Source organism: Heterodontus francisci, chromosome 38 (assembly GCF_036365525.1).
Source record: "Heterodontus francisci isolate sHetFra1 chromosome 38, sHetFra1.hap1, whole genome shotgun sequence".
In the NCBI taxonomy this organism is placed as follows: domain Eukaryota; kingdom Metazoa; phylum Chordata; class Chondrichthyes; order Heterodontiformes; family Heterodontidae; genus Heterodontus; species Heterodontus francisci.
Genome location: NC_090408.1, coordinates 4,735,629 through 4,796,576, shown reverse-complemented (window position 1 = coordinate 4,796,576; position 60,948 = coordinate 4,735,629). Strand labels below are relative to the sequence as shown.

The window sequence follows — 60,948 nt, the reverse complement described above, 5'->3', positions numbered from 1 at the left end:
AGTCCCCCAGCAGTAACAGGTGTTCGGTATTGGGGATGCTACTGATGATATTATGGAGTTCCTCATACAACTGGTCTTTAGCTTCAGGTGGGGAGCAGAGTGTTGAGCATAAATGCTGAGTAGGTGTACTGGACCAGAGGCGCTGAGCAGTTGGATGGACAGTATGCGTTCCGAGCCGTTTGAGGGTGGCTCCATCATGCTGAGCAAAGAGTTTCTGATGGTGAAGCCCACTCCTTGCTGTCTTGGTTCTTCAGGATCCCTACCCTGCCAGAAGAAGGTGTAGTCTTGCTCTCTTAGAGATCTGCTCGCAGGGAGGCGAGTCTCCTGAAGTGCTGCAATGTCCACATTGAATCTACTGAGCTCGTTGTTAATGATGGCGGTCTTCCGAGAATCATTGATTTGTGTAAGGTCTTCCGACAGGCCAGGACACACAGTTCTGATGTTCCAACTTGCAAAACGAAGGGCTGGTACCTTCTTTCCTTTTTTTGTCGTGCTGTTTGGTGCGGTGTTACAGTCCACTTGTCGGGCAATGACCCTGAGCTCCAAGCACCCATTGAAGCAGGTGGACTGTGGTGGGACAGAACCTTGCTGCCCGGTTTGAAGCTGGCAGTAGCTGTCCAGTGAGATGCGATGACCTCTCCCACTGACAAAGGCAACCCGTGGCGCCCAAGCTCTATGCCAGTTGAGCTGGACTTATAACCCGTAACTGCTGCCTTCCGTGTTGTTTTTGTCACTGTGAGGCGACTATGGAGTGACCTCTCCATGGCACATGCCTGGGCGGATGTATAGAGGTTGTGAGTTGCCCAAGTGTCAAAACCCCCCTCTCTGCGTTCCTGGTGAGGTCCAAAGGAGTGCAGAGCACGATGTTTGGCACTGGTATGGCTGCAGGAACTGCCGGAAACATGCCAAAGGTGACACATGACCGCCTTCGGGGTTCTGCTCCGGATTTTCTGTTCGGGTTTACTCCCTTAGCCATGGTCTCTCCCGAGACGCCCACAAGGCAGTGGGGTTGTTAGGGCCCCTGCTCAGGGGTAGGTGGATGCTGATGGGAGGAGGTGGGGGGGAAGGGGGTGCGAGGGGAAGATGGTGCGAGGGGGGAGCTGGGAAGGGGGTGCGAGGGGGTGGGGGGAAGGGGGTGCGAGGGAGGTGAGCTGGGAGGGGGGAGCGGGGGGTGAGGGAGGGGGTTGCAGGTAATAAAACATTTCATCAGCTCCCAGCACTGTCCACTAGTGATCCTCACTCACTCAGAGCGGCCTCCTCACTGGAGCCCGGCATGGCCGCGCCGCCCTTCACGCTTGACACTCTGGATGGACAACTGAGTTACCCACCGGCTCGGGAGCAGAGACCTTGCTCCTTCATCTTTCAGGCGATCACCAATAAATCCAGCATCAGAAGAATGGATGATGGCATTAAGAGAGCTTTTGGGCCAACCATCAGGAAGATTGCCCCCCTCAAATCTAAATCAGGGGACACAATCACTGACCTATGTGCAAGCAAAAGGACCGCTGGGTGGAACACTACCTAGAACTGTACTCCAGGGAAAATGTTGTCACTGAGACCGCCCTCAATGCAGCCCAGTCTCTACCAGTCATGGATGAGCTGGACGTACATCCAACAAAATCGGAACTCAGTGATGTCATTGATTCTCTAGCCAGCGGAAAAGCCCCTGGGAAGGACAGCATTACCCCTGAAATAATCAAGAGTGCCAAGCCTGCTATACTCTCAGCATTGTACGAACTGCTATGCCTGTGCTGGGATGAGGGAGCAGTACCACAGGACATGCGCGATGCCAATATCATCACCCTCTATAAGAACAAGGGTGACCGCGGTGACTGCAACAACCACCGTGGAATCTCCCTGCTCAGCATAGTGGGGAAAGTCTTCGCTTTAAACAGGCACCAGAAGCTGGTTGAGAGCGTTTACCCTGAGGCACAGTGTGGCTTTCGAGCAGAGAGATCCACCATTGACATGCTGCAGGAGAAATGCCGCAAACAACAGATGCCCCTCTACGGGCACAAAAGCGCAGACTTCTAGAATTATAAGGGAGATAGAGAATATGATGAAACAGAAAAAGAGGGTGTATGATGCATGTCAGGTGAATTCTTCAAGCGGGAACCAGGCTAAATACAATATGTTGAGAGAGGAAGTGAAGTGGAAAATAAGACTGGAAATGGGAAAATATGAGAATAGAATGGCAGTTGACAAAAGGGAACCGAAAAATCTACTACCAACATGTAAACAGTAAGTGGGTAGTAAGAGGTGGAATGGGACCGATTAGGAACAAAGAGGGTAACATATGCATAGGGGCGCAGGGCACTTAATGAGTACTTTGTATCAGTGTTTATTAAGGAAGAGGATGCTGACAAAATATTGTTAGAAGTGGAGATGGTAGAGATAATAGATGGGGGTGAAAATTGATACGCAGGATACACAGGAAAGTCTGGCTATGCTTTGAGTGGATCCCAGGTTGCTCAGTAGGGGTGGGGATAGCAGAAGGGCTGGTCATAATCTTCCAAACATCCCTGGAGAAGGGGAAGTGCCAGAGGTTTGGCAAGTGGCAAATGTGACAAGAAATGGTGTAAGGATGTTCCTAGTAACTACAAGCAGGCCAGTTTATCAGTAAAGGGTAAGGTTTTAGAAACAGACACGTTTGTTGACAACACAACTGCTGGAAGGCCTACTACTCTCACAAGTACAAATGCAGTGTCACTGACTGAAGCATCACTGTCAATGATGTCTCAGGCAGCTGCTTGCAATAAAAATGGCGCTGCTCAATCATACACAGAAAAGGGAACAAACTCTGAATTGACAAATTCCGCCTGGCATGCATTGTAGTCTGAAAATCAGTCCAAAAAGCGCCCCACCCCCAACCTGGCATGACCACTTCTCCCTCCCTCCTGATTGGACCTGCCGAAAAGCAGCCTGCCCACCCCAGGCCAATCAAGGCCCTTAAATAGCCACTTAAGAGCCTTCGCCCACCTCCATGCAGATTTTATGCATGAAAAGTAGGCGTTCTGCAGCCGGGAAAAGCAGGTGGCTTCCGATCGTCTCGGGGGTGGGCCTGCTTATTGGGCACAGGGTGTGCGATGGAGGGTTGCCTCCGCTACCCCAACCACCTCCAAGCCACACACTATCCTGACATGCAGCTATATTGCCATTCCTTCACTGTTACTGGATCAAAATCCTAGAACTCCCTCCCGAACAGCACTGTTGGCGTACCTACACCAGATGAACTGCAGCAGTTTAAGAGGTTGGCTCACCACCAGCTTCGAAAGGGCAATAAGAGATGGGCAACAAATGCTGGCTTTACCAGAGACACTCTCGTCCCATGAACGAATGAAAAAAAGTGGTAGTGGAAATCTGGAACTCTTTCGCTCAAGAAAGTTATTGAGGCTGGGGGTGAATTGAAAAGTTCCAAAACTGAGTACTAGATTTTTGTTAGGTAAGGGTATTAAGGGTTACAGAACCAAGGTTGGTAAATGGAGTTATGATGCCAATCAGGCATGAACTAATTGAATGGCAGAACAGAGTCAAAGGGCTGAATGGCTTTGTCCTTTTCCTGTGTTTGAAAAATGGTGAATTTTTCCATTTACTCATTCCATATTTTCCTCTAAGGCCCCAAGCTCTCCTTCCAGGTGAAGCAGTGATTTACTGTACTTCTTTCAATTTAGTATACTGTATTCGCTGCTCACAATGCAGTCTCTTCTGCATTGGGGAGACCAAATGCAGATTGGGTGACTGCTTTATGGAACACCTCCGCTCAGTCCAAAAGCATGATCCCGAGCTTCCGGTCATTTGCCATTTCAACAACACCCCCCACCCCCTCACTGCTCTCATGCAAACAATTCTGTCTTTGGCCTGCTCCAGTGTTCCAGCGAATATAAATGCAAGCTGGAGGAGCAGCACCTGATCTTTCGTTTAGGCACTCTGCAGCCTTGCGGACTGCACATTGAGTTCAATAACTTCAGAGCATGGCTGGCCTTTTATTTTTTAATATGTGCTTGTTTTTCCTGTAGACAGAGCTGCTCATTATTCCACTATTTACAGTCTCTCTGGACTAATACTTTGTCTTTCACCACAGCATTAACACACGCTTTGCCTTTGTCACAGGACAGCTTTGTTATTTAATCTCTTCTGTCCTCTTCCCCACTACCCCTACCCACCTACCTCCTTCACTTGCTTAAAACCTAATTCTTTTCTCACCTTTGCTAGTTCTATTGAATGGTCACTGACCTGAAATGTTAACTTTGCTTCTCTCTCTCTCTCTCCACAGATGCTGCCTGAGTATTCCCAGCACCTTCTATTTTTATTTCAGATTTGCAGCACCTGCAGTATTTTGCTTTTATTTTAGTGCCCATATTTTCCTTTGTTCTTAAAGGTGGCTTGAGATAAACACATAGCTAATGCAGATATTAAATGTTACCACAAATTGAATCCAAGTCCTTGCATCACACCTGATTGAAACATTAAACAGGTTTTCCAGTGATTTGGATTTCACACGATGCAGTGCACCAAATGCTGTTCTGAAGACTTGCAAACTGATCGACTTTTTTCAGAGCTGACAGAAATCAAGGCACCATTCGATTACAAACATAAAAACTCCTGGTAAATTATTTGAATGTGGCAGGTTGCACTTTAAAGTTAATAACAGAATTTACAAAAAAACAAGTAACATTAAACAAAATCAGCAATGAGTTAAAAGTTCATCTCCCCTCCCGAATACAGAAAATGTAAACATAGTATGTAATGATTCTCAAGATCCAATTACTGTCATATCCTTTCAGTTGTTACAAGGAATAAAAATACAAGAAATAACCAGCGAAACTTTTTCAAAAATGGAATTAAAATACATCTGCTGTCCTGGTGAATCCATCCTTCACCACAATATGATCTTTTTTATGGAGCAAACTATGTTAAATTCTGGGTAAACTTGCATAGGAAAAATTTATCCAGTGGCAGTAACACACGGTATGCTGGGTTAGGTTTTTGCCTAAAGCAGCACTAGGCAAAATGTACACCTGTCATCAGAAACAAATAGGACTTGGAAATCTTCAAGAAGCAAGGGAGGGAGTTCTTTGTTTTATTCAGAAAAGTACTGCTTCCTGACAGGACTCCCCTCTCAACTTTCCAAGATGGCTCCATACTGAGAGCCTGAGCAAATCAATTTGTTTGGAAAATGGTGCATGATGCTACACTTTGCTAAAATGCATGATCAATTCTCTTACATGTGATGTCATTAAACAAATGTGCCTCTTAGCTGTCCACTCAAACCTGGCAGAAGGTCTCTTTCACACATTGATTCACTCAACTTGGTCCCCTTGCATTTGTAGTGACAGAGATGTTTGATGTGCTTGTGATGTAAATCGGCAGCTCACTTATTCCATGTTTATATTAATAATAGGACAATTAGTTTTTGAATTTATCAAAGTTTATCAGTCCATGGAATGGGTAGTAGGCTTTGTGGGTGGAAGATGTTATCATCTAGTTAGCTAATAAAATGAAAGAATAGAACATCTAATTGTTAAGACAATGCTGCAATTCACTGCTTGAGATAAGTATGGTTAAATATCTTATCAATGGAAGATTTAGTAGAACACATGCAACCACACAAATTACCTGATCACCAATTCAACTGATGGTTTCACAGGTCGGCGCAACATCGAGGGCCGAAGGGCCTGTACTGCGCTGTAATGTTCTAATGTTCTAATCTATGTTCACATCTGACTATGCTGTCTTATTGTCCTCTTACAGTTCCTACCGATTTTGGTTATTTATCCTGGCAGACAGTCTCGCTCCCATTCCTAATTACTCCATGTTTCCTTGTAATACATCACCTTGTTCTTCTCATTACAGGGATGATCATATTCACATACACAAAATCATCCAGAAATGAGGATCGCGCAAACCAGAGTGCACAAACTGAATAAAAAAGATTTTTTTTAAATTCACTGAGAAAATAAACTGCCAAAACAGACACAGAAAAAATAAATTGCAGTGCTGTGCACAGCAAGGTCCCACAAACAGCCATGAACTAAATGACTAGATAATCTGTTTTCTTAGTTATGATGGTTGAGGTATAAATGCCAAATTGTGCACTGAGATCAGTAAGATACCAGCAGTGGCATTGCAGCACTCCTTCAGTACTGAACTGAAGTGCCAGCCTAGATTTTCTGCTCAAGTCTCTGGAGTAGGACTTGAATTCACAACCATCTGACCCACTGAGCCAGGTCTAATGCTCCAAAGCTACCACTTCCATAAAACAAGTGAGACAAACATGCAACAGTTTTGCTTGTAAATTGGGTACATTATGGAGCATTCCAGAACCAGAACCGCTGATTATTTGTCATTGTGCTCAGATTTTCAATTTAAGTTGAAAAAGATACAAATGTGGATATTATTTTATGTAAAGAAGTACCTTTAAATTGTTAACACTGATGCAGAATGATGTTCATTGGTATAAATGTCATTTCCTGACAGCAGAATCCAGGGCCAGGCCATAGTCCCGTGTTTCATTGGGCACCCTGGCATTGTGACAGCCAAGCAGTGTCGTAGGAAAATGAGGGGAGAGGCTGTGAACTCTACATCACCATCCCCAATTAACATGACTCCAATGAATTTGCATTTGGTGCACTTCAAACCCCAGGCAACATAAACAAGACAGAGAGCCATAATGAGGGCAAGGGGGACCAGAGATCAGGAAAATCTCACCTCCGATGTTTCAAGATTAGCTAAGAATTAACAAGTAAATCAATTAAAAATTATCACTAAAATGTTCAAGCATGAAGTGTTTTAAGGTATGAAGGCGAGCATTGTCATTATAGCGAAACCAAAGATAATGCCCAGAAGCTTCAACAGTCGCTCATCCGTGGAATTTAGTTCATGAGGTAAAATTTCTAAAAAGGTGATGTAAATGAATGTTCCTGCAGTGATCCCTTCAAGCAGACTCTGTCCCAGGACAGTGCTGGCTGACTTGACCTGTGTGATTATAATGCCAAGCACAATCCCCAGAGGGGACATTATTGCAAACACTACAATGTAAAACATCACGCGGCCTTGTGGCACATTGCTCTGCACAAGCTTCAGAGCCAGGCTGAAAACAATTATACTTTTATGAATTAAAATAGCAACAAAGATCTGGAGAACCTTTGACTCTGTCTTTTGTAGACCAATTGGCAATCCCTCAAAGAGAGAGTGTAAGGACAGAGAAAGGAAGAGAATGAAACAACGGAAAGCAGAATGGGCATTGACATCAATGTGCACATGGTGATCTGCAGTTTCTGCATTGTTGCTGTTTATCTGCACACAGTGGTTAACGTTGTCATCAGTGCAGTGGGTTGTTGCTAGATTACATTGTGCAATAAGAGGGGTGGTCTCACTCAGACTGCTGCTATGGCACTCCAGAACTATTCGCTCGATGATGAGAACCAGGAAAAATCCAACTGCCATGACAAACTCTGCAAGTGGGAAATCCGTCTGCAAATATAGAAACACAAACTGCTGTAAAAGCTAAAATGTTAAAATACCGTAGCTTTTGTTGTGTGTTCTATAAACTTCAGAAAACAAACCGGCTGAGAGACAATGCTAATTTTAGTTCATGTTTCAAAACTAATTGGTTGAAATGTAAGCCAACAGAAAGCTTTGAACTCACCTGTGTTTTTTCACAGTTTGAAATTAATTAATTTTTTTTATTCATTCATGGGATGTGGCTGGCCAGACCAACATTTATTGCCCATCCCAAATTGCCCTCGAGAAGGTGGTGGTGAGCTGTGTTCTTGAACTGCTGCAGTCCATGTGGGGTAGGTATACCCACAGTGCTGTTAGGAAGGGAGTTCCAGGATTTTGACCCAGCGATAGTGTAGGAACGGCGATATAGTTCCAAGTCAGGATGGTGCGTGACTTGGAGGGGAACTTGCAGGTGGTGGTGTTCCCATGCATTTGCTGCCCTAGTCCTTCGAGCTCGTAGAGGTTACGGGTTTGGAAGGTGCTGTCTATGCTGCAGTGCATCTTGTAGATGGTACACACTGCTGCCACTGTGCTTCGGTGGTGGAGGGATTGAATGTTTGTGGATGGGGTGCGAATCAAGCGGGCTGCTTTGTCCTGGATGGTGTAGAACTTCTTGAGTGTTGTTGGAGCTGCATCCATCCAGGCAAGTGGAGAGTATTCCATTACACTCCTGATTTGTGCCTTGTACATGGTGGACAGGCTTTGGGGAGCCAGGAGGTGACTTACTCACTGCAGGTTCCCAGCCTCTGACCTGCTCTTGTCGCCACGGTATTTATATGGCTACTGAAGTTCGGTTTCTGGTCAATGGTAGCCCCTAGGATGTTGATAGTGGGGGTTTCAGAGATGATAATGCCATTAAATATCAAGGGGAGATGGTTAGATTCTCTCTTGTTGGAGATGGTCATTGCCTGGCACTTGTGTGGCGCGAATGTTACTTGCCACTTATCAGCCCAAGCCTGGATAGTGTCCAAGTCTTGCTGCATTTCTACACAGACTGCTTCAGTATCTGAGGAGTCGTGAATGGTGTTGAACATTGAGCAATCATCAGCGAACATCCCTACTTCTGACCTAATGATTGAAGGAAGGTCATTGATGAAGCAGCTGAAGATGGTTGGGTCTAGGACACTACCTGAGGAACTCCTGCAGTGATGTCCTGGAGGTGAGATGATTGACCTCCAACAACCATAACCATCTTCCTTTGTGCTAGGTATGACTCCAACCAGCGGAGAGTTTTCTCCCTGATTCCCATTGACTTCGGTTTTGCTAGGGCTCCTTGATGCCATACTCGGTCAAAGGCTGCCTCGATGTCAAGGGCAGTCACTCTCAGCTCACCTCTTGAGTTCAGCTCTTTTGTCCATGTTTGAATCAAGGCTGTAATGAGGTCAGGAGATGTGTGGCCCTGGCGGAACCCAGACTGAGCGTCACTGAGCAGGTTACTGCTAAGCAAGTGCCGCTTGATAGCACTGTCGACAACACCATCCATCACTTTACTGATGATTGAGAGTAGGCTGATGGGATGGTAATTGCCGGGTTGGACTTGTCCTGCTTTTTGTGTACAGGACATACCTGGGCAATTTTCCACATTGCAGGGTAGATGCCCGTGTTGCAGCTGTACTGGAACAACTTGGCTAGGGGCACGGCTAGATCTGGAGCACTTTTCTTCAGTACTATTGCCAGAATATTGTCAGGGTCCATGGCCTTTGCAGTATCCAGTGCTTTCGTCATTTCTTGATATCACATGGAGTGAATCGAATTGGCTGAAGTCTGGCATTCTGTGATGCTGGGGACTTCAGGAGAAGGCAGAGATGGATCATCAACTCGGCACTTCTGGCTGAAGTTTTTACAAATGCTTAAGCCTTATCTTTTGCACTGATTTTCTGGGCTCCCCCATCATTGAGGATGGGGATATTTGTGGAGCCACCTCCTCCACTTAGTTGTTGAATTGTCCACCACCATTCACGGCTGGATGTGGCAGGACTGCAGAGCTTAGATCTGATCCGTTGGTTATGGGATCGCTTAGCTCTGTCTATCGCATGCTGCTTACGCAGTTTGGCACGCAGATCGTCCTGTGTTGTAGCTTCACCAGGTTGACACTTCATTTTGAGGTATGCCTGGTGCTGCTCCTGGCATGCCCTCCTGCACTCTTCATTGAACCAGGGTTGGTCTCCTGGCTTGATGGCAATGGTAGAGTGGGGGAGATGCTGGGCCATGAGGTTACAGATTGTGGTTAAGTACAATTCTGCTGCTGCTGATGGCCCACAGTGCCTCATGGATGCCCAGTTTTGCATTGCTAGATCTGTTCGAAATCTATCCGATTTAGCACAGTGGTAGTGCCACACAACACGATGGAGGGTATTCTCAATGTGAAGGCGGGACTTTGTCTCCACAAGGACTGTGCGGTGGTCACTCCTACCAATACTGTCACGGACAGATGCATCTGCGGCAGGCAAATTGGTGAGGACGAGGTCAAGTATGTTTTTCCCTCGTGTTGGTTCCCTCACCACCTGCCGCATACCCAGTCTAGCAGCTATGTCTTTTAGGACTCGGCAACTGAGTCAGTAGTGGTGCTGCCGAGCCACTCTTGGAGATGGACATTGAAGTCCCCCACACAGAGCCCTTGCCACCCTCAGTGCTTCCTCCAAGTGCTGTTCAACATGGAGAAGCACTGATTCATCAGCTGAGGGATGGCAGTAGGTGGTAATCAGCAGTAGATTTCCTTGTCCATGTTTGATCTGATGCCATAAGAGTTCATGGGGTCCGGAGTCCATGTTGTGGACTCCCAGGGCAACTCCCTCCTGACAGTATACCACTGTGCCGCCACCTCTGCTGGGTCTGTCCTGCCGGTGGGACAGGACATACCCGGGGACGGTGATGGCAGTGTCTGAGACATTGTCTGTCAGGTATGAATCCGTGAGTATGACTATGTCAGGCTGTTGCTTGACTAGTCTGTGGGACAGCTCTCCCAACTTTGGCACAGGCTGGGCTTGCCGTTGTCGTTTCTGGTGCCTAGGTTGATGCCGGGTGGTCCATCCGGTTTCATTCTTTTTTATTGATTTCGTAGTGGTTAGATACAACTGAGTGGCTTGCTTGGCCATTTCAGAGGGCATGTAAGAGTCAACCACATTGCTGTTGGTCTGGTGTCACATGTAGGCCAGACCAGGTAAGGGCAGCAGATTTCCTTCCCTAAAGGGCATTAGTGAACCAGATGGGTTTTTACAACAATCGACAATGGTTTCATGGCCATTAGACAAGCTTTTTAATTCCAGATTTATTAACTGAATTCAAATTCCACCATCTAATCAAACATCTAGAGAGCATCACAGGCAGAAGGAAAGAACCAAAAATACGTACAAAGAGAGAGGGAAACACGGTGTCTTTCTTCATTCTAATTTTAGTTCAAAAAGATATAATTTTAATAACAAAGCCTAAGAGGAATGGCGAAGAGGGGAGGAAGGGTTAAAGGAAGAAAACAGCAACACCAAGATATGAGACAGACCATATTCTCTGACTTTACATGCTTAATCCCACAGTAAGTCTTAGGTCTTCACACATTTTGTTAACTTTTCCCATGATAATTTCCTATGTCTACATTTAGAATAGAAATTATCTATTTAATTACACCTCCTGCAGCACCACCACTGGTGGGAAGGTATTTTTCAAATCTTTTGTATTAGTTGATAAAGTTAGCATTCACTGCCCCCTTTGCCAGCCAATCATTTATACCCCTGTGTAAAGTAGTTAAATCAAAACTGTTAATGCTGTATGCCCTCTTACTGTACAATCTATGACAATGTTACACACATTGGCACTTGTCTTGGTTATAGCCATCAGAATTTTGAATCTTTCTATAAAATTTCACCTTGGACTTCCCATCCCAGTCTCTCCCCATAATCCAGCTGCTTTTCACTGTCTATTCTCCAACACCTGGATGTCTTTCTCATAATGCTGTGCCCAAAATTGTACCCAGCACAACAGGCTGGGCCAGCCTAGACCAGTGTTCTCTAAAACCTCAGTTGCTCCCTGAGATTTGTGGTGTGGATCGGAACGTTTAGAGTTGCATGTCGTAGTGAGTTTTGTATAGGAATGCAATAACTCTAAAATACTGCTATCTGATGCATTGGGTTTGTAGGCAATGGGAGTGAATAGTAAATTAATGCTAGGTTTACACTAATTCTATATAAAGCACGTGTACAGGAAATCCTTCGCTTCCTTGGCATTCTATGCTTGTCAATCAACTATCCATCTTAAATTACCTACAATGTTCAATTAAATGGCAGCAGAAATTCCCACAATGGTGAAAAGATGAATTACTTCCTCTCTCAGACCCAAGCTTAAATTAGAGATTTTAAGAACATTAATAGGAGGAGTGGGTCACATAGCCCCTCGAGCTTGTTCTTCCATTCAATAAGATCATACCTGATCTTCTACCTCAACTCCACCTTCCTGCCTAATCGCAATATCCCTCGGTTCTGTTGAAAATGTAATACATCTCAGTCTTGAATATACTCAATCATTGAGCATCCAAAATCGTCTGGTATAGGAAATTTCAAAAATCTACAAAAGAACAAAGAACAGTACAGCACAGGAACGGGCCATTCGGCCCTCCAAGCCTGCGCCGATCTTGATGCCTGCCTAAACTGAAACCTTCTGCACTTCCGGGGTCCGTATCCCTCTATTCCCATCCTATTCATGTATTTGTCAAGATGCCTCTTAAACATCTCTATGGTACCTGCTTCCACCACCTCCCCCGGCAACAAGTTCCAGGCACTCACCACCCTCTCTGCAAAGAACTTGCCTTGCACATCCCCTCTAAACTTTGCCCCTCTCACCTTAAACCTATGTCCCCTAGTAACTGACTCTTCCACCCTGGGAAAAAGCTTCTGACTATCGACTCTGTCCATGCCGCTCATAGCTTGAGAAACCTCTATCATGTCGCTCCTCCACCTCCGTCGTTCCAGTGAAAACAATCTGGGTTTATCCAACCTCTCCTCACAGCTAATGCCCTCCAGACCAGGCAACATCCTGGTAAACCTCTTCTGTACCCTCTCCAAAGCCTCCACGTCCTTCTGGTAGTGTGGCGACCAGAATTGCACGCAATGTTCTAAGTGTGGCCTAACTAAAGTTCTGTACAGCTGCAGCATGACTTGCCAATTTTTATACTCTATGCCCCGACCGATGAAGGCAAACATGCCGTATGCCTTCTTGACTACCTTATCCACCTGCGTTGCCACTTTCAGTGACATGTGGACCTGTACGCCCAGATCTCTCTGCCTGTCAATACTCCTAAGGGTTCTGCCATTTACTGTATACTTCCCACCTGCATTAGACCTTCCAAAATGCATTACCTCACATTTGTCCGGATTAAACTCCATCTGCCATTTCTCCGCCCAAGTCTCCTACCGATCTATATCCTGCTGTATCCTCTGACAATCCTCATCACTGTCCGCAACTCCACCAACCTTTGTGTCGTCTGCAAACTTACTAATCAGACCAGCTACATTTTCCTCCAAATCATTTATATATACTACAAACAGCAAAGGTCCCAGCACTGATCCCTGCGGAACACCACTAGTCACATCCCTCCATTCAGAAAAGCACCCTTCCACTGCTATCCTCTGTCTTCTATGACCGAGCCAGTTCTGTATCCATCTTGCCAGCTCACCTCTGATCCCATGTGACTTCACCTTTTGTACCAGTCTGCCATAAGGGACCTTGTCAAAGGCTTTACTGAAGTCCATATAGATAACATCCACTGCCCTTCCTTCATCAATCATCTTTGTCACTTCCTCAAAAAACTCTATCAAGTTAGTGAGACATGACCTCCCCTTCACAAAACCATGCTGCCTCTCGCTAATTAGTTTGTTTGTTTCCAAATGGGAGTAAATCCTGTCCCGAAGAATCCTCTCTAATAATTTCCCTACCACTGACGTAAGGCTCACCGGCCTATAATTTCCTGGATTATCCTTGCTACCCTTCTTAAACAAAGGAACAACATTGGCTATTCTCCAGACCTCTGGGACCTCACCTGCAGCCAATGAGGATGCAAAGATTTCTGTCAAGGCCCCAGCAATTTCTTCCCTTGCCTCCCTTAGTATTCTGGGGTAGATCCCATCAGGCCCTGGGGACTTATCTACTTTAATGCTTTTCCTTAAACACGGGTGAGGTCCCGGAGGACTGGAGAATTGCTAATGTTGTCCCCTTGTTTAAGAAGGATCACAGGGATAATCCAGGTAATTATAGACCGGTGAGCCTGACGTCAGTGGTAGGGAAGCTGCTGGAGAAGATACTGAGGGATAGGATCTATTCCCATTTGGAAGAAAATGAGCTTATCAGTGATAGGCAACATGGTTTTGTGCAGGGAAGGTCATGTCTTACCAACTTAATAGAATTCTTTGAGGAAGTGACAAAGTTGATTGATGAGGGAAGGGCTGTAGATGTCATATACATGGACTTCAGTAAGGCGTTTGATAAGGTTCCCCATGGTAGGCTGATGGGAGAATGTGAAGGCGCATGGGGTCCAAGGTGTACTAGCAGGATGGATAAAGAACTGGCTGGGCAACAGGAGACAGAGAGTAGCAGTGGAAGGGAGTTTCTCAAAATGGAGACGTGTGACCAGTGGTGTTCCACAGGGATCCGTGCTGGGACCACTGTTGTTTGTGATATACATAAATGATTTGGAGGAAAGTATAGGTGGTCTGATTAGCAAGTTTGCAGACGACACTAAGATTGGTGGAGTAGCAGATAGTGAAGGGGACTGTCAGAGAATACAGCAGAATATAGATAGACTGGAGAGTTGGGCAGAGAAATGGCAGATGGAGTTCAATCAGGGCAAATGCGAGGTGATGCATTTTGTAAGATCCAATTCAAGAGTGAACTATACAGTAAATGGAAAGGTCCTGGGGAAAATTGATGTACAGAGAGATTTGGGTGTTCAGGTCCATTGTTCCCTGAAGGTGGCAACGCAGGTCAATAGAGTGGTCAAGAAGGCATACGGCATGCTTTCCTTCATCGGACGGAGTACAAGAGTTGGCAGGTCATGTTACAGTTGTATAGGACTTTGGTTCGGCCATATTTGGAATACTGCGTGCAGTTCTGGTCGCCACATTACCAAAAGGATGTCGATGCTTTGGAGAGGGTGCAGAGGAGGTTCACCAGGATGTTGCCTGGCATGGAGGGCGCTAGCTATGAAGAGAGGTCGAGTAGATTAGGATTATTTTCATTAGAAAGACGGAGGTTGACGGGGGACCTGATTGAGGTGTACAAAATCATGAGAGGTATAGACAGGTTGGATAGCAAGAAGCTTTTTCCCCCCCCGAGTGGGGGATTCAATTACTAGGGGTCACGAGTTCAAAGTGAGAGGGGAAAAGTTTAGGGGGGATATGTGTGGAAAGTTCTTTACGCAGAGGGTGGTGGGTGCCTGGAACGCGGTGCCAGCAGAGGTGGTAGACGCAGGCACGATAGCGTCTTTTAAGATGTATCTAGACAGATACATGAATGGGCATGAAGTAAAGAGATACAGACCCTTAGAAAATAGGCGTCATGTTTAGATAGAGGATCTGGATCGGCGCAGGCTTGGAGGGCCGAAGGGCCTGTTCCTGTGCTGTAATTTTCTTTGTTCTTAAGACACCCAACACCTCCTCCTTTTTGATAATGAGACGACCGAGACTATCTACACTCCCTTCCCTCGGCTCATCATCCACCAAGTCCTTCTCTTTGGTGAATACTGATGCAAAGTACTCATTTAGTACCTCGCCCATTTCCTCTGGCTCCACACATAGATTCCTTCTCTGTCCTTGAGTGGGCCAACCCTTTCCCTAGTTACCCTCTTGCTCTTTATATAGGTATAAAAAGCCTTGAGATTATCCTGAATCCTGTTTGCCAATGACTTTTCATGACCCCTTTTAGCCCTCCTGACTCCTTGCTTAAGTTCCTTCCTACTGTCTTTATATTCCTCAAAGGATTCGTTTGTTCCTAGCCTTCCAGCCTTTACGAATGCTTCCTTTTTCTTTTTGACGAGGCTCACAGTATCCCACGTTATCCAAGGTTCCCGAAACTGGCCCAACTTATCCTTCTTCCTCACAGGAACATGCCGGTCCTGGATTCTAATGAAATGACATTTGAAAGACTCCCACATGTCAGATGTTGATTTACCCTCAAACAGCCGCCCCCAATCTAAATTCTTCAGTTAATGCCTAATATTGTTATAAGTAGCCTTCCCCCAATTTAGCACCTTCACCCGAGGACTACTCTTATCCTTATCCACAAGTACTTTAAAACGTATGGAATTATGGTCACTGGTCGTTACCTATTGACTTGCATATTCCAATGGACTCCTGGCTGCTCTCCCACATTCTACCTCTGTAAACGTGAGGTCATTCAAGACTCTGCTGCCCGTGTCTTAACTCGCACCAAGTCCCGTTCACCTATCACCCCTGTGCTCACTGACCTACATCACATCCTTGTTTTCAAATACCCCATGGCCTTGCCCCTCCCTATTTCTGCAACCTTCTCCTGTCCCACAACCCTCTGAGATAGTTATGCTCATCTAATTATGGCCTCGAGCATCCCCAATTTTAATCGCTCAACCATTGGTGGCCGTGCTTTCAGCTGCCGATGCCCTAAGCTTGGGAATACCCTCCCTACCCCTCTCCGCCTTGCTTTCCTCTTTTAAAACACTCCTTAAAACCTACTTCTTTTACCAAGCTTTTGGTCACCTGACCTAATATCTCCTTATGTGGCTCGGTGTTGGCTTTTGTTTTATTTTGCTCCTATGAAAAGTGATAACGGTTGTTCTATTATGTTAAAAGCACTATATAAATATAAGTTGTTTGCCATTGCTTATCTACCATACCTTTCGATATATCTTTTAATCTCATTTCCTAATTTGTTTCAGCCAACTCATCCCTCATACCACTATAATTAGCTTTGTTTAAATTTAAGACCCTCGTCTCAAAATTAACTATATCACTCTCAAATTCAATATGAAATTCTATCATATTATGATCACACTTCCTCAAAGGATCCTTTACTATAAGGCTACTTGCCCTGTGTCATTACACAACACTAGAGCCAAAGTAACCTGTTCCATATTTGGCTCCTTGTCATATTGTTCTAGAACACTGTCTGGAATGCATTCCATGAACTCTTCTTTCCAACAGACGGCTTTAGCTGATTTTCGCCTCCTCGCCGAAAAGCATTACTTTCATTCCCTGATTAGGCATCATCTCCCAGCTTTTCTGATAAGGATGTACAATGGAAAATTTACCTTGTCAGTGATTTATTGATTACTGGACACTGTCTTGAAGAAAAATGTTTGACCAAGCTTTTTCATTCATTTACAAACAAAGTGCATGTAAACCATGTCAGGACAATAGGAGATGATAGCTACAGGGGGAAAAACATTTGGCTAACAATCTTTGTTTAATTAAACTCAATGCCACTTTCTTCCCTTCTCATTATATCTCTCAATCCTCTCTTCTTTCTCAACTAAATTATAGCATTTGCTTCAATAATGGGTGAGAGTTCATGATCTTTAATAGGCTTCCCATTCACTTGTTTCCTACAAATTACTCTGGGAAATATCTCTGCCTCGTATTTGAATCCTTTGTCAGTGTGAATTTGGTTGGATGAACTTGTTCATTTTAAAAAGTTGTTTGATAACATTTTGCAATCTCAGTGCGTCATTCTATTATTTACTTATAATGTTACTACCGTAACAATGACACAAACTCAGACTTTTCCAAAGAACAAAAGTTTAGAGGTGCCTGTTTTTACAAACTTAGCAACTGCAGCAACAAAAAACATCCTGAATTGATCACAAACTACCGTAAAGATAACGAGGTCCCTTTAAAAAGGCCAAACATCCATAGATCCACCCTCTTAAATAGCTTTGACCACAAATAAAATGAAGTCATACGTTAACTTGCAGATTTTTCAGCTCCTCATTAATGTGAGAAAGATAATCTGGTAGGACATCCAACAGGCAGGCAGCAAGAAAAACTCCTCCAGCAAAACAACTGCATATGCTGAGCAACAACTGATGATTTCCTGCAACAATGAATGTAAGATGCAAATATTAGTTCACTAATGCATTACAGGAGATCTGAGCAGTTATGACAGATTACATTGTGAAATACACAGGAATCAGCAATTGACTCACTTGGGATGCCAGGGACAGCGGGGCGGACGCCAGGGAGTATCCGGACAGCGGGGCGGACGCCAGGGAGTATCCGGACAGCGGGGCGGACGCCAGGGAGTATCCGGACAGCGGGGCGGACGCCAGGGAGTATCCGGACAGCGGGGCGGACGCCAGGGAGTATCCGGACAGCGGGGCGGACGCCAGGGAGTATCCGGACAGCGGGGCGGACGCCAGGGAGTATCCGGACAGCGGGGCGGACGCCAGGGAGTATCCGGACAGCGGGGCGGACGCCAGGGAGTATCCGGACAGCGGGGCGGACGCCAGGGAGTATCCGGACAGCGGGGCGGACGCCAGGGAGTATCCGGACAGCGGGGCGGACGCCAGGGAGTATCCGGACAGCGGGGCGGACGCCAGGGAGTATCCGGACAGCGGGGCGGACGCCAGGGAGTATCCGGACAGCGGGGCGGACGCCAGGGAGTATCCGGACAGCGGGGCGGACGCCAGGGAGTATCCGGACAGCGGGGCGGACGCCAGGGAGTATCCGGACAGCGGGGCGGACGCCAGGGAGTATCCGGACAGCGGGGCGGACGCCAGGGAGTATCCGGACAGCGGGGCGGACGCCAGGGAGTATCCGGACAGCGGGGCGGACGCCAGGGAGTATCCGGACAGCGGGGCGGACGCCAGGGAGTATCCGGACAGCGGGGCGGACGCCAGGGAGTATCCGGACAGCGGGGCGGACGCCAGGGAGTATCCGGACAGCGGGGCGGACGCCAGGGAGTATCCGGACAGCGGGGCGGACGCCAGGGAGTATCCGGACAGCGGGGCGGACGCCAGGGAGTATCCGGAATTGTCCGGACAGGAAATTAGAGTCTGGAAGTGGAGAACGTGCAGGAGCAGCCCGTACAAGAAATCCTGATACAGAGCGGAATGGCACAAAGGAGATTTCCGAGAGACAGCTCAAGTTGCGGGGGTGGAGGTCGCCGAGGGAGATTTTGAGGGCTCACATCGATAAGACATTCTGTCTGTTTGGGAGTAAGATGGATGGGATCGCTCCACATGGCTGAGCCTCCTCAACAGTAATGGAGTCAGAGCCGAGTGCAGCTTTAATGCCTCGATGACATTGGCCACGAGCCAGATTTAATGCCAGGACGCTGTGTGTCCCAAAGCCATCCAGTACATCTCTGACTTTGGTCACATTGGCTGCCAGGGCCCTCCTCTCCCCCAGCCACATGAACCCGAGCACTTGGAGCTGCGATTCCTGAGCAGCAGCTCCTGCACAATAGCTGCCACTCCTGACAGGAGAATTCCAGCAGGAGGCAATCATGTTCCAGATCCTGAGTCGATCCGGTGAAAGACAGGCAGCATCTGCAAGGAGGCACGGTTGTCCCCATGGTACCGAAGAGGAGAGCTGCGTGTTGTACATCAGGCCATGGAGTATGGTAGCATAGTGGTTATATTACTGAACTAGTGATCCAGAGGCCTGGACTAATGACTGCTGCTGGGGAATTTAAATTCAATTAACTAAATAAATCTGCAATAAAAAGCTAGTCGCAGCAATGGTAATCATGAAATTAACAGTTTGTCATAAAAACCCATCTGGTTCGTTAATGGCCTTTGGGGAACAAAACCTGCTGTGCTTACCTGGTCAGGCCTGTGTGTGACGCCAGACCCACAACAATGTGTTTGACTCTTAACTGCCCTCTGAAATGGCCCAGCAGCCACTCCTCAAAGCTACAACGAGAATAAAATTGTACAGCCAACCAGCAGCGACCTAGACAGCAGATACAACAAAGGCACACCCTGCCCACTCTAACCTGGAAAGACCTCTTCATTAACATCTGGGACTTGTTGGGAGGGCTGTTCCACAGACTAGTCAAGAGACAGCCTGACATGGTCAAACCTTTCAGACAATGTTATACAGTTGGGATGGAGTGGCCCTGGGAGTCCTCAACATTGGCACTGGCCCCCATGAAGTCTCATGGCATCAGGTCAAACATGGGCAAGGAAACCTACTGATTACCACCTATTGCTCCTCCCTCACCTGATGAATCAGTAATCCTCCACATTGAACAGTACTTGGAAGAAGCACTGAAAATAGCAAAGACATATATTGTAATCTGGGTGAAGACCTCAAAGTCACTATTACATTATTCTACACTATTTAACAGTAAAATACTCCTATAACATGGACAAGTGTGAATTAATTAAGCAAAGTCAGCACAGATTTGTTAAAGGCAAATTGTTTTAACTAACTTGATTGAATTTTTCTGATGAGGTCATAGAAAGGGTTAATCAGAGTAATGAGATTGCTATGATGTATATGGACTCACAAAGGTGCTTGATTAAATGCCACATAATAGACTTACAAGCAAAGTTGAAGCCCATGGAATAAAAGGGACAGTGGCAGTAGGGATACGAGGTTGGCTGAGCGACAAGAAACAGAGTAATGGTGAATAGTTGTTTCTTGAACTGGAGGAAGGTATAGAGTGTGGTTCCTTAGGGTCAGTACTAGGATCACTGCTTTTCTTGATATATATTAATGACCTAGACTTGGGTGCACAGAGTACAATTTCAAATTTGCAGATGACACAAAACTTGGAAGTATTGTGAACTGTGAGGAGAATAATGATTAACTTCAAGAGGACAGACAGGCTGGTGGAATGGGCAAACATGTGGCAGAAGGAATTTTGGCAGGAAGAATAAGGAGAGGCAAGATAAAATAAAGGTGTAATTCTAAAGGAGCAGGAGCAGAGAGACCAGGGGATATATGTTGAAGGTGGCAGGGCAGGTTGAGAAAGTAGTTAAAAGAGACAGACGGGATCTTGTGCTTTATAAATAGAGGTATAGAGTACAAAAGCAAGTAAGTTATGATGAACCTTCATAAAACACTGATTCAGCGTCAACTGGAGTATTGTGTCCAATTCTGGGCACTGCACTTTAGGAAGGATGTGAGGGTGCAGAAGAAATTTTGAGAACGGTTCCAGGGATAAGGGACTTTGGTTCTATGGATAGGTTGAAGAAGCTGAGTTTGTTCCCCTTAAAGAGAAGGTTGAGAGGAGATTTGCTAGAAGTTTTCAAAATCATGAGGGGTCTGGACAGAGTAGATTGAGAGAAACTGTTCCTATTGGCGGAAAGGTTGAGAACCAAAGGATTTAAGGTGATGAGCAACATGAGGAAAAACCGTTTAACGCAGTGAGTGGTTAGGATCTGGACTGCACTGCATGAGTGTGTGGTGGAGGCAGATTCAATCGTGGCTTTCAAAAAGGGATTGGATAAGCACAGGGAGAAAAGATTTGCAGGGCTATGGCACTAGCTGAATCACTCTTCCAGGGAGCCAGTACAGACACGATGGACCAAACGGCCTCTTCTGTGCTGTAACCATTCTATGATTTGCACCAAACTACTCCAGAACACACTCCACTACTCCACATGGCTACACAATAATCTAAATACTTGTAGGTACATAGCAACAAAAGAAGGCCATTTAAATCTTCAAGCCCATTCTGCCATTCATTGCAATCCTCGCTGATCTGTAACTCAACTCCATTTACCTTTAATACCGGTGAATGACAAAAATCTACCAATGTTAGATTTAAAATTAAGTGATCTAGCATCAACTTTCGTTTGCGGAAGAGAGTTCCAAACTTCTATCGCCCTTTGTGTATAGGAGTGCTTCCAATATTTCCCTCAAGAAGTTGGTTTCTAAATTTTAGACTATACTTCAAAGTCCTAAATTCCCCAACCAGCAGAAATATTTTCTACCTACCTTATCAGCTCCCCTTAATACCTCGAAATCTTTGATCAAATCACCCTTTAGCTTTCGAAATTCCAGGAAATACAATCTGTAATCTCTCCTCATAATTTATCCCTTGGAGACCAGGTATCATAGAGTTATACAGCACAGAAACAGGCCCTTCGACCCATCGTGTCTGTGCCGGCCACCAAGCACCTAACTATTCTTATCCCATTTTCCAGCACTTGGCCCGTAGTCTTGTACGCTGTGGCGTTTCAAACGCTCATCTAAATACTTCTTAAATATTGTGATGGTTCCTGCCTCTACCACCTCTTCAGGCAGTGTGTTCCAGATTCCAACCACCCTCTGGGTGAAAAATGTTTTCCTCAAATCCCCTCTAAACCTCCTGCCCATTACCTTAAATCTATGCCCCCTGGTTATTGACCCCTCCGCTAAAGGAAAAAGTTTCTTCCTATCGAACCTATCAATGCCCCTCATAATTTTGTATACCTCAATCATGTCCCCCCTCAGCCTTCTCTGCTCTAAGGAAAACAACCCTAGCCTTTTTAGACTCTCTTCATAGCTGAAATGCTCCAGCCCAAGCAACATCCTGGTGAATCTCCTCTGCACCCTCTCCAGTGCAATCACATCCTTCCTATAGTGTGGTGCCCAGAACTGTACACAGTATTCCAGCTGTGGCCTAACTAGCGTTTTATACAGCTCCATCATAACCTCCCTGCTCTTATATTCTATGCCTCGGCTAATAAAGGCAAATATCCCATATGCCTTCCTAACTATCTTATCTACCTGTGCTACTGCCTTCAGTGATCTATGGACAAGTACACCAAGGTCCCTCTGACCCTTCCTGATAAATCCTTCCTGAGGTGTGGTGTCCAGAACTGACAGATGCCAGGTAGAAAATACTATTGAGAACCAGGCTGAATGGAGAAGGTCCAGAGGGGAAGTGAAAAAGCAAATAAGAGAGAGCATGAAAAGAGACTGGCAGCCAGCAATAAAGGAAATCCCAAAGTTTTCTATAGGCATATAAACAGTAAAAGGGTGGTAAAAGGAGGAGTGAGGCTGATCAGGGACCAGAAAGAGGATTTACACATGGAGGCAGAGGGCATAGCTGAGGTATAAAATGAATACTTTGCATCTGTCTTTACCAAGGAAGAAGATGCAACCCAGGCAATGTTGAAAGAGTAGGTATGTCAGACACTAGAGGGGTTTAAAATTGATAAAGAGGAAGTATTAGATAGGCTGTCTGTACTTAAAGTGGATAAAACACCAGGACCAGATGAGATGCATCCAAGGATAGTGAGGGAAATGAGGGTGGAAATCACAGAGGCACTGGCCATAATTTTTCAGTCTTCCTAAGACCAGTGGTGCCAGAGGACTGGAGATTTGCAAACATTACACCCTTGTTCAAAAAAGGGTGTACGATAAGCCCAGCAACTACACCAGTCAGTTTAACTTCGGTGCTGGGAAAACCTCTAGGAAAATAATTCTGGACAAAAATAGTCACATGGACAAATGCGAGTTAATTAAGGAAAGCCAGCATAGATTCCTTAAGGAAAATCATGTTTCACTAACTTGCTGGAGTTTATTGAGGGGATAACAGAGGGTTGTTGAGGGCAATGTTGTTGATGTTGGTGTACATGGACTTTCAAAAGGCGTTTGGTACAGTGCCACACAACAGACTTATGAGCAAACTTGGAATAATGGGGACAGTAGCAACATGGATATGAAATTGTGTGTGACATGAAACAAACAGTAGTGGTTAATGGATGTGTTTCAGGCTGAAGGAAGGCTTGTAGTGGAGTTCCCCAGTGATCAGTGTTGGGATCCTTGCTTTTCCGGATATATATTAATGACCTTGACCTCGGTGAACAGAGCACAGTTTCAAAGTTTGCAGATGATACAAAATGTGCAAGCATTGTGAACTGTGAGGAGGATAGTGTAGAACTTCAAAAAGACATAGAAAGTTGGTGGAATGGGCAGACACGTGGCAGATGAAGTTCAATGCAGAGAAATGTGAAGTGATTCACTTTGGTAGGAAGAACATGGAGAGACAATATAGAATAAAGGGTACAATTCTAAAGGGGGTGCAGGAGCAGAGGGACCTGGGTGTATCGGTGCATAAGTCATTGAAGGTGGCAGGACAGGTTGAGAGCGTGGTTAATAAAGCATACAGTATCCTGGGCTTTATTATTAGGGGAATAGAGTACAAGAGCAAGGAAGTCATGTTGAACTTGTATAAGACACTAGTGCAGTCTCAGCTGGAGTATTGCATCCAGTTCTGGGCGCTGCACTTTAGGAAAGATGTGAGGGCATTGGAGAGAGTGCAGACAAGATTCACGAGAATGGTTGCAGGGATGAGGAATTTCAGTTATGAAGATAGATTGGAGAAGTTAGGACTGTTTTCCTTGGAGAAGAGAAGGCTGAAAGGTGATTTGATAGAGGTATTCAAAATCATGAAGGGCCTGGACAGAGTAGATAGAGAGAAACGGTTCTCACTCGTGAAAGGATCGAGAACGAGAGGGCACAGATTTAAAGTATTTGGTAAGTGACGTGAGGAAAAACTTTTTCACGCAGCGAGTGGTTAAGGTCTGGAATGCGCTGCCTGAAAACGTGGTGGAGGCAGGTTCAATTGAAGCATTCAAAAGGGAATTAGACAGTTATATGAAAAGGAAGAATGTACAGGGTTATGGGGAGAAGGCAGGGGAATGGAACGGAGGGATTTGCTCTTTCAGAGAACCGGTGCGGACACAATGGGCTGTAACGATTCTGTGATGCTGCTCACAATGCTCCAGGTGAGGTCTAATCAGAGCTTTGTATAGATGAAGTATGATTTTTACCCCCTTGCATTCTAGTCCTCCAGATATAAAGGGCAGCAAACCATTAGACGTTTTGATTAAAATGTCATTAACAGATATGGATAATAATGATCTCTGTCCCTGGTCAACCACCTTCCCCCACCCTACCCCCCCACCCCCCGCCACCAAGTCTCTTTGGACCTCCACTGTTTCTAGCTTTTCATTATTTATAGATATTCCTTTAAGGTCCAAGGTGGATGACCTCACATTTCCCTATATTGAAATCCATTTGCCATAGCAGTGCAACTTAATCTATCAATATCTTTGTAATTTTATGCTTCCATCGACACTGCTTACAATGCCACCAATCTTTGTAGTATCAGCAAATTTGGATACGTGGCTTTCTTATCCCAGCATCTAAGCAACGCACCAAGGCTCCTTAGACAGCACCTTCCAAACCCGCAACCTCTACCAACTAGAAGGACAAGGGCAGCAAACACATGGGAACACCACCACCTGCAAGTTCCCCTCCAAGTCACACACCATCCTGACTTGGAACTATATCACCGTTCCTTCACTGACGCTGGGTCAAAATCCTGGAACTCCCTTCCCAGCAGCACTGTGGGTGTACATACCCCACATGGACTGCAGCTCACCACCACCTTCTCAAGGGCAATTAGGGATGGGCACTAAATGCTGGCCTGGCCAGTGACGCCCACATCCCATGAATGAATAAATAAAAAAGTCAGTAATAAATGCGATGAATAGTTGAGGCCCAACACAGATCCTTGTTGGACACCATTAGTCACATCCTACGAATTAGACCAGCTGCCCATTGTCCCTACTCTCTGTCTCCTGCTGTTCAGCCAATTTCCTAATCAGGTCAATAATTTGCCCTCAATCACATTACATTCAGCTTTAGCTAACAGTGTGTTATGAGGGACTTTATCAAATGCCTTCTGGAAGTCCACTTAACGAACATCCAGAGACATTCCCCTATCCACTGCTTTAGTCACCTCGAACAAAGAAAGTTACAGCACAGGAACAGGCCCTTCGGCCCTCCAAGCCTGCGCCGATCCAGATCCTCTATCTAAACATGACGCCTATTTTCTAAGAGTCTGTATCTCTTTACTTCCTGCCCATTCATGTATCTGTCTAGATACATCTTAAAAGACGCTATCGTGCCCGCGTCTACCACCTCCACTGGCAACGCGTTCCAGGCACCCACCACCCTCTGCATAAAGAACTTTCCACGCATATCCCCCCTAAACTTTTCCCCTCTCACTTTGAACTCGTGACCCCTAGTAATTGAATCCCCCACTCTGGGAAAAAGCTTCTTGCTATCCACCCTGTCTATACCTCTCATGATTTTGTGCACCTCAATCAGGTTCCCCCTCAACCTCCGTCTTTCTAATGAAAATAATCCTAATCTACTCAACCTCTCTTCATAGCTAGCGCCCTCCATACCAGGCAACATCCTGGTGAACCTCCTCTGCACCCTCTCCAAAGCATCCACATCCTTTTGGTAATGTGGCGACCAGAACTGCATGCAGTATTCCAAATGTGGCCGAACCAAAGTCCTATACAACTGTAACATGACCTGCCAACTCTTGTACTCAATACCCCGTCCGATGAAGGAAAGCATGCCGTATGCCTTCTTGACCACTCTATTGACCTGCGTTGCCACCTTCAGGGAACAATGGACCTGAACACCCAAATCTCTCTGTACATCAATTTTCCCCAGGACTTTTCCATTTACTGTATAGTTCACTCTTGAATTGGATTTTCCAAAATGCATCGCCTCGCATTTGCCCTGATTGAACTCCATCTGCCATTTCTCTGCCCAACTCTCCAGTCTATCTATATTCTGCTGTATTCTCCGACAGTCCCCTTCACTATCTGCTACTCCACCAATCTTAGTGTCGTCTGCAAACTTGCTAATCAGACCACCTATACTTTCCTCCAAATCATTTATGTATATCACAAACAACAGTGGTCCCAGCACGGATCCCTGTGGAACACCACTGGTCACACGTCTCCATTTTGAGAAACTCCCTTCCACTGCTACTCTCTGTCTCCTGTTGCCCAGCCAGTTCTTTATCCATCTAGCTAGTACACCTTGGACCCCATGCGCCTTCACTTTCTCCATCAGCCTACCATGGGGAACCTTATCAAACGCCTTACTGAAGTCCATGTATATGACATCTACAGCCCTTCCCTCATCAATCAACTTTGTCACTTCCTCAAAGAATTCTATTAAGTTGGTAAGACATGACCTTCCCTGCACAAAACCATGTTGCCCATCACTGATAAGCCCATCTTCTTCCAAATGGGAATAGATCCTATCCCTCAGTAACTTCTCCAGCAGCTTCCCTACCACTGACGTCAGGCTCACCGGTCTATAATTACCTGGATTTTCCCTGCTACCCTTCTTAAACAAGGGGACAACATTAGCAATTCTCCAGTCCTCCGGGACCTCACCCGTGTTTAAGGATGCTGCAAATAAAATGCCATCAGGTGCGTTAGGCATGATCTACCCTTTACAAATCCACCTGGCTATATCTGACCTGCTGAAAACTTTTAAGGTGTTCAGTTACCCTATCCTTAATTATAGACACTAGTAATTTCCTGACAACAGATGTCAGTCTAACTGGCCTCTACTTCCCTGGACTTTCTCTGTCATCTTTCTTGAATAGTGGTTCCATGCAATTTTTCAACCTAAAGGGTTGGTTTCCAAATTGAAAGAATTTTGGAAGATTATAGTTCGGGCATTTGCAATGTTTTCACCTACTTCCATCAAAACTTTGGGAAGGAAACCATCTGGTCCTGGGGATTTGTCACTCTTTAGTGCCATTAAATTCTTAATTACGGTTATTTCACTTTTTTTTTAAAAATTCATTCATAAGATGTGGGCATCGCTGGCTATGCCAGCATTTATTGCCCATCCCTAATTGCCCCCGAGAAGGTGGTGGTGAGCTGCCTTCTTGAACCGCTGCAATCCATTTGGGGTAGGTATACCCACTGTGCTGTTAGGAAGGGAGCTCCAAGATTTTGACCCAGCGACAGTGAAGGAACGGCGATATAGTTCCAAGTCAGGATGATGTGTGACTTGGAGGGGAACTTGCAGGTGGTGGTGTTCCCATGTGTTTGCTGCCCTTGTCCTTCTAGTTGGTAGAGGTCAAGGTTTGGAAGGTTCTGTCTAAGGAGCCTTGGTGCGTTGCTGCAGTGCATCTTGTAGATGGTACACACTGCTGCCACTGTGCGTCAGTGGTGGAGGGAGTGAACGTTTGTAGCTGGGGTGCCAATCAAGCGGGCTGCTTTATCCTGGACGGTGTTGAGCTTCTTGAGTGTTGTTGGAGCTGCACCCATTCAGACAAGTGGAGAGTATTCCATCACACTCCTGACTTATGCCTTGTAGATGGTGGACAGGCTTTAGGGAGTCAGGAGTGCAGGAGGAATCCTGCAGGATTCCTAGCCTCTGACCTGCTCTTGTAGCCACGGTATTTACATGGCTACTCCAGTTCAGTTTCTGGTCAATGGTAGCCCCGAGGATGTTGATAGTGAGGGATTCAGCGATGGTAATGCCTTTGAATGTCAAGGGGAGATGGTTAGATTCTCTCTTGTTGGAGATGGTCATTGCCTGGCACTTGTTTAGTTTAGAGATACAGCACTGAAACAGGCCCTTCGGCCAGAGTCTGTGCCGAACATCAACCACCCACTTATACTAATCCTACACTAATTCCATATTCCGACCACATCCCCACCTGTCCCTATATTTCCCTACCACCTACCTATACTAGGGGCAATTTATAATGGCCAATTTACCTATCAACCTGCAAGTTGGCATGTGGGAGGAAACCGGAGCACCCGGAGTAAACCCATGCAGACACAGGGAGAACTTGCAAACTCCACACAGGCAGTACCCAGAATTGAACCCGGGTCGCTGGAGCTGTGAGGCTGCGGTGCTAACCACTGCGCCACTGTGTGGCGGAAATGTTACTTGCCACTTATCAGCCCAAGCCTGGATATTGTCCAGGTTTTGCTGCATTTCTACACTGACTGCTTCAGTATCTGAGGAGTCACGAATGGTGCTGAACATTGTACAATCATCAGCGAACATCCCCACTTCTGACCTTATGATTGAAGGAAGGTCATTGATGAAGCAGCTGAAGCTGGTTATGTTAATTGAGTCCCTTCATCCTGGGGGAGAGATTGGCTAGTGCTCTTCGGGGGGGTTTAAACTAATTCAGCAGGGGAATGGGAACCTAAATTGTAGTGCCAGTGTACAGGATGTTGAGAGTAGTGAGGTCAGGGATATGGTTACAAGGACGCAAGAGGGCACTGGCAAGCAAGAACCTGGTTTAAAGTGTGTCTACTTCAACGCCAGGAGCATCCGGAATAAGGTGGGTGAGCTTGCAGCATGGGTTGGTACCTGGGATCTCGATGTAGTGGCCATTTCGGAGACATGGGTAGAGCAGGGACAGGAATGGATGTTGCAGGTTCCGGGATTTAGATGTTTCAGCAAGAACAGAGAAGATGGTAAAAGAGGGGGGGGTGTGGCATTGTTCATCACGGAGAGTATTACAGCGACAGAAAGGACGTTTGAGGACTCGTCTACTGAGGTAGTATGGGCCGAGGTTAGAAACAGGAGAGATGAGGTTACCCTGTTGGGAGTCTTTTATAGACCTCCAAATAGTTCCAGAGATGTAGAGGAAAGGATAGCGAAGATGATTCTCGACAGGGGCGAGAGTAACAGGGTAGCTGTTATGGGGGACTTTAACTTTCCAAATATCGACTGGAAATACTATAGTTCGAGTACTTTAGATGGGTCAGTTTTTGTCCAGTGTGTGCAGGAGGGTTTTCTGACACAGTATGTAGACAGGCCAACCAGGGGCGATGCCACATTGGATTTGGTACTGGGAAATGAACCCGGCCAGGTGTTAGATTTAGATGTAGGTGAGCACTTTGGTGATAGTGATCACAATTCAGTTAGGTTTACCTTAGCGATGGGCAGGGACAGGTATATACCGCAGGGCAAGAATTATAGGTGGGGGAAAGGAAATGATGATGCGATTAGGCAAGATTTAGGATGCGTAGGATGGGGAAGGAAACTGCAGGGGATGGGAACAATCGAAATGTGGAGCTTATTCAAGGAGCAGCTACTGCGTGTCCTTGATAAGTATGTACCTGTCAGGCAGGGAGGAAGTTGTCGAGCGAGGGAGCCGTGGTTTACTAAAGAGGTTGAAGCGCTTGTCAAGAGGAAGAAGGAGGCTTATGTTAGGATGAGACGTGAAGGCTCAGTTAGGGCGCTTGAGAGCTACAAGCTAGCCAGGAAGGATCGAAAGGGAGAGCTAAGAAGAGCAAGGAGAGGACACGAGAAGTCATTGGCGGATAGGATCAGGGAAAACCCTAAGGCTTTCTATAGGTATATCAGGAATAAAAGAATGACTAGAGTTAGATTAGGGCCAATCAAGGATAGTAGTGGGAAGTTGTGTGTGGAATCAGAGGAGATAGGGGAAGTGTTAAATGAATATTTTGCGTCAGTATTTACAGTAGAGAAAGAAAATGTTGTTGAGGAGAATACTGAAATTCAGGCTACTAGGCTAGATGGGATTGAGGTTCACAAGGAGGAGGTGTTATCAATTTTGGAAAGTGTGAAAATAGATAAGTCCCCTGGGCCAGATGGGATTTACCCTAGGATTCTCTGGGAAGCTAGGGAGGAGATTGCAGAGCCTTTGTCCTTGATCTTTATGTCATCATTGTCAACAGGAATAGTGCCGGAAGACTGGAGGATAGCAAATGTTGTCCCCTTGTTCAAGAAGGGGAGTAGAGACAGCCCTGGTAATTATAGACCTGTGAGCCTTACTTCGGTTGTGGGTAAAATGTTGGAAAAGGTTATAAGAGACAGGATTTATAATCATCTTGAAAAGAATAAGTTCATTAGCGATAGTCAGCACGGTTTTGTGACGGGTAGGTCGTGCCTCACAAACCTTATTGAGTTTTTCGAGAAGGTGACCAAACAGGTGGATGAGGGTAAAGCAGTGGATGTGGTGTATATGGATTTCAGTAAGGCGTTTGATAAGGTTCCCCACGGTAGGCTATTGCAGAAAATACGGAAGTATGGGGTTGAAGGTGATTTAGAGATTTGGATCAGAAATTGGCTAGCTGAAAGAAGACAGAGGGTGGTGGTAGATGGCAAATGTTCATCCTGGAGTTTAGTTACTAGTGGTGTACCGCAAGGATCTGTTTTGGGGCCACTGCTGTTTGTCATTTTTATAAATGACCTGGAAGAGGGTGTAGAAGGGTGGGTTAGTAAATTTGCAGATGACACTAAGGTCGGTGGAGTTGTGGATAGTGCCGAAGGATGTTGTAGGGTACAGAGGGACATAGATAGGCTGCAGAGCTGGGCTGAGAGATGGCAAATGGAGTTTAATGCGGAAAAGTGTGAGGTGATTCACTTTGGAAGGAGTAACAGGAATGCAGAGTACTGGGCTAATGGGAAGATTCTTGGTAGTGTAGATGAACAGAGAGATCTTGGTGTCCAGGTGCATAAATCCCTGAAGGTTGCTACCCAGGTTAATAGGGCTGTTAAGAAGGCATATGGTGTGTTAGCTTTTATTAGTAGGGGGATCGAGTTTCGGAGCCACGAGGTCATGCTGCAGCTGTACAAAACTCTGGTGAGACCGCACCTGGAGTATTGCGTGCAGTTCTGGTCACCGCATTATAGGAAGGATGTGGAAGCTATGGAAAGGGTGCAGAGGAGATTTACTAGGATGTTGCCTGGTATGGAGGGAAGTTCTTACGAGGAAAGGCTGAGGGACTTGAGGTTGTTTTCGTTGGAGAGAAGGAGGAGGAGAGGTGACTTAATAGAGACATATAAGATAATCAGAGGGTTAGATAGGGTGGATAGTGAGCGTCTTTTTCCTCGGATGGTGATGGCAAACACGAGGGGTCATAGCTTCAAGTTGAGGGGTGATAGATTTCGGACAAATGAGAGAGGTAGTTTCTTTACTCAGAGAGTAGGAAGGGCGTGGAACGCCCTGCCTGCAGCAGTAGTAGATTCGCCAACTTTAAGGGCATTTAAGTGGTCATTGGATAGACATATGGATGAAAATGGAATAGTGTAGGTCAGATGGTTTCACAGGTCGGCGCAACATCGAGGGCCGAAGGGCCTGTACTGCGCTGTAATGTTCTAATTCTAATTAGTTTCCTTGGGATGTCTGGCATGCTGATCCCTTCCTTTACTGTAAATATTGATGCAAAGTTACTCTTCTTTCTGTCTGTCATTTCCTTATTTTCACTGATATCTCCGCTATCAGTTGTCAAGAGGCCCACATTGCTCTTTTTCCCCAATAGCAAAAATTTGTGTTGATTTTGCTGTGTGTTGGTGTAAACTGGTTCTTTATTACATTAAGTTCTTTTATGAACACCTGCCACTGATCTTCTGTTGTTTTGCCCATGAAGAAATTTACCCAGTTTACTGTGGACAGCCTCTGTCTCAACTCATTGAAGTCAACCTCACTTAAATAGAGAATCTTAGTAACTTTCACTTTTCTCCCTTTCAAACACTACGTTGAACTTGATCATATTATGATCACTATTAAATAAATGTTCATGCACTGTTGGGCTGTCAACTATATTTGGCTGATTATTCATTACTACATCTAATATCGTCCTTGGACATTTTGTTGTAGAAAACTATCCCAGACACACAAGAACTTCTCTAACCTTTCTGACTTGCTTACACCAAGCTATATGAAAGTAAAATTCCCCCTTAAAACTACTCTGCCTTTGCTACACGTTTGTCTAATCTCTGCATTTATACAATCTACCACTTCACAGTGCTACCAGGGGCCTATACACAACCCCAACAGTCTAAAATCCTTTTCTGTTTCTTAATTCTACCCATAAAGTCTCGACTGCCTGCTTACCTCTCTTACCACTGAAGTGATTTCATCCTGAATCACTAAGGCTACTCCTCTCCCTCTACCATTTCCCCCCATCTTTCCTGTGGACTTTATAACCTGGTATACTTAGATCCCAGTCTTGACCATCTTGCAGCCCTATCTCAGTAATGGTTCCCCATATCATAGCCTCCAAGTTGAATTTGCACCTGCAATTCATTCAATTTGTTGCTTTTACTTTGTGCGTTTGTATAAAGAATACTCATTTGGGACACACCCTAATCTGCGCTAATATTTTACTTGTATTTATTTTTCTCTCCTCGTTTAATTACTTTACATCTTTTAGTTTTCCCTTTACCTGGAGTGCCTAAAGCACAATTACTCTACTCTCCCCTTTCTGTTTTTGCTCTATTATCTAGACTACCTTTTTCATCTGAGCTTTCCCTGCCTTACTGGTTTAAAGTCCTTGTGACTGCCCTATTTTTCTTTTCATTAGGATCTGGGTCCTAGCCTGGTTCAGTTGAAGCCTGTCCCAAAGTACAGTTCCTTCTTGTCCCTGCTGCCAGTCTCCCATGAAATGGATCCCTTCTTTCCCACATCACTCCCTTCAGCCACGTGGTCACCTCCCTGGTCTGCTTTTCAATACACTAATATTCACTTGGTTTCAGTAGTAATCCAGAGATTATAATCCTGGAGGTCCCGTTCTTTAAGTTAGCTCCTAGTTGCTGGTACAGTCCAAACAGAACCTCTTGCTTACTCTTCCCAATGTTGTTGTTCCCAATATGGACCAAAACTATAGGATCTCCCCAATCTAAGTTCTTCTCCAGCTGCAAGTAGATGTCTTTAACCCTGGCACCATGCAGGCAACACAACCTTCTGAACTCCTGGTCATGGCTGCAGAGAACAGCATCTATCCCACTGACTTGTACTGTCCTCCATCAATACGACATTTGTTTTTACTCCCCCAACTTGAACGGCCTCCTGTATGACAATGCCTTGGTCAGTTTGCCCATCCACCCTGAAGATGCCTTCATCTACACAGTAAGCAAGAACCTCGTACCTGCTGGATAAGGGCAAAGGCACTGTACCTGGTGGTCCTCAGCTGCCTGACTCACAGCGACACCTTCCTGTCCCCGATTACCAAGCAGACTTGAACCACTTCCTAACCGAAGGAGTATGACTGCATCCTGGATCACAACGTCCAGATAACTCTCCTCCTCCTGATGCCCTACAACATCTGCACTTCGGACTCCTGCTCAAAACTCTGAGCTGAGGTTCCTCAAGATGCAGACACTTCCTGCAGATGTGGTTGTCCAGGATCATAATGCTCTCCACAAACTCCTACACGTTGCACTTGTAGCACACGACCTGCACTGCCATCCCTATATAAACTTGCTTTATTTATTTAATTTTAAAATTCAATTAATTTAGCTTATTTTAGTTAACTAAAAATCTAGTTTAAGTTATAGGTAGATTAAATTAAATGTTTACCTGTAATTTATCCCATTGCTTCTCTTTGCGCTGTGATGTCACTTTAGGATTTGGTGCCTGCTCCACCCTTGCCCTTTTCTTAAGATCTGACAGTCAAGATTTAAGACTTAAGTCCATAATCTTCTGATTCAGAGGCACAAGTGCTACCAACTGAGCCATTTGATTGGGAGCCAGCTTAATGATGGTGCTGCTTTACGGATCTCAAGTCAAAATAAGGCAAACTCCTGTATCACCCAAACATCCAATGGTTTGCCCTTTTCACTCCCCTCAACTCCACACTATCCCCAAACATCCAATAATTACTCCACTATTAAACATGGTGCAGTAAATGCTAACAGCAGCTTCATCAGCTTTTTCTTTTATTCGTTCATGGGATGTGGGCGTTGCTGGCTAGGCCAGCATTTATTGCCTGGCCCTAACTGCCCTTGGTAAGGTGGTCCCTTCTTGAACTGCTGCAGTTCTTGGGGTGTAGATACACTAACAGTGCTGTTAAGGGAGGGAGTTCCAGGATTTTGACCCAGCGACAGTGAAGGAACGGCGATATAGTTCCAAGTCAGGATGGTGTGTGACTTGGACGGGAACTTGCAGGTGGTGGTGTTCCCATGCATCTGCTACCCTTGTCCTTCTAGGTGGTAGAGGTCGCGGGTTTGGAAGGTACACGAGAGTGATAGACCACAGTTTCTGGCCCACCATAGCAAGGGCACAGCATTTGGACTGGAATGCATATGAAATAGATTTCCTCCTTATCCTCCAAACAATGGGAGAATCTGCTACTAATCACCAATACACTGCCCTCATGTGGATTATATACTCCATTTATGGGTAAAACTCACCACGGGATTTGCAATATTGAAATGTCCACAATCTCACTGCCTGAAAGTGTTGCTTATATAGAATTCCCTGAGGTACCACTGGCTTGCCAAGATGGCTGGTTCAGCAGATCGGGCTCTATCACCTTCACCACTCAACAACTCCTCAGGCTTTCTCCCCACTTGAGACAAGATTCAAAATTAATTATTTTATATTCACTCTGTTTAATAAAATTTCAATTAATGGTTATGGCCCCACTGAGCTGCTCTTCAGCTCTGACCTCTCTCAAGTCTGGCCACCTTGTTTCCTCCTTGCCTATGGCCTTTGACCTGCCAAACATATTGCCTGGGCAGCTGCTGTGCCATCATTTGCTTCCAACCAGGCTTTCCTGTTGAATGTTGCCTTGGCCCAATCGTTGCCCCTGTCTCCAACCCAGGGTCACAAGGCAACAATGACCACCCACCCAGCTCCTGACGCGCACTGAGAACTCCACCCCGCTCCTGACCCCCACTGAGAACATCCCCCCCCTGATCCTGACCCACACGGAGAACCCACCCCCCACCCCATTCCTGACCCCCACTGAGAAAACCCCCCCCGCTCCTGACCCACACGGAGAACCCCTCCCCCCCCCACCGGCTCCTGACCCCCACTGAGAACACCCCCCCCCCCCACGTTCCTGACCCCCCAATGAGAATACCCCCCCCACCCCCATTCCTGACCCCCACTGAGAATACCTCCACCCCCCACTGTTCCTGACCCCCACTGAGAACACCCGCCCCCCCCCCCCCCCACTCCGGCTCCTGACCCCCACTGAGAACTCCACCCCCCCGTGACCCCCAATGAGAACTGCCCCCCCCCCACCGCTCCTGACCCCCACTGTGAATCACCCCCGCCCTGATGCCCACTGAGAATCACCCCCTATTCATGACCCCCACTGTGAACCACTTCCCTGCTCCTGGCCCCCACTGAGAATCGACCTCCCCCACTCCTGACTCCCACTGTGAACCGTCCCCCTTTACTCCTGACCACACTGAGAACTCCCCTCCCCCCACCCCCACTCCTGACCCCCGACTGAGAACTGCCTGCTCCTGACCCTTACTGTGAAACCCCCCGCCCTGACCCCCACTGTGAACCTCACCTACTCCAGTCAATTATAGTCTACCTGGTTGCTGCCACTGAGCCCTGGTACCTCCAAGTTAAAATTTAGACTGAAATAAAAACAGTAAGTGCTGGAAATACTCAGCAGGTCTGGCAGCATCTGTGCAGAGAGCAGAGTTAATCTTTCATCAGACCTGAAACTTTAACTCTGTTTCTCTCTCTACAGATGCTGCCAGACCTGCTGAGTATTACCAGCATCGCAGTATTTTGCTTTCATAAAATTGAAGACTGCCTTGTCTTACAATAAATTCACCCTGACAATTATCACTCGGCTCCCTTCTGCAAGCTCATCGTGCTGTCTCCACACCATTCATCACATTCAGAATAAAAAGAGCAGAAAATTAAAACCTACAGATTTCCTTTTATCAATAAATCACCACAATCCCAACATATGCCTGCTGCCAATCCAAAACAAATATGCCAAATAGTAATACAATGGGATATTGTTGTCTGGTGTAGATTGCACTGAACTAGGAACCAGAGGTCATGAGATCAAATCCCAGCACGACTTTCTATACCCTTCCATGTGTCTCCAGTCCCACAATACGTGCTCACTACATACAGTAAATGGCAGAACCCTTAGGAGTATTGACAGGCAGAGAGATCTGGGCGTACAGGTCCACAGGTCACTGAAAGTGCTAACTCCCCATCAGGTAGTCAAGAAGGCATACATGCTTGCCTTCATCGGTCGGGGCATAGAGTATAAAAATTGGCAAGTCACGCTGCAGCTGTATAGAACCTTAGTTCGGCAACACTTGGAACATTGCGTGCAATTCTGGTCGCCACACTACCAGAAGGACATGGAGGCTCTGGAGAGGGTACAGAAGAGGTTTACCAGGATGTTGCCTGGTCTGGAGGGTATTAGCTATGAAGAGAGGTTGGATAAACTCGGATTGTTTTCACTGGAACGACAGAGGTGGAGGGGCGACCTGATAGAGGTTTACAAAGTTAGAACATAGAACATTACAGCGCAGTACAGGCCCTTCAGCCCTCGATGTTGCGACGACCTGTGAAACCATCTGACCTACACTATTCCATTTTCATCCATATGTCTATTCAATGACCACTTAAATGCCCTTAAAGTTGGCGAGTCTACTACTGTTGCAGGCAGGGCGTTCCACGCCCCTACTACTCTCTGTGTAAAGAAACAACCTCTGACATCTGTCCTATATCTATCACCCCTCAACTTAAAGCTATGTCCCCTCGTGTTTGCCATCACCATCCGAGGAAAAAGGCTCTCACTATCCACCCTGTCCAACCCTCTGATTATCTTATATGTCTCTATTAAGTCACCTCTTCTCCTCCTTCTCTCTAACGAAAACAACCTCAAGTCCCTCAGCCTTTCCTCGTAAGACCTTCCCTCCATACCAGGCAACATCCTAGTAAATCTCCTCTGCACCTTTTCCAAAGCTTCCACATCCTTCCTATAATGCGGTGACCAGAACTGCACGCAATACTCAAGGTGCGGCCTCACCAGAGTTCTGTACAGCTGCAGCATGACCTCGTGGCTCCTAAACTCGATCCCCCTACTAATAAAAGCTAACACACCATATGCCTTCTTAACAGCTCTATTAACCTGGGTGGCAACTTTCAGGGATTTATGTACCAGGACACCAAGATCTCTCTGCTCATCTACACTACCAAGAATCTTCCTATTAGCCCAGTATTCTGCAATCCTGTTACTCCTTCCGAAGTGAATCACCTCACACTTTTCTGCATTAAACTCCATTTGCCATCTCTCAGCCCAGCTCTGCAGCCTATCTATGTCCCTCTGTAACCTACAACATCCTTCGGCACTATCCACAACTCCACCGACCTTCGTGTCATCTGCAAATTTACTAACCCACCCTTCTACACCCTCATCCAGGTCATTTATAAAAATGACAAACAGCAGTGGCCCCAAAACAGATCCTTGCGGTACACCACTAGAAACTATACTCCAGGATGAACATTTACCATCAACCACCACCCTCTGTCTTCTTTCAGCTAGCCAATTTCTGATCCAAAGCACTAATTCACCTTCAATCCCATACTTCTGTATTTTGTGCAATAGCCTACCGTGGGGAACTTTATCAAACGCCTTACTGAAATCCATATACACCACATCCACGGCTTTACCCTCATCCACCTGTTTGGTCACCTTGTCAAAAAACTCAATAAGGTTTGTGAGGCACGACCTACCCTTCACAAAACCGTGCTGACTATCTCTAATGAACTTATTCTTTTCAAGATGATTATAAATCCTATCTCTTATAACCTTTTCCAACATTTTACCCACAACCGAAGTAAGGCTCACAGGTCTATAATTACCAGGGCTGTCTCTACTCCCCTTCTTGAACAAGGGGACAACATTTGCTGTCCTCCAGTCTTCCGGCACTATTCCTGTCGACAATGACGACATAAAAATCAAGGACAAAGGTTCTGCAATCTCCTCCCTGGCTTCCCAGAGAATCCTAGGATAAATCCCATCTGGCCCAGGGGACTTATCTATTTTCACACTTTCACACTTATGAGTGGCATGGACAGAGTGGATAGTCAGAAGCTTTTTCCCAGGGTGGAAGAGTCAGTTACCAGGGGACATAGGTTTAAGGTGCGAGGGGCAAAGTTTAGAGGGGATGTGCGAGGCAAGTTTTTCTACACAGAGGGTGGTGAGTGCCTGGAACTTGCTGCCGGGGGATGTGGTGGAAGCAGATACGATAGCGACGTTTAAGAGGCATCTTGACAAGTACATGAATAGGATGAGAATAGAGGGATATGGTACCCGGAAGTGCAGAAGGTCTTAGTTTAGACAGGCATCAAGATCGGCGCAGGCTTGGAGGGCCAAATGGCCTGTTCCTGTGCAGTACTGTTCCTTGTTCTTCTTTCTTTGTTCAATGCTCTGTGGGCAGGACAGGATGGCCAATAAACACTGAGTCATCAGTGCCACATAACAAAAATCTGATAGTCAGTGATCTTGGCCTCTTATCGTTCAAACCAATCAGAAAAAAAAGAGCCCTTTACTGTGGCAATCAACCCACTCTTAACATCTATAAAATACACTATACCCCACCCAACTCCCACCCCCAACACACTATACACCCACACAACACACTATAGCCCACCCCCCCCCCAACACACTATACCCCACCCAACTCCCACTCCCACCCCCCCCCCAACACACTATACCCCACCCAACTCCCACCCCCCCAACACACTATATCCCACCCAACTCCCACCCCCCCAACACACTATATCCCACCCAACAAACTATACCCCACCCAACTCCCACCCCCCCCAACACACTAGATCCCACCCAACTCCCACCCCCCCAACACACTATACCCCCACCCAACTCCCTCCCCCAAAAACACTATACCCCATCCAACACACTATACCCCACCCAACTCCCACCCCCCCCCCAACACACTATACCCCATCCAACACACTATACCCCCCCAACTCCCACCCCCCCCAACACACTATACCCCACCCAACTCCCACCCCCCCAACACACTATACCCCACCCAACTCCCACCCCCCCAACACACTATATCCCACCCAACTCCCAGCCCCCCAACACACTATACCCCACCCAACACACTATACCCCACCCAACTCCCATCCCCCCCAACACACTATACCCCACCCAACTCCCACCCCACCCAACTCCCACCCCCCGGCAACACACTATACCCCACCCAACTCCCACCCCTCCCAACACACTATACCCCATCCAACACACTATACCCCACCCAACACACTATACCCCACCCAACTCCCACCCCCCCAACACACTATACCCCACCCAACTCCCATCCCCCCCAACACACTATACCCCACCCAACTCCCATCCCCCCCAACACACTATACCCCACCCAACTCCCACCCCCCCCAACACACTATACCCCATCCAACACACTATACCCCACCCAAATCCCACCCCCCCAACACACTATACCCCACCCAACACACTATACCCCACCCAACACACTATACCCCACCCAACACACTATACCCCACCCAACTCCCACCCCCCCCCCCCCCCAACACACTATACCCCATCCAACACACTATACCCCACCCAAATCCCACCCCCCGGCAACACACTATACCCCACCCAACTCCCACCCCCCCCCAACACACTATACCCCACCCAACACACTATACCCCACCCAACACACTATACCCCACCCAACACACTATACCCCACCCAACTGCCGGCCCCCCAACACACTATACCCCATCCAACACACTATACCCCACCCAACTCCCAACCCCCCCAACACACTATACCCCATCCAACACACTATACCCCACCCAACTCCCACCCACTACACCCCACGCAACACACTATACCCCCCCAACACACTATACCCCCCCAACACACTATACCCCCCCAACACACTATATCCCACCCAACTCCCACCCCCCCAACACACAATATCCCACCCAACTCCCACCCCCCGGCAACACACTATACCCCACCCAACTCCCACCCCTCCCAACACACTATACCCCATCCAACACACTATACCCCACCCAACTCCCACCCACTATACCCCACGCAACACACTATAACCCCCCAACACACTAAACCCCCCTCAACTCCCACCCCCCCAACACACTATATCCCACCCAACTCCCACCCCCCCAACACACTATATCCCACCCAACTCCCACCCCCCCAACACACTATATCCCACCCAACTCCCACCCCCCGGCAACACACTATACCCCACCCAACTCCCACCCCTCCCAACACACTATACCCCATCCAACACACTATACCCCACCCAACTCCCACCCCTCCAACACACTATACCCCACCCAACTCCCACCCACCACACTATATCCCACCCAACTCCCACCCCCCCGACACACTATACCCCAGCCGACACACTATACCCCAGCCGACACACTATACCCCAGCCGACTCCCACCCCCCCCAACACACTATACCCCACCCAACTCCCATCCCCCCCAACACTATACCCCACCAAACTCCCACCCCCCCCAACACACTATACCCCATCCAAAACACTATACCCCATTCAACTCCCACCCCCCGGCAACACACTATACCCCACCCAACTCCCACCCCCCCCAACACACTATACCCCACCCAACACACTATACCCCACCCAACTCCCACCCCGCCAACACACTATACCTCACCCAACTCCCGGCCCCCCAACACACTATACCCCATCCAACTCCCACCCCCCCAACACACTATACCCCATCCAACTTCCACCCCCCATCCAACACACTCTACCCCATCCACCTCCCACCCCCCATCCAACACACTCTACCCCATCCAACTCCCACCCCCCCCCCCAGAGCACACTATATCCCATCCAACTCCCACCCCCCCCAACACACTATACCCCATCCAACTCCCGGCCCCCCAACACACTATACCCCATCCAACACACTATACCCCACCCAACTCCCAACCCCCCCAACACACTATACCCCATCCAACTCCCACCCCCCCCCCAACACACTATACCCCATCCAACTCCCACCCCTCCAACACACTCTACCCCATCCACCTCCCACCCCCCATCCAACACACTCTACCCCATCCAACTCCCACCCCCCCCCCAGCACACTATATCCCATCCAACTCCCACCCCCCCAACACACTATACCCCATCCAACTCCCACCCCCCCAACACACTATACCCCATCCAACTCCCACCCCCCCAACACACTATACCCCATGCAACTCCCACCCCCCCAACACACTATACCCCATGCAACTCCCACCCCCCCCAACACACTATACCCCATGCAACTCCCACCCCCCCCAACACACTATACCCCATCCAACTCCCACCCCTCCAACACACTATACCCCATCCAACTCCCACCCCAACACACTATACCCCATCCAACTCCCACCCCCAACACACTATACCCCATCTAACCCCACCCCGCAACACACTATGTTCCATCTAACCCCCTATCCCCAAACACACTATACCCCATCCAACTCCCACCCCCCCAACACACTATACCCCACCCAACTCGCACCCCCCCCAACACACTATAGCCCACCCAACACACTATAGCCCACCCAACACACTATAGCCCACCCCCCCCCAACACACTATACCCCACCCAACTCCCACTCCCACCCCCCCCCAAACACACTATATCCCACCCAACTCCCACCCCCCCGACACACTATACCCCAGCCGACACACTATACCCCAGCCGACACACTATACCCCAGCCGACACACTATACCCCACCCAACTCCCATCCCCCCCAACACTATACCCCACCAAACTCCCACCCCCCCCAACACACTATACCCCATCCAAACACTATACCCCACTCAACTCCCACCCCCCGGCAACACACTATACCCCACCCAACTCCCACCCCCCCCAACACACTATACCCCACCCAACACACTATACCCCACCCAACACACTATACCCCACCCAACTCCCACCCCGCCAACACACTATACCTCACCCAACTCCCGGCCCCCCAACACACTATACCCCATCCAACACACTATACCCCACCCAACTCTCACCCCCCAACACACTATACCCCATCCAACTCCCACCCACTATACCCCACCCAACTCCCACCCCCCCAACACACTATACCCCATCCAACTTCCACCCCCCATCCAACACACTCTACCCCATCCACCTCCACCCCCCATCCAACACACTCTACCCCATCCAACTCCCCACCCCCCCCCCCCCCAGCACACTATATCCCATCCAACTCCCACCCCCCCCAACACACTATACCCCATCCAACTCCCGGCCCCCCAACACACTATACCCCATCCAACACACTATACCCCACCCAACTCCCAACCCCCCCAACACACTATACCCCATCCAACTCCCACCCCCCCCAACACACTATACCCCATCCAACTCCCACCCCTCCAACACACTCTACCCCATCCACCTCCCACCCCCCATCCAACACACTCTACCCATCCAACTCCCACCCCCCCCCAGCACACTCTACCCCATCCAACTCCCACCCCCCCCCAGCACACTATATCCATCCAACTCCCACCCCCCCAACACACTTATACCCCATCCAACTCCCACCCCCCCCAACACACTATACCCCATCCAACTCCCACCCCCCCAACACACTATACCCCATGCAACTCCCACCCCCCCCAACACACTATACCCCATCCAACTCCCACCCCTCCAACACACTATACCCCATCCAACTCCCACCCCAACACACTATACCCCATCCAACTCCCACCCCCAACACACTATACCCCATCTAACCCCCACCCCGCAACACACTATGTTCCATCTAACCCCCTATCCCCAAACACACTATACCCCATCCAACTCCCACCCCCCCAACACACTATACCCCACCCAACTCCCATCCCCCCCAACACACTATAGCCCACCCAATACACTATAGCCCACCCAACACACTATAGCCCACCCCCCCCAACACACTATACCCCACCCAACTCCCACTCCCACCCCCCCAACCCCACACTATATCCCACCCAACTCCCACCCCCCCAACACACTATATCCCACCCAACAAACTATACCCCACCCAACTCCCACCCCCCCCAACACACTAGATCCCACCCAACTCCCACCCCCCCAACACACTATACCCCCACCCAACTCCCTCCCCCAAAAACACTATACCCCATCCAACACATTATACCCCACCCAACTCCCACCCCCCCCCCCAACACACTATACCCCATCCAACACACTATACCCCCCCCAACACACTATACCCCCCCCAACTCCCACCCCCCCAACACACTATACCCCACCCAACTCCCACCCCCCCAACACACTATATCCCACCAAACTCCCAGCCCCCCAACACACTATACCCCACCCAACACACTATATCCCACCCAACTCCCATCCCCCCCAACACACTATACCCCACCCAACTCCCACCCCACCCAACTCCCACCCCCCGGCAACACACTATACCCCACCCAACTCCCACCCCTCCCAACACACTATACCCCACCCAACACACTATATCCCACCCAACACACTATACCCCACCCAACTCCCATCCCCCCCAACACACTATACCCCACCCAACTCCACCCCCCCCAACACACTATACCCCATCCAACACACTATACCCCACCCAAATCCCACCCCCCCAACACACTATACCCCACCCAACACACTATACCCCACCCAACACACTATACCCCACCCAACTCCCATCCCCCCCAACACACTATACCCCACCCAACTCCCACCCCGCCAACACACTATACCTCACCCAACTCCCGGCCCCCCAACACACTATACCCCATCCAACTCCCACCCCCCCAACACACTATACCCCATCCAACTTCCACCCCCCATCCAACACACTCTACCCCATCCACCTCCCACCCCCCATCCAACACACTCTACCCCATCCAACTCCCACCCCCCCCCCCAGAGCACACTATATCCCATCCAACTCCCACCCCCCCCAACACACTATACCCCATCCAACTCCCGGCCCCCAACACACTATACCCCATCCAACACACTATACCCACCCAACTCCCAACCCCCCCAACACACTATACCCCATCCAACTCCCACCCCCCCCCCAACACACTATACCCCATCCAACTCCCACCCCTCCAACACACTATACCCCATCCAACTCCCACCCCTCCAACACACTCTACCCCATCCACCTCCCACCCCCATCCAACACACTCTACCCCATCCAACTCCCACCCCCCCCCCCAGCACACTATATCCCATCCAACTCCCACCCCCCCAACACACTATACCCCATCCAACTCCCACCCCCCCAACACACTATACCCCATCCAACTCCCACCCCCCCAACACACTATACCCCATGCAACTCCCACCCCCCAACACACTATACCCCATGCAACTCCCACCCCCCCCAACACACTATACCCCATCCAACTCCCACCCCCTCCAACACACTATACCCCATCCAACTCCCACCCCAACACACTATACCCCATCCAACTCCCACCCCCAACACACTATACCCCATCTAACCCCCACCCCGCAACACACTATGTTCCATCTAACCCCCTATCCCCAAACACACTATACCCCATCCAACTCCCACCCCCCCAACACACTATACCCCACCCAACTCGCACCCCCCCCAACACACTATAGCCCACCCAACACACTATAGCCCACCCAACACACTATAGCCCACCCCCCCCAACACACTATACCCCACCCAACTCCCACTCCCACCCCCCCCCAAACACACTATATCCCACCCAACTCCCACCCCCCCGACACACTATACCCCAGCCGACACACTATACCCCAGCCGACACACTATACCCCAGCCGACACACTATACCCCAGCCAACTCCCATCCCCCCCAACACTATACCCCACCAAACTCCCACCCCCCCAACACACTATACCCCATCCAAAACACTATACCCCACTCAACTCCCACCCCCCGGCAACACACTATACCCCACCCAACTCCCACCCCCCCCAACACACTATACCCCCCCAACACACTATACCCCACCCAACACACTATACCCCACCCAACACACTATACCCCACCCAACTCCCACCCCGCCAACACACTATACCTCACCCAACTCCCGGCCCCCCAACACACTATACCCCATCCAACACACTATACCCCACCCAACTCTCACCCCCCAACACACTATACCCCATCCAACTCCCACCCACTATACCCCACCCAACTCCCACCCCCCCAACACACTATACCCCATCCAACTTCCACCCCCCATCCAACACACTCTACCCCATCCACCTCCCACCCCCCATCCAACACACTCTACCCCATCCAACTCCCACCCCCCCCCCCCCCCAGCACACTATATCCCATCCAACTCCCACCCCCCCCAACACACTATACCCCATCCAACTCCCGGCCCCCCAACACACTATACCCCATCCAACACACTATACCCCACCCAACTCCCAACCCCCCCAACACACTATACCCCATCCAACTCCCACCCCCCCCCAACACACTATACCCCATCCAACTCCCACCCCTCCAACACACTATACCCCATCCAACTCCCACCCCTCCAACACACTCTAACCCCATCCACCTCCCACCCCCCATCCAACACACTCTACCCCATCCAACTCCCACCCCCCCCCAGCACACTATATCCCATCCAACTCCCACCCCCCCAACACACTATACCCCATCCAACTCCCACCCCCCCAACACACTATACCCCATCCAACTCCCACCCCCCAACACACTATACCCCATGCAACTCCCACCCCCCCCAACACACTATACCCCATCCAACTCCCACCCCTCCAACACACTATACCCCATCCAACTCCCACCCCAACACACTATACCCCATCCAACTCCCACCCCCAACACACTATACCCCATCTAACCCCCACCCCGCAACACACTATGTTCCATCTAACCCCCTATCCCCAAACACACTATACCCCATCCAACTCCCACCCCCCCAACACACTATACCCCACCCAACTCCCATCCCCCCCCAACACACTATAGCCCACCCAATACACTATAGCCCACCCAACACACTATAGCCCACCCCCCCCCAACACACTATACCCCACCCAACTCCCACTCCCACCCCCCCCAAACACACTATATCCCACCCAACTCCCACCCCCCCAACACACTATATCCCACCCAACAAACTATACCCCACCCAACTCCCACCCCCCCCAACACACTAGATCCCACCCAACTCCCACCCCCCAACACACTATACCCCCACCCAACTCCCTCCCCCAAAAACACTATACCCCATCCAACACATTATACCCCACCCAACTCCCACCCCCCCCCCCCAACACACTATACCCCATCCAACACACTATACCCCCCCCAACACACTATACCCCACCCAACTCCCACCCCCCCAACACACTATACCCCACCCAACTCCCACCCCCCCAACACACTATATCCCACCAAACTCCCAGCCCCCCAACACACTATACCCCACCCAACACACTATATCCCACCCAACTCCCATCCCCCCCAACACACTATACCCCACCCAACTCCCACCCCACCCAACTCCCACCCCCCGGCAACACACTATACCCCACCCAACTCCCACCCCTCCCAACACACTATACCCCACCCAACACACTATATCCCACCCAACACACTATACCCCACCCAACTCCCATCCCCCCCAACACACTATACCCCACCCAACTCCCACCCCCCCCAACACACTATACCCCATCCAACACACTATACCCCACCCAAATCCCACCCCCCCAACACACTATACCCCACCCAACACACTATACCCCACCCAACACACTATACCCCACCCAACTCCCATCCCCCCCAACACACTATACCCCACCCAACTCCCACCCCCCCCCCAAACACACTATACCCCATCCAACACACTATACCCCACCCAAATCCCACCCCCCGGCAACACACTATACCCCACCCAACTTCCACCCCCCCCCAACACACTATACCCCACCCAACACACTATACCCCACCCAACTCCCACCCCGCCAACACACTATACCCCACCCAACACACTATACCCCACCCAACACACTATACCCCACCCAACACACTATACCCCACCCAACTGCCGGCCCCCCAACACACTATACCCCATCCAACACACTATACCCCACCCAACTCCCACCCACTATACCCCACGCAACACACTATACCCCCCCAACACACTATACCCCCCTCAACTCCCACCCCCCCAACACACTATATCCCACCCAACTCCCACCCCCCCAACACACAATATCCCACCCAACTCCCACCCCCCGGCAACACACTATACCCCACCCAACTCCCACCCCTCCCAACACACTATACCCCATCCAACACACTATACCCCACCCAACTCCCACCCACTATACCCCACGCAACACACTATACCCCCCCAACACACTATACCCCCCTCAACTCCCACCCCCCCAACACACTATATCCCACCCAACTCCCACCCCCCCAACACACTATATCCCACCCAACTCCCACCCCCCCAACACACAATATCCCACCCAACTCCCACCCCCCGGCAACACACTATACCCCACCCAACTCCCACCCCTCCCAACACACTATACCCCATCCAACACACTATACCCCACCCAACTCCCACCCACCACACTATATCCCACCCAACTCCCACCCCCCCGACACACTATACCCCAGCCGACACACTATACCCCAGCCGACACACTATACCCCAGCCGACTCCCACCCCCCCCAACACACTATACCCCACCCAACTCCCATCCCCCCCAACACTATACCCCACCAAACTCCCACCCCCCCCAACACACTATACCCCATCCAAAACACTATACCCCACTCAACTCCCACCCCCCGGCAACACACTATACCCCACCCAACTCCCACCCCCCCCAACACACTATACCCCACCCAACACACTATACCCCACCCAACACACTATACCTCACCCAACTCCCGGCCCCCCAACACACTATACCCCATCCAACACACTATACCCCACCCAACTCTCACCCCCCAACACACTATACCCCATCCAACTCCCACCCACTATACCCCACCCAACTCCACCCCCCCAACACACTATACCCCATCCAACTTCCACCCCCCATCCAACACACTCTACCCCATCCACCTCCCACCCCCCATCCAACACACTCTACCCCATCCAACTCCCACCCCCCCCCCCCAGCACACTATATCCCATCCAACTCCCACCCCCCCCAACACACTATACCCCATCCAACTCCCGGCCCCCCAACACACTATACCCCATCCAACACACTATACCCCACCCAACTCCCAACCCCCCCAACACACTATACCCCATCCAACACACTATACCCCACCCAACTCCCAACCCCCCCAACACACTATACCCCATCCAACTCTCACCCCCCAACACACTATACCCCATCCAACTCCCACCCACTATACCCCACCCAACTCCCACCCCCCCAACACACTATACCCCATCCAACTTCCACCCCCCATCCAACACACTCTACCCCATCCACCTCCCATCCAACACACTCTACCCCATCCAACTCCCACCCCCCCCAGCACACTATATCCCATCCAACTCCCACCCCCCCAACACACTATACCCCATCCAACTCCCACCCCCCCCAACACACTATACCCCATCCAACTCCCACCCCCCCCAACACACTATACCCCATCCAACTCCCACCCCCCCAACACACTACACCCCATCCAACTCCCACCCCCCCAACACACTACACCCCATCCAACTCCCACCCCCCCAACACACTATACCCCATCCAACTCCCACCCCCCCCAACACACTATACCCCATCCAACTCCCACCCCCAACACACTATACCCCATCTAACCCCCACCCCGCAACACACTATGTTCCATCTAACCCCCTATCCCCAAACACACTATACCCCATCCAACTCCCACCCCCCCAACACACTATAGCCCATCCAACTCTCACCCCCCAACACATGAGAGCCCATCCAACTGTCCTAGGCCCAACCATCTTCAGCTGCTTCATGAATGACCTACCTTCAATCATAAGGTCAGAAGTGGGGATGTTCGCTGATGATTGCACTATGTTCAGCATCATTCGTGACTCCTCAGATACTGAAGCAAACCGTGTAGAAATGCAGCAAGACCTGGACAATATCCAGGCTTGGGCTGATAAATGGCAAGTAACATTCGCGCCACACAAGTGCCAGGCAATGACCATCTCCAACAAGAGAGAATCTAAGCATCTCCCCTTGACATTCAACAGCATTACCATCGCTGTATCCCCCACTATCAACATCCTAGGAACTACCATTGACCAGAAACTGAACTGGAGTAGCCATATAAATACAGTGGCTACAAGAGCAAGTCAGAGGCTAGGAATCCTGAGGTGAGTAACTCACCTCCTGACTCCCCAAAGCCTGTCCACCATCTAGAAGGCACAAGTCAGGAGTGTGATGAAATACTCTCCACTTGCCTGGATGTGTGCAGCTCCAACAACACACAAGAAGCTCGACACCATACAGGACAAAGCAGCCCGCTTGATTGGCACCCCATCTACAAACATTCACTCCGTCCACCACCGACGCACAGTGGCAACAGTGTGTATCATCTACAAGATGCACTGCAGCAATGCACCAAGGCTCCTTCGACAGCCCTTCCAACCCTTGACCTCTACCAACTAGAAGGACAAGGGCAACAAATACATGGGAACACCACTACCTGCAAGTTCGCCTCCAAGTCACACACCATCCTGACTTGGAACTATATCGCCGTTCCTTCACTGTCGCTGGGTCAAAATCCTGGAACTCCCTTCCTAACAGCACTGTGGGTGTACCTACCCCAAATGGACTGCAGCGGTTCAAGAAGGCAGCTCAGCACCACCTTCTCAAGGGCAATTAGGGATGGGCAGTAAGTGCTGGCATAGCCATTGACGCACTTATCCCATGAATGAATTTAAAAAAACTCCCACCCCCCAACACACTATAGCCCATCCAACTACCCCCCTCCCCGTACTCACGCTGTACGCCATCCACTCTCCATTGTTCACTGATCTTACATCTCTTACATTTTACTTACAGAGGCAATGGCAGGGGCTGGAGAGTACAGAGGGAGGAGGGCAGAGTGGGGGGAGGGAGGGAGGGCAGTGTGAGGGGGGGGGAGGGAGGGTAGAGTGGGGGGGGGGGAAGAGCAGCAGAGGGGAGTGGGGAGCGAAGAAGTTAGGAGGGGGGAGGTGGGGTTGGTCAGGAGGAGAGGGCGAAGAGGAAGCAATGGGGGTCGGGGAATAGTAGGAGTTAGGGGGAGGTGCAAGGGGAGCGTTGGGTCCAAGATAGGATCCTCCAGACCTTGCGTGGGACAGACTAAAACCCCAGACACCCCCCACTCCATACTGACCTGCTGCTACCGCCGGCCTGAGCGGGGGTGAGAACGGGAGGAGCCCGCACAAGACGGGGATCAGAGCCAGGGCCGCGAGGCAACCGATCCGCATTAACAACAGCTCCATCACCGCTGCGGAACCTGAGACCGACACCGACACCCCGCCCCGTGTCCTGAAACCCCGCCCCGCCCCGCCCCGCCCCGTCCCGCCCCGCCCCGTGTCCTGAAACCCCGCCCAATGACTGATCCCCCACCCACTGCATGAAACCCCGCCCACTGCTGAAACCCCGCCCAATGACTGAAACCCCGCCCCGTCCCGTGTCCTGAAACCCCGCCCAATAACTGATACCCCGCCCACTGCTGAAACCCCGCCCCGTCCCGTGTCCTGAAACCCCGCCCACTGCCTGAAACCCCGCCCAATAACTGATACCCCGCCCACTGCTGAAACCCCGCCCCGTCCCGTGTCCTGAAACCCCGCCCAATGACTGATTCCCCCACCCACTGCCTGAAACCCCGCCCAATGACCGATACCCCACCCACTGCCTGAAACCCCGCCCACTGCCTGAAACCCCGCCCACTGCTGAAACCCCGCCCAATGACTGATTCCCCCACCCACTGCCTGAAACCCCGCCCAATGACCGATACCCCACCCACTGCCTGAAACCCCGTCCACTGCTGAAACCCCGCCCAATGACTGATACCCCGCCCACTGCCTGAAACCCCGCCCAATGACCGATACCCCACCCACTGCCTGAAACCCCGCCCACTGCCTGAAACCCCGCCCACTGTTGAAACCCCGCCCAATGACCGATACCCCACCCACTGCCTGAAACCCCGCCCAATGACCGATACCCCACCCACTGCCTGAAACCCCTCCCAATGACCGATACCCCACCCACTGCCTGAAACCCCGCCCACTGCCTGAAACCCCGCCCACTGCTGAAACCCCACCCAATGACCGATACCCCACCCACTGCCTGAAACCCCGCCCACTGCTGAAACCCCGCCCAATGACTGATACCCCGCCCACTGCTGAAACTCCGCCCAATGACTGATCCCCCACCCACTGCCTGAAACCCCGTCCACTGCTGAAACCCCGCCCAATGACTGATACCCCGCCCACTGCTGAAACCCCGCCCAATGACTGATCCCCCACCCACTGCCTGAAACCCCGTCCACTGCTGAAACCCCGCCCAATGACTGATACCCCGCCCACTGCCTGAAACCCCGCCCAATGACCGATACCCCACCCACTGCCTGAAACCCCGCCCACTGCCTGAAACCCCGCCCACTGCTGAAACCCCGCCCAATGACCGATACCCCACCCACTGCCTGAAACCCCGCCCAATGACCGATACCCCACCCACTGCCTGAAACCCCGCCCAATGACCGATACTCCACCCACTGCCTGAAACCCCGCCCACTGCCTGAAACCCCGCCCACTGCTGAAACCCCACCCAATGACCGATACCCCACCCACTGCCTGAAACCCCGCCCACTGCTGAAACCCCGCCCAATGACCGAAACCCCGCCCACTGCCTGAAACCCCGCCCCATGACCAAAACCCCGCCCACTGTCTGAAACCCTGCCCACTGCCTGAAACCCCGCCCAGTACCCGAAACCCCGCCCATTGCCCGAAATCCCGCCCATTGCCCGAAATCCCACCCAAGAGCGTCATCGAGTCAGAGTTTCAAGCGCCAAACAGGCTCTTCGGCCCATCCTGTCTGTGCCGGACGTCAAGCACCTATCTATTCTTATCCCATTTTCCAGCACTTGGCCCGTAGCCTTGTATGTTATGGCGTTTCAACTGCTCATCTAAATACTTCTTAAATGTTGTGAGTGTTCCTGCCTCTACCACTCCTTCAGGCAGTGTGTTCCAGATTCCAACCAACCTCTGGGTGAAAAATTCTTCCTCAACTCCACTCTAAACCGCCTGCCCGTTACCTTAAATCCTTACCCCCTGGTTATTGACCTCTCCGCTAAGGGAAAAAGTCTTCCTATCTAACCTATCAATTCCCATCATAATTTCATATACCTCAATCATGTCCCCTCTCAACCTTCTCTGTTCCAAGGAAAACAACCCTACCCTATCCAGTCTCTCTTAATAGCTGAATCGCTCCAGCCCAGGTGAATCTCCTCTGCACCCTCTCCAGTGCAATCACATCCTTCCTATAGTGTGGTGCCCAGATCTGTACACAGTACTCCAGCTGTGGCCTAACCAGTGTTTATACAGCTCCATCATAACCTCCCTGCTCTTTATATTCTATGCCTCAGCTAATAAAGGCAAGTATCCCATATGTCTTCCGAATCACCTTATCTACCTGTGCTGCTACCTTCAGTGATCTATGGACAAGTACACCAAGGTCCCTCTGACCCTCTGGACTTCCGAGGGTCCCACCATCCATTGTATATTCCCTTGTCTTGTTATTCCTCCCAAAATGCATCACCTCACACTTCTCAGGATTAAATTCCATTTGCCACTGCTCCGCCCATCTTACCAGCCCATCTATATCGTCCTGTAATATAAGGCTTTCCTCCTCACTATGTACGACACCACCAATTTTCTTGTCGTCTGCGAACTTACTGATCATACCTCCTATATTCACATTTAAATCATTAATGTACACTACAAACAGCAAGGGTCCATGTGGATCCCTGTGGTACACCACTGGTCACAGGCTTCCACTCGCAAAGACAACCCTCGACCATCATCCTCTGCCTCCTGCTACTTAGCCAATTTTGGATCCAATTTGCCAAATTGCCCTGGATCCCTTCTTAACCAATCTTGCCCTTCTATACCTTCTTAACCAATCTCCCATGCGGGACATTATCAAAAGCCTTACTGAAGTCCATGGAGACTACATCAACTGCTTTACCCTCATCTACACATCTAGGCACCGCCTCAAAAAATTCAATCAAGTTAGTTAGGCACGATCTCCTCCGAACAAAGCCATGCTGATTATCCCTGATTAATCTCTGCCTCTCCAAATGGAGATTAATCCTGGTTAATCCTGTCTCTCAGAATTTTTTCCAATTGTTACCCAACCACTGATGTTAGACTCACTGGCCTGTAATTACCTGGTTTATCCCTGATATCCTTCTTGAAAAATGGTACCACATTCACTGTCTTCCAGTCCTCTGGCCCCTTTCCTGTGGCCAGAGAGGATTTGAAAATTTAGTTTAGTTTAGTTTAGAGATACAGCACTGAAACAGGCCCTTCGGCCCACCGAGTCTGTGCCGACCATCAACCACCCATTTATACTAATGCTACACTAATCCCATATTCCTACCACATCCCCACCTGTCCCTATATTTCCCTACCACGTACCTACACTAGGGGCAATTGCTAATGGCCAATTTACCTATCAACCTGCAAGTCTTTGGCATGTGGGAGGAAACCGGAGCACCCGGAGGAAACCCACGCAAACACAGGGAGAACTTGCAAACTCCACACAGGCAGTACCGAGATTTGTGTCAGAGCCCCTGCTATCTCCTCCCTCGCCTCACATAACAGCCCTGAACTCTCACTATTTCCTCTTTGAATACATCTCATCTGGGCCTGGGGATTTATCCACTTTTAAGCCCACTTAAACAGCTAATACTTCCTCCCTTTCAATACTAATATGTTCAAGTATATCGCAATCCCCCTCCCTGATCTCTACACCTACATTGTCCTTCTCCATAGTGAACACAGATGAAAAGTAATCATTTAAAACCTCACCTATGTCCTCCAGCTCCACACACAGATTGCCACTTTGGTCCCCAATGGGCCCTACCCTGGTTATCCTCTTGCACTTAATATATTTATAAAATGCCTTTGGATTTTCCTTTATCTTGCCCACTTTTTATTTTCATGTCCACTCGTCACTCTCCTAATTACTTTTTTAAGTACCCCCCCTACACTTTCTATACTCCTCTAGAGTCTCAGCTGTTTTCAGTGCACTGAATCTGCCATACGCTTCCTTTTTTTCCCTTATCCAATCCTCTATATCCTTTGACATCCAGTGTTCCCTGGACTTGTTGATCCTACCCTTCACCTTAGCGGGAACATGTTGGCCCTGAACTCTCACTATTTCCTCTTTGAAGTAGCTGATGTAGTCTTTCCTACAAGTAGCTGCTCCCAGTCCACTTTGGCCAGAGCCTGTTTTATCATATTGTCAATGTCCAAAAACCCCTCCCAATGTCCAAACTGAAAAATGCCTCCAGAGGCCCTGCACAGTGTGAAACCACCGACACTGAACCCCATCAAATCCCCCCAAAATACAAAACTCTGAACCCCATCAAACCCATAAACAATAAACACCTGGAACCCCATCAAACTCCAAACAATACACAAACTGAGCCCCATCAAATCCCCAAACAATCAACAGACATAGGAACATGGAGCAGGAGTAGGCCATTCAGCCCATCGAGCCTGCTCCACCATTCAATACGATCATGGCTGATCATTCACTTCAATACCTTTTTCTCACACTATCCCCATATCCCTTTATGTCATTGGTGTTTAGAAATCTGTCGATCTCTTCTTCCACAGCCCTCTGGAATAGAGAATCCAAAGATTCATAACCCTCTGAGTAAAGACATTTTTCCTCTTCTCAGTCCTAAGTGGCTTCCCCCTTATTTTGAAATTGTGTCCCCTGGTTCGAGACTCCCCAACCAGGGGAAACATCTTAGCTGCATCTACCCTGTCTATCCCTTTAAGTATTTTGTAGGTTTCAATGAGATCATCTCTCATTCTTCGAAACTGTAGAGAATGCAGGCCCAGTTTCTCCAACCTCTCTTCATAGGACAGTCCTGCCATCCTGGGAACGAGTCTGGTGAACCTTTGTTATACTCCCTCTATGGAAATAATATCCTTTGTTATGGAAGTGATTTTTTTTGTTAATTTTTTTTAAGAATTCATAGTCAAACTGAATAAATGTTGGACCAGTTTTTTCAAGAGAGTCATCAAGGGGACACTGAAAGAACTGGTTTGGCAACAATGTTTACTAGTTGTCATATGACTCAAGTTAAAGTAGAACAGAAACCCTGGTAAAAGGGGAAGATGTGGGCAGAGAAGTCAGTCACATGTCCCCTGATAGGACAAGCCAGGAAGCAGCTGAGAGGGCAGAAAAACTTGCAGGCTTTTGGTTGTAGTGTCAGTGTGTTTTACCTTCTGGAGTGAGTGGCTGATAAAGTTAGCCTGCTACTGAAGAAGTGTCAACGAAGGAGAGAAGACCACAACCCAGCTAGCTTTCCAGCAACTCTCTGAAAGACCCTGAGAAGTTCACTTTGTCAATTCATCTTGTCTCCTGTCTTTGAAGAAAGCCTGCTACATTAATTCTCAAAACTGCCTGAAAAGAACTGTTCTAAAAGATCCCAGTGACCTGTCTATGTGTACTCAGAGATTAGACTATATGCCTGTTTTGGAACAACTGCTGTTTCCTTCAAAAATGAGCAAGTAATCAGCCCAAGTGTTTTTTTTTCTGTCTGTAACAGAGCTCTGAATTAAAAAAAAATCCCTTTCTTTTTTCCAGTTAACTGGTGTATCAATGGGTGTCTGTGTGTGTGTTTGGGGACTTTAAAATTTAAATCTGTGTTAAATCTGAATTTAAATTTAAAACTGTGCTTTACTTCATGACTAGTTAAGATTCGTTCTATAATAAACTGATAATTTTGTTGTTCATTAAAGAAACCTGGTTAGTGTGTTCTATCCTGGGAAAAATGGAGTATATGATTGACTGTATTAGTAAGAAGGAAAATTTAAAATTTATGTTGTGACCTGTGGAGAAGTGGGACTAGAATAAACAGTGCACTCCTCTCCCCTCGATCGGAACACTAATTGGAGGCTCTCTTTCCGGGATAAACCCAATGCCGACGACGTACAATCGTGAGTGGGGTAATATTAATCGGAAAAATAAAAAATAAAAAAGAACCAGGTTTCTTGTGCAATAGAATTAAATTTACTCTACCGGAATGTCTTTAACAGTTGCTGTGACCTTTATGGGGAAGGAGGATGTATCCTTGAGCGATTTGAGGAACTTAACCAAAGTTAGACTAAAGGATTTGGCAGAACTGTTGCTGTTAAAGTTAAAACCAGGAGCTAAGAAAGCAGACGTAATTGAATTTATAGCACAGCATTTGAAATTGGAGGAAGACAGCAAACAAGAGGGTAGTGCAGTTGAATTAGCTAAACTACAGTTACAGATGAGGCAGCTTGAACTTGACAAAGAAAAAGAAATAGAAATGAGAAAACTTGAGCAGGAGAAAGCAATGGAAATAAAAAAAAACTTGAGCTTGAGCTTGAAAGAGATTTGACAATAAAAAACCTGAACTTAATAGAGAGGAAAAGGAGAGAGAAAGGGAATACCAGATTAGAAAGCTGTAACTAAGTAAAAAAAAGCGGTCTTGACTCCAGTGAAAATTCTGGTGGGGAAAAACCTGTTTCCAGTTCAGGACCCAGTGGAGAGCTGTGTAAATTTGTAAAATCCCTCCCGAAATTTAAGGAAAGGGATGTAGAGGCATTTTTCATTGCTTTTGAAAAGATAACCAAACAGATGAAGTGGCTGAGGGAAAGCTGGACACTGCTTATACAAAGCAGGTTGATGGGCAGAGCTCATGAGCTATTGAAGGAGGCTTCTGCAGATTATAAGATGGCAACAAAGGCTATTCTCGCTGTGTATGAGTTAGTCCCTGAAGCTTACTGACAGAAATTTCAGAACTTCCAGACGCTGTCTAGGCAGACTTACATAGAATTTGAGAGGGTAAAGCAAATTAATTTTGATCGTTGGATATGGGCACTAAACATGGAAACCATGTATGAGAACCTTAGGGAACTAATTCTCCTGGAAGAATTTAAAAATTCATTCCCTCCGTTAGGAAGAATCTACGTAGAGAACCAAAAGGTTTCAATGGCCAGACAAGCAGTGGAAATTGCTGATGATTATGAGCTTGTGTATAAGTCCAAACCCTTTGTATGTCACCCCCACAAACCTGAGAAGGATAGAAGGTTGGAGGGTGAAAGGAAGGCAAGTAGCAGGGGACAAGAAGGATACAAACATAGAAACATAGAAAATAGGAGCAGGAGTAGGCCATTTGGTCCTTCGAGCCAGCTCCGCCATTCATCACGATCATGGCTTAGACTCAGCATCCAACTCAGTAACCTGTTCCCGCTATCCCCCCATATTCTTTGATCCCTTTCACCCCAAGAGCTCTATCTAAATCCTTCTTGAAAACATACAATGTTTTGGCCTCAACTGCTTCTGTGGTAGTGAATACCACAGGCTCACCACTCTCTGGGTAAAGAAATGTCTCTTCATCTCAGTCCTGAAAGGTTTACCCCACATCCTTAGACTATGACCCCTGGTTCTGGACACCCCCATCATCGGGAACATCCTTCCTGCATCTACCCTGTCAAGTCCTGTTAGAATTTTATAGGTTTCTATGAGAATCCCCCCTCACTCTTCTGAACTCCAGCGAATATAATCCTAACCGACTCAATCTCTTCTCATACGTCAGTCCCGCCATCCCAGGAATCACTCTGGTAAACCTTCACTGCACTCCCTCAATAGCAAGAACATCCTTCCTCAGATAAGGAGACCAAAACTGCACACAATATTCCAGGTGTGGCCTCACCAAGGCCCTGTATAATTGCAGCAAGACATCCTTGCTTCTGTACTCGAATCCTCTTGCTATGAAGGCCAACATACCATTTCCCTTTTTTACCGCCTGTTGCACCTGCATGCTTACTTTGAGCAACTGGTGTACGAGAACACCCAGATCTCGTTGCACATTCCCCTCTCTCAGTTTATAGCCATTCAGATAATAATCTGCCTTCCTGTTTTTGCTACCAAAGTGGATAACCTCATATTTATCCACATTATACTGCATCTGCCATGCATTTGCCCACTCACTCTACTTGTCCAAATCACCCTGAAGCCTCACTGCATCCTCCTCACAACTCACCCTCCCTCCCAGTTTTGTGTCATCTGCATATTTGGAGATATTACATTTAGTTCCCTCATCTAAATCATTAATGTATACTGTGAATAGCTGGGGGCCTAGCACCGATCCCTGCGGTACCCCACTAGTCACTGCCTGCCATTCGGAAAAAGATCCATTTATTCCTACTCGTGGTAAAAAAAAGGATGAGGTCCTAAAAGCAGAATATAGGGAGCTAGGAAGTAAGTTGAAAAGTAGGACCTCAGAGGTAGTGATCTCAGGATTACTACCAGTGCCACATGCTGGTCAGAGTAGAAATAGCAGGATATATCAGATGAATACGTGACTGAAGAGATGGTGTGAGGGGGAGGGTTTTAGATTCCTGGGACATTGGGACCAGTTCTGGGGGAGGTGGGACCAGTACAAACTTGACGGGTTACAACTAGGCAGGACCGGGACTGATGGCCTAGGGGGAGTATTTGCTCGAGTGGTTGGGGAGGGTTTAAACTAAAATGGCAGGGGGATGGGAACCTTTGCAAGGAGTCAGAGGAAGAGAGATCAAAGACAAGAACAAATGACAGTAAGGGGAATAAGAAAAGTGATAGGCAGAGAAATCAAGGGCCAGAATTAAACAGGGCCACAGTTAAAAATAGTGGGAAGGGGACAAGTAATGTTAAAGGCTTTGTGCCTTAACGCAGGGAGCATTCACAATAAACTGGATGAATTAATCGCACAAATAGATGTAAACGGGAATGATATAGTCGGGATTACGGAGACATGGCTGCAAGGTGACCAGGGATAGGAAATGAACATCCAGGGATGATCAGTATTTAGGAAGGACAGACAAAAAGCAAAAGGCGGTGGAGTTGCATTGCTGGTTAAAGAGGAAATTAACACAATAGTGAGGAAGGATATTAGCTCTGACGATGTGGAATCTGTATGGGTAGAGCTGAGAAACACTAAGGAGCAAAAATCATGAGTGGGGGTTGTATATAGACCCCCAAACTGTAGTGGTGATGTTGGGAATGGCATTAAACAGGAAATTAGAGATGCATGCGATAAAGGAACATCTGTAATTATGGGTGAATTTAATCTGCATATAGATTGGGCAAATCAAATCAGTCACAATACCATAGAGGAAGAATTCTTGGAGTGTATACGGGATGGTTTTCTGGACCAATACGTTGAGGAAACAACTAGAGAACAGGCCACCTAGACTGGGTATTGTGTAATGAGAGAGGAATAATTGACCATCTAGTGATGTGAGACCCTTGGGGATAAGCAACCATAATATGATAGAATTCTTCATCAAGATGGAGAGTGATGCAGTTGATTCTGAGACAAGGGTCCTGAATCTTAGTAAAGGAAACTACGACGGTATGAGGCGCGAGTTGGCTGTGATGGATTGAGAAACGTTACTTAAGGGGATGACGGTGGATAGGCAATGGCAAACAGTTAAAGAGCGCATGGATGAACTGCAACAAAAGTTTCTATAGGTATGTGAAGAGAAAAAGGTTGGTGAAGACAAATGTAGGTCGCTTACAGTCAGAAACAGGGGAATTTATTATGGGGAACAAAAAAATGGCTGACCAACTAAATGCATACTTTGGTTCTGTCTTCACAAAGGAGGACATCAAATATCATACCAGAAATGTTGGGGAACACAGAACTTAGTGAGAGAGAGGAACTGAAGGAAATCTGTATTAGTAGAGAAATGGTGTTGGGGAAATTGATGGGATTGAAGGCCGATAAATCCCCAGGGCCTGATGGTCTGCATCCCAGAGTACTTAAGGAAGTGGCCCTAGAAATAGTGGATGCATTGGTGGTCATCTTCCAAGATTCTATAGACTCTGGAACAGTTCCTACAGATTGGAGGGTAGCTAATGTAACCCCACTATTTAAAAGTGGAGGTAGAGAGAAAACAAGGAATTATAGACCAGTCAGCCTGACGTCGGTAGTGGGGAAAATTCTAGAGTCCATTATCAAAGATTTTATAGCAGAGCACTTAGAGAACAGTGGCAGAATGGGGCAGAGTCAGCATGGTTTACAAAAGGGAAATCATGCTTGTCAAATCTACTAGAATTCTTTGAGGATGTAACTCGTAGAGTTGATGACGAGGAGCCGGTGGATGTGGTTTATTTGAACTTTCAGAAGGCTTTCGACAAAGTCCCACATAAGAGATTAGCGTGTAAAATTAAAGTGCATGGGATTGGGGGTAGTGTATTGCGATGGATAGAAAATTGGTTGGCAGACAGGAAACAAAGAGTAGGGATAAATGGGTCTTTTGCCAAATGGCAGGCAGTAACTAGTGGGGTAGCGCAGGGATCAGTGCTAGGACCCCAGCTATTCACAATGTATATTAATGATTTAGATGATGGAACTAAACAAATCTGCAGATGACACAAAACTGGGTGGGAGGGTGAGTTGTGAGGAGGATGCAGAGAGGCTTCAGGGTGATTTGGACAAGTTGAGTGAGTGGGCTAATGCATGGCAGATGCAGTATAATGTGGATAAATGTGAGGTTATCCACTTTGGTAGCAAAAACAGGAAGATAGATTATTATCTGAACAGCTATAAACTGAGAGAGGGGAATAT

The 60,948-nt window shown here is 48.4% G+C and overlaps 1 protein-coding gene across 2 annotated transcripts; it reads right to left on the bottom strand.

The window, feature by feature from the left end:
* Nucleotides 1-4,589: 4,589 nt before the first annotated feature.
* slc39a1 (solute carrier family 39 member 1) lies at nt 4,590-50,583 on the bottom strand. Of its 2 annotated transcripts, none has more exons than XM_068017660.1 (3): nt 49,096-49,740; nt 17,420-17,550; nt 4,590-7,473 (listed from the first exon to the last, which is right to left on the bottom strand). In XM_068017660.1, the coding sequence occupies exons 1-3, from the start codon at nt 49,370-49,372 to the stop codon at nt 6,790-6,792; spliced, it is 1,092 nt and encodes a 363-aa protein (XP_067873761.1). In that variant the 5' UTR covers nt 49,373-49,740; the 3' UTR covers nt 4,590-6,789. The 2 variants fall into 2 exon arrangements, with proteins under 2 accessions (XP_067873761.1, XP_067873762.1); XM_068017661.1 differs by lacking the exon at nt 49,096-49,740 and adding an exon at nt 50,452-50,583 and having other exon boundaries at nt 4,591-7,473.
* Nucleotides 50,584-60,948: the final 10,365 nt, after the last annotated feature.

Excerpts from the sequence above, each read along its gene's own strand:
- slc39a1 (XM_068017660.1), bottom strand. The coding sequence starts at position 49,372 with ATGGTAGTTCCTAGGATGTTGATAGTGGGGGATACAGCGATGGTAATG. Across the intron at positions 17,551-49,095 it reads TTCTGACCTTATGATTGAAG|GAAATCATCAGTTGTTGCTC; the intron begins GTAGGTCATTCA and ends TCATTGTTGCAG. Across the intron at positions 7,474-17,419 it reads TGAAAAATCTGCAAGTTAAC|ACGGATTTCCCACTTGCAGA; the intron begins GTATGACTTCAT and ends CTATATTTGCAG.